Below are 72,089 nucleotides of genomic sequence, written 5' to 3'. Positions count from 1 at the left end.
TTTCTGACATGATATCAATGACCTGTCTGGAAAAGGATGTTCAAAGTTCCCATGATAAATAATAAATCAAAGCAATGTAACTGTCAAATAGAAGATTGTTTTTTCTCTTGGTATCATGAAGTATCGGAGAGAGAAGGGAATTGGGAGTCAAGATTGCTCAACAATTTCTGTGGTAGAGAATTTGGGAGCTGGAAAGGGAAGGGGCCTCCCCGCTCGTGGGGCCAGGTGGACGCTGAGCAGCGGGGGACACAGCTCTCTTGACAATGATGTCGGTATCTTCCTCTGCAACATGGCACCTTTTGACCCTCCGTTAATATTTCTTGGTTACATACCTGTGAGCTTTCACTGGTGAATGAGTCTGCTTGAGCTGTTACGAGAAACACCACGGACCAAGGAGCTTACACAGCAGAAATTTATTGTCTCATGTTTCCAGAAACTGGAAGTCAGAGATCGAAGTGTTCTCACAGTTGGGTTCTGGTCTGAGGACCCTCTCCCTATCTTGCAGATGGCTGCTTTTTCTCTCTATCCTTGCTTGGCAGAGAAAGAGAGCTCTGGTATCTCGTCCTTCTCTTAGAAGGACACTCAGTCATGAGGGCCCCTCCTTCAGCAGCTCAGTAATACTGGTCGCTTCTCAAGGCCAAGCCTCCAAATACCATTCTGGTGAGGTTAGGGCTTCAATATATGAATTTTGGGGGACACAGACATTCAGTCCGTGACAACCTGTTTGTAATAGTTCAAGGTTGTCCCATAGCCATTCATTCAATAGTTGTTCAAGAACAACCTGTAATCTCTTCATACTGTCTCTCTTAAAGGGCTCTACTGCAGTGAAATAATTTTGGATATGCTATAGTATACGTGCAGAGGTGTATACTCCCCTACTTAAGGTCCCTCCGGCCAAGCGATCTCCATTGCCATAGTGAGAAGGTATTATCAAGAGGCCCAAAGCATGAGAAAGCTTATTGCAGTCTAGGGTCTAGACCATTCAACCACTTACTTAATATTTTATTGGCTTAATAAATAAGGATTTTCTTCTCTCGCAACACAGTCAGAGAAACGGTACTAGAAAATAATTTATGTTTATATTTTACACATGAACATGTGGCTGAAAAGTCAAGTGTTTGGACTGGAGATTCAAGAGTGCCAAAAAAGCTTTCCGCTGGGCAGCTCGCCAGCCCCGGCTCTGACATTGGTTCCGGAAGTTTCCGCCTGTCCTGGATGACCAGTGGCAGTAGTTTTGCTGGACACTCATTGGAGATGTGGGGACAAAGTGAGATGTGGAGCCTCCAGTCACCTTACAGAGCACACCGAAAGCCCTCTCCAGGAAGAAGCACTTACCACAGTTCAAAGATGCCTCACATAAAATCTCAAAGAACATGGGCTTGCAATCAAGAGTCCCTACATATCTCTGGAAAGAGAAGGCCATCAGAAAGGAGAAATAACACAATTAGTGCTACACAAATAGATATCAGAATCGTCATATGTAGAATATAAAATAAGTATATGTAATTTGGTAAAGAAAATTGTTTTGAAAAACCGATAAAAACCATAAGAAACTAGCAAGAATGACTCACAAGATTTCAAGAAGGGACCAAACAGAATCTGAAAATATGTAATAATTGGCATTAGATACAAATGAGACAGTCAAACATGAGATTAGACCCCACTGAAAAGAGAATTAGCAAACAGAAAGATAGATTGGAAGAAATTATAGATCAAAAGAAATTGCAAAAAAAATGCTAAGTTGAGAATTACAGCAAAAAAAAAAATTAACAGATCAAATGAGATTGAGTTTACAGTGAGAAAACCTAAATTAGCAGCAACTGAGGGAAAAAATGCCCAGAATGAGCAAAAGGAAATAGTGAACGAAAACCTATTTTAAGAACTGATGAAAGATAGCAATCTTCAGAGTTAAGATAGCCAACATATTCCCAAAATTTATTTTTTTCAAAAATTATAGTGATATTGTAGGACCCCTGGGCCAAAAAGGAGTCATTCAAGTAAGCTGAAATTGAAATATAGATTCTCAGCAAAGGAATTACATTGTATTGAATTTATACATTATATTTCAGTTATACTGAACACTGACCTCTCATTTCCAACAATTATAGCCTGAAAGCTTCTTCAGCCAGTCTGGAGAAGAGTTTACCATTTCCTTAAAAATCAAAACACAATGCACCATACATACTGGCAATTCCCCAACAGAATTAGCAACACTCGCCTCCACAAAGACGATACACAAATGTGCAAAGCAGCTTTGTTTGAAACAGTCGCAGTGGAATAACCCCAATGTCCATAAACAGGCAAATGCACAACCAAAAATAGTCTATATATATACATATACATTACATAGTGTATATATATATATATATATATATATCATATTACATAGAACATACATATTACTTATTGCATAGAATGCTATTCAGGAAAAAAATGAAGTCATGATGCTCCTATGGACAAGGATAAACCTTAAAATTACTATGCTAGGCGGAAGAAACCAGAACAAACAAACAAACAAAAAGATGACATTCATTTGGTATTCTAGAAATCTGCAACCTAATGTATTGTGACAGCAAATAGAGACAGTGGTCTCCTGAAGGTGTTTGGAGGAAGGTGTAGGCTGGAAAGAGGCAAAGGAGTATTTGGGGTATGATGGAAATATTCAGTTTCCATCTGGAAATGATGGATCATGTTGCTGATTTAAAAGTGCATGCAGGGGGCGCCTGGGTGGCGCAGTCGGTTAAGCGTCCGACTTCAGCCAGGTCACGATCTCGCGGTCCGGGAGTTCGAGCCCCACGTCAGGCTCTGGGCTGATGGCTCAGAGCCTGGAGCCTGTTTCCGAGTCTGTGTCTCCCTCTCTCTCTGCCCCTCCCCCATTCATGCTCTGTCTCTCTCTGTCCCAAAAATAAATAAACGTTGAAAAAAAAAAATTAAAAAAAAAAATAATAAAAGTGCATGCAGATGACATCATGCTGTGTGCTTTAAATATCATACTGAAATAAATTTGTATACAATGACATACCTACTTAAAATCAAAACTTATAACACTGTGATGTAGGTTTAGTACGTATGTAGGTACAAGATAAGACAACGCATGTTCGAGTAATGAGGCAGTTGGCTCTATACCATTACAAGATTTGTAGAACTTATTCTATATACTAGCAGTAACAATGGGAAACAAAATTAATAAAAAATATGAAATACTTGGGAATAAGTGTAATGAAAATTGTTGAGGGGCTCAAGAAAACATCACTGTGAGTAACTGAAAAGTACATGAACAGGAAGAATAAGTGTGATGATGTCTCACGTACTTTCCTGTGTATTTCTCTAATGACTATAGACATTGAGCACCTTCTCATGTGCTTTTCTGCCATTAGTAACCTTCTCTGGTGAAGTTTCTGTACAAGTCTTTTTGACTACTTTTAACTGTTTTTTTTTCTTTTTTTTTTCTTTTTGAGAGACAGAGTGAGACAGAGGGTGAGCAGGGGAGGGGCAGAGGGAGAGGGAGACACAGAATCTGAAGCAGGTTCCAGGCTCCGAGCTGTGAGCACAGAGCCCGACGGGGGCTCGAACCCAGGAACCGTGAGATCATGACCTGAGCCAAAGTCGGACGCTTAACTGACTGAGCCACCCAGGTGCCCCAGTTTTTGACTATTTTTAAAATGGGGTTTTGGTCTTCTTATTGATTGATTTTATCTTATTATTGATTTTTGACTGACCTTTACATATTACAGATACAGACCTTTTTTTCGATACATGCTTTTCAATGTTCTCTCCCAGACTGTGTCTTATCTTTTTATTCTCTTAATACTGTCCTTCAAAAGCAGAACTTTTTAACTAATGTATTATTTCATGTGTTAAGCTTTTCATGACATATCTAAGAAACTTCTGTCCGACCCAAAGTCTATGTGTTCTTTGAGAAGTGTTGTGGTTTTATGCTTTGCATTTAAGTCTAGAACCTATTTAGGGTCCATTTTAATTTATGGAGCGACAGAGGTTTAGGGATGGTTTGCTGTTTTTCTATTTTTACCTGTAAAGTCCAATCATTCAGCACTCAGTTGTTGAAGAGACCACCCTCCATCGAGTTACGGTTGAAGCTTTGTCAAAAATAAATTGTTCATGTACGTTTGGATTGGTTTTTGGGCTCTGTTCTTTTCCATTGATCTATGCATCATCTGTTTTTCCAACACCACCTTGCCTCAACTCCTCCAGCTTTTTAATACGTCTTGAATCTGGTAATATGGGTTTACCAAATTAGACCTTTCTTCCAAAATTTTGGTTTCTTTTATTTTTAATACAAAATTTGGGTGAATCGCTTCTGTGATCGTTTTGTAAGGGCAGAGCCATGCCCTGAGTAGAAAAAGTATCCCCCCCTTGAGGCAAGGCGCTCTGTCTACGTTACCCCGTGCTCTGTGAGTCTTGAGGGGACTGTAGCTGGGGGGACGGGCACTATTTATTTCAGCCCTGTGTGAACACACAGAACTGTCACCTTCGTCTCTTCGGTGCTTCATTTCTTTCCCTCAAGGTGTTTGCTCAGGTGACGTGCTGTTCAGCGCTCATCGTAAATGAAGGACCTTCTGCAGATTCCGGCAGATTCTGGGGCTCCTCGGTATAACGTTCTCCCCCCAACACTCAGCCCTGAGAATCTGAGCTGCTTAGTGTCCCGGACCCTCAGCCTTGTCCCCTAGCCTCGGGGAGTCTGGGGTGCTCTGCCTGGCTTCCCCTCCCTGAACCCAGCCCTGAAAATCTGTCCAGACTCTATGTCCGGCGATCCTAGGGCTCACAGAATCTGTTTCCCGCCTCTTGGGGATGCCCGACCTTCTCCGCCTGATGCACGGTGTCCTGAAAGGCCTTGGGTCAAAAACAACCTCCACTTCTGGTTATTTTTTATATCAGAGAGTGAGTCTAATTCCTGGCCATAAGTGCAAGTCCAAAGTCACAAGTTTTGATGCTTCTTAAACTTTTTCATGTTGTTTCAGCATTCAGTAGGCAATAAACCGTATTTTTTGATCTATCTAAATAAACAATTGATGACATTTTTTTTGTTCTATGCCAAGGTTCTTTCTCTATCCCAGGAGCCCATAGTAAAAGCAATAATATAGTACAACTTTCTGCCAAACTACTTACAGGCTAACAGAGGACACAGGCATGCAAATAGACAATTGTTATACAGTTCGCTTTCGTGCAGAACTATCTTCAGGCGGTCTGAGTGGGGATCCGTGGACTGTGCTAGAAAACCATCCTGGCAGCAGTTTTGAGAAATGAGGCTACCCTTTCTTCCTAGCTTTGACAGACCAAGTTCTCCCACAGAAATTCATGGATGCTAACGTTTTTTGTTTGTTTACATTCCAAGATTCCTGAATTTGAAATGCGTTGTAAATTGAAAGTGTGTTAGAATTTAACTGGAAGGATCTTTTTCTCTCTTTTTTTTTTCCTTACTGGCCTCTTAAACTGTGGAGTTTACAGTAGGATTTCCCTTAAATGACAATATATTCTAATAATGTAAACCCAGGTCAGATGTCACCTCCTCAGCGAAGACTTCTCTCTTTTCCCAAAGCGTGTAACAACCAATTTACATTTTGGAAAGAGTGGATGGAAGAAAAGAGGGAAGGAAAAAGAAAGGGAGAACCAGAGGAGAGACGGAGCTGAGGGAGAGACAGGACGAGGAGAGGAGGGAAACCAAATACCTGAACTCTAGATTCTCTCTCTGAGCCATCAGCACCGGCCCAGCCCAATGCACAGTCTTTGTCCGGGCGTTAACTCTTACTTCCAGCCTGTAACCCTCAGCTAGGATTTCACTGCCTTTAGCCCGCAGCTAATGTGGAAAGAAGGCTGGATTTATGAAGTCTCCAGTCATTTGGAACTTGAGACCATGTTTCCACTAGCTGTTGAAACTGTTCCCAAGCCACGCTCAGGTGAATTTATCACCACATTGAAAATGATTAAGAAATAATTAATTGTTTGAAAAATCATCCCGAAGAATTTTTGGAACTTTCACCGCATCCGTATTTTTTACATGCTCCTTAAATTAGCTTCGTGTGGTAGGTTACATGCTATCTGTCACTCCAGGTTATGAAATACACATGGATATTTTAAGTATGCATATTCATAATATACTTGCAAATCCAAGTATATAAATATATAAATGAATATATGTTCTAAACACAAATAAATTCATAGAAATAAATTGTATAAATATAATCCTACGATTGTATGTAATATGCTAATAAATACATAATTTATACATATGCGTATAACAATATACAATCACAGTCCTCCATCTCAGAATTCTTACTCTTCCGGACTTCCCTCCATATCCCCAGGGAGTCAGTGAGGTTTCATTGAACTTCTGGATTTTTCTTGATAACTGAACAGTGATAATCACAGCTAATATTTACTGAGCACTGATGAGTCAGGCAGTATTCTCAGCGTTTTCCTTGTGCAACGTAATTTAATCTGAATGACGCGTGTATTGTCTGATGAGAAGCCAGAGGCACCTTAGGACTCACAGCCCTGTGCACAGCAGGAAGTACAAAGCCAGGGTCTGGGCTGGGCTGGGCTGGGCTGCCTGGCTTCAGGCACCATTTTCATCGCCACTAATCAATTATCGGACCTCTCGAGCTCTGTTTCTGGTTTCGAATGCAATTCAGATTTTCCTAAAAACTGAAAGTTTTTCCCAAACAATGAAGATCTTTTGAGCACCCACCTCCCAGTCTCTTTAAGTCCCGTCGAGTGAGTACCCTGTTTGTATATTTGTGGTTGAACAGGAATGAGAGTCCATAAAATACTAGTTGAAATATTTCCACTGTTTCTGCTGTTCAGACCTTGGCTTTCAATCTGTTCTTCCCTGCCTTCCTCCCTCCCTCTCTCTCGTTCCTCTTTCTCTACCCCCCTACTTTCAACCTGTCGTGCTGATTTCATTCCGAGTTGTGTCCAATTAGAGGTTATTATGCAAAAAGAAAAAAATAGTTACAATCAAAAAATCAATATCAAGGTTCTGGCATTGCTACTGATGTGGTCAAAAGGAGGCTCTGATCTTTCCTCCAGACGCTCCCCTCCCCCACCCGTCACAGGGCGTAATGCTTATGAATGCACATTCATATTCTTGGCTGGGGAAATATTGCCATAGCTCAGGTACCCACTGGGCTTTTCTCTGCTTTTGACAGAAGTTATATAGGGTTTATATTTAAAGAAAGAGAAATGAAAGGTTTTTCTGAATTCCTGACAGAAAATGGTGGGCTTTTTTTTATGTTCTACTCATGCCGGACCTTCATATAGGGGAAGCTAGCGATATCCTTTGCAAACAAAAGAAGCTTTTGGTAGGGCTCTTAATACGAAGGTCAAGGCTTTATTTATATTCACATTCAATTCACAGAGAATAAAAAATCAATACAGATACGAAGCTGACATACATTGTCCACAAGCCTTAGTATTTCTAAATGCAACACAGAAACACACACAAAGGGAAACTTCGGCAGAAGAGTCTGGGTCACTGACGTTCACACAAAATTCTGCACTTTGCCCCCAGATCCCAAATATAGAATCTGTTCTACTAATGCTTTGCTATTTTTGAAATGCTCAAATGTATTGCCTGTTCTGCCTGCTCAATGCGTTTTATTAACAGCCTTTAGAAATTAGAGGGACTTCTGAATGCCGCTTCTTGAGTTTCAGGAATTTCCTCGTTACAGAGGGCAAAGGCTCGCACTAGGTGTACTCAGTGGGACTTAGGAGCTGTGAGGGATCAGGAGTGCTCCGTGGGTGAGGAAGCCAGCAACAATGCTGAACGGTGGCAGATTCCGACTCTAATCACAATGACAGAAAAAGACCAAGGCCCTGTCACTGGTCACACGTTCAGTTGCAGTGACATCTTTCAGGCTGTTACCCAAATGGTCCATTAAACATATTGAAAATGAGACAGCATCCCTCAGCCGGGCAGAATTCTTTATCCTCTTTTATCCTTGGACGTTTATGACTACAAAGAAATTGTAAGGCTACGGTAAGAATTATCCCCTGTCTGTCTTTCCGCCTCTAGCCTCGAAGTAATGTCACTTATTTAAACTGGCCACGATCTGTACACAAGGCCATGCCTACGCGGGGGCAGGGTTTGGATGCCTTAGGATCTTTCGGCTACTTTTTTTGACGTGGTATTTGAATTGTAGGGATGGACACATGCGTGTGTCCATACACACACAGAAAAGGGTGGAAAATGGAATTGTGGGACTTGTCACCATAGTTATTCAAAACACGAAGGGCGGTTTTTGCGGTCGTTCGGGTCAAAATACAGATAGACCTTGAAAGAGGTGTCTCCCCAGGGCCAATGTCCATGGGCAACTACAGGGCCCAGGAAGGCTCCCTCCTTCCCTACGGATGGCCAGTGGGCCAGGGAGGACAGCTCGCTCCCTGGACTCACCTCCCTGGGCTGTCCTCCCCTCTGTGCTGGACCTCCCCAAGTCCACCCCTGAACAGAGCAAGGCCCCCAGAGGAGTTCTCAATGCCGGGGAACCCGGGCATGCTTGGGGCAGCCAGACAGGTCACACAAATACTTGGAAAACAAGAATCGGGGTCTTTTATCCACGGTAATCCCTAGTGGGAGATAAGCCAGAATCAGAGCAGAAGGTAATAAAGTAAAGGAGACCATGTAATCGTCCACGTTTACAGACACAGGTATTCATTGTGATTCCCGAATTTCTGACACCGCTGGGTGGTCTCCCCTCCCCGCCCCGTGGATGCTGTCAGAACCAGACCTTCCACTGCAGTCTGTTCAAGGCACGGATTCCGAACACCAGTAGGTGCGATCGAGGCTTACGAGAACATTCTAATCTAATAAATGTTAAATAATTATATTCTCACTCCATGCATTTTATTCTTGTTTTAAAATAAGCTATTTTCTTATCATAAAAATACATGACAAATTTTGGACATTAAAAAAAGAGACAGAAAACATTTAAATTCCAAAATCCCACTTTTTGGGAAAAAGAACAAACAACTCTTAAAACTTTGGTGTGGTTCCAGAGTCTTTTTTTCTTCTGCTCATATTAAGATATATCTTACTGTAATTCATCTTATACTAAAGGTACAACTCTGTGCATTGCGTTTTACAAGCGACGTTGTATTCAATCAACCTTTTGGGCTTTCGAATTGTTTTGACTTTTAATATTATGTTTCTGATAACTATAATGATATCTACCTCTGAAGAAGTGAAAACATCTGAGCATGTAAAGTTCTAAACGCTAAATAATACTAAATTCTTTCTAGAACCCTTTTCCAATTTCTACCAGCAGGATGCTAGCTTCACTACAGTCACAAATACACTTAAACGTAAATACTTGAGAAGAGCCATTTGAAACTATCACAATACGATTTTTTTTTTAATTTTAAGCTTTTCATTTTCTTTTGGGGAAAAATGGAAAACATGTATTTTTTAGAGTTATAGGGGACCTTATCTATCATGTGATGTGAACTCTGCCATCATCACCACAGACTAATTTGTGATCACAAGAAAATCGTTTCGCATTTCTGCCCCTCACCTGTCTTGTCCATATCACACGAGTTAATTACCTGCGGGGTCACCGGGGGGATTCAAAAGGTGATGTGTCGACCGTGTAAAGAACAGCCCTGCCACACGGTAAGCCCCCAAGACTGCCGACAGATTTTTGTTGGTTTGTCCCCATGGCTCTGAAGACCGAGGCCCAGAGAGGTTTGCTAAGTCTCTTAGGAAAATGGAATCTAGAAATAGAGCCCTTTCGGCACAGCGTCCTAGTGCTTAATCGGTCCGAGGACATAAAATATCTAGCGGACTGGGGCATTGCGCATCTCAGGAGCACCGTGTGCACCCCAATTCTGCTAATGAAACATTGACTTAGGTCTTATCACTCCAGACCTCCACTGGCTTTCCGACCACACAGCCCGTTGGTGCCACAGATGTGGCGCCAGTGCGAGTTGTATTTAGATGGACCTGGTTTTGGATCTCAGCTCCTTCCTTTACTGGCTGGGTTGTAACAAGACACCTGACCTTTTTCAGCTTTCATATTTTCAGTCTTGCACATGCACTGAAGACGACGGTGGTGATGATGACGGTGGTGGCGGTGACGCAACACCCCAAAGATGCGTGGTGGGCCCTGGGAACTTCTCCACCGTTCTCCGTAAACCACCCTCCGCCTCATAGGGCAGAGCGCTTCCCATTTCGTGAGCGCTCATTTGTTTTCCTGGTTTTGCTCTCGGCGGTTCTGGAGGATGAGCAGGAGAGGTGTCGAGACTCTACTTTTCCACGGATAAAGTACGCAGGGCGCCAGGTTGGCTCTGCGATGCGCCTGACCTCCCCTGATGTGTGTGGCCGTCAGGGGAGCCAGCGCTCCTCGCTGGTCCCCAGGGACCCACCGAGCACCACTCGCTTCCTTCCCCGAAGCCCCGTCTGCACCCATGATGCTCGTGAGAGAAGCTGGACAGCAGCACGGAGGGCGACCTTCACCTTAATGCTCTTCAGTGACGGTGGGTTTTCCAAGGTCACGTGCTTGTAGTTGCATTTCTCAACGTCCCTGATCCAAGAAGTTATAACCTTGCTCACCACGCCTCCCCTCCCCGCCTGTAGATCCTGGCTGTTTTGTTACGCAACTGGAAGCAGGGAGACTTTTCTCCGGATCAATTAATGGTGATGAGGGGTCCGCTGGTATTGATTGAGCCTCCGGTATGGATTAGGGGCATGAGTAAAACTCCCCATGCCTTCCCTGTGGGTCGGAAACACAGACATGCCCTTCCCACGCCAGACGGCTCACTCCCCGAACTCATTAAAATTCATGACGACAGTGAGTGGGTGGTAGGGCACTCGCATCTTTGTGAGGTTTATGGACAATTTTTCCTGCTGTGCCTGTGATGGTAATTCCTCAGTTAAATAATTCATGGTGATATTAAGAAGCTTTTTCCTCCAACTATTATGGAGGAAGAAGGGATTTTTTTTTTTTTTTTTTTATGGAAAAGGTCAAGGGAAAGGCCGTCAATTCCTTTTTTTTTTCTTTTTGAAGAAAGTCATAAGATTCATTGAAAATACTGAAATTAAAGAAAACCAGTTTAATTATTGGCTGCTAGACTGAAACATTTGTTCGTGTCAAATGAATACATAAGCCCATTGCAATCGTGTGAAGAATTTCGTGCCCCAAAGCCAAGATGCATGACAATGCACTTGAAATTTTAACAATGCAGTTAAAAAACCACGGGAAGGAGAAATATTGTGTATTGGGGGTGGCATAAACCAGGGAAATCGGGGGGCGATGGGACGTGGGTTAGGTGTAGACGGAAGAGAGAAGGCCCCTGTGTAAGATACATGTCGCAGCGTCAGGGCTGGGTCAATAACATTTATTGAGTGTCTGCCATGGGCTAACCATTTTGAGAGGCACTTGCTACCTAGACTAATACTTAACTCATAAGGTGGTGCTATAAAATGGATAATATTACGATTAGCATCCTGTCTTATAAACATGGAAACTGGGGTTCATCGAGGTTAAGTCACTTTCCCAAATCATGAACTAGATGGCCATAGTTCTGTTTTTGATGGCTGTGGCCTTGTCTGCCTATTATCCCCAGGAAACCACCTAGGAAGCTGAGGCCCCTGGAGGAGAAGTTTCTCGTCTAAAGGCACGGAGCTAATAAAGTGGAAGAGCATCCAGGATGCCTGCAGGCAGGAGAGTCCTAGCTGACTGCAGTGAAGCCTCACCCCTGTAATCAGTAACCGCCACCATGCAAGATGCCCAGCAGGTCCCAATTCCTGGAGCCCTCAGCTCACACTTTGTATGACACTGGATCGGACTTTGTCACCTCCCTCAGCAACCATGGCTTTCTGGAACACCTGCCTGGTCATTAGCTGAGCCCAAGTCCTCAACCTCTACTGGGGACTTACCTTTCAGATACTAGTTGATTGAAAGTCAACTCTTGGGGCATGGTGGCTCAGTGGGTTGAGCGTCCAACTCTTGCTTTCGGTCCAGGTCATGATCTCGTGGTTCATGGGATGGCACCCCATGTCAGGCTCTGGGCTGACAGCTTGGAGCCTGCTTGGGATTCTCTGTCTTCTCTCTCTCCCTCCCTCTCTCTCTCTCCCTCCCTCCCTCCCTCTCTCTTCCCCTTCCCCACTCGTTCTCTCTCCCTCTGTCTGTCTCAAAACAAAAAGTCAGCTCTTCTCTGAAAATGTTATTTTCCCTGCAAGTGCAAACAGAGCCTTCAAACCCACTGGCCGTGACCTTCTCTTCCCAGCCCCGTGCCCCTGCTTCCCTCCAGAGCCTTTGTAGGGATTCCCTCAAGCCCAATGCCACCTACACCACTCCCCCAATGATCCCCAGGTGCTGGGACTACACAACGACCACACAATGTGTCTCTGGAACCAACGAAGAAGATCCTGGATCCCTCCAGGGCCTTGTGGAAACTCGAGGTCAATACGGCAAGACATTCCAGGACCTCTAGTACCCAGAACTTGATCTAGGGGAGGATCACGCGGAGACCGGTCACTTGTGCTTGGCCCAGCAGTGAGGATCACATTCGTTAATATCCGAAAATTCTGTGAATGTGACTTTGGAGGGGAGTCACGCATACATGTGCGCTATTCAGATAAATTTAGTGTTGGAAACTTCAGTTTCAGAATGCACTTTAAAATGTTTCTGTCTTTAGTTTGTTGAGGCTTTTCAAGATTTTAGGACTAATCATCGTCATCAACTCAGGTGGCTTTCCTAAAAATGGAGAGCTGTAACTGGAAAGTATTAGCCATACTAATACTCTGTGTTTGCCACACGGTTCTGGGCCCAGCCTTGCACTCGAGTGCAAGAGGCAACTAGTGAGGGATTGTTGGGTCTAGACTTCCTTCCTTACTCTGTAATCTCATTGTGCGGCTTCTCCCCATTTACGGTCTAAGTAGATGACAGGCCTCTGGCCCATGTTACCTTGATTCTGTGTAGTGTGGAACCCAGTGGTGTCAATGGCAGAGAGAGAAGGAGAGAAGGCAGGCAGGCGAGGACACAATTTGGTAAAAGCATGGAATAAAGATCCCCGTTTAGCAGCAGGTCTGATTGCTTCATTTTTGGCCAGAACTATCCAGTAACTTTTGTAAGGAGGCATTGTGAGCGAAAAACCCTGCACGGCACAGCGGGCTGTCATCTGGGATGTCTTCCAGAAGTCAGAGTCTGATCAAACCCACCCCGACACGTCTGTTACTTTCTACTGTGTTCATTTTCATTCCCCTCGCTGTCAATACACACGAGGATTTCTGCAGGCTCCAGAAGGCCTCAGATGCTTCCCAGTAAGACACATCTGTTGAATTTCTCAGGAAAGATGCCGATTGCTATTATGAATCTTCCACAGAATTTTTTTTTTTATTAAAATGTCATTCAGGCAAGGAGGGTATTTTAATCAGCTACCAGGGCAGCATTTCTGTAAATTTCTTATCTCCATTTGTTACATTCAGGAGTCTGTTTCTCTTACAATTATTTTTATAATACATTTGATCATTTAGAACGATTTTTTCATACATGGAGTAATTTCAAAAGTAAATACAGGGAGTTCCCCTATACTTCACACCCAGTTTCTTCTGGCATCAGCATCTCGTGTTCGTATACGATGCACTTGTTGCAACGAACGCACGACTAGTAATACGGTACCATTAACGAAGGTCCGTACTTAATCAGATCTGTTCCGCTCCAGAATCGTAGGCAGGATATCATAATCCATGTATCGTCATTAGAGAATCCCCAGGCTCCGCTTGGCGGCATGTGAGAATACACGGCATTGGTCTTACTCCATCTGATTTCATTCACGTAGCAAAATGCCTTCAAGGTCCGACCACGTCGTCCCAAGTGGCAAGATTTCATTTCGTTGTGACTGAGTAGGATCTCCTTGTGTGTATATATACCACCATTTTTTGACGGATTCACCCGTCCATGGACACTTGGGTTGTTTCTATGTCTTGGCTATTGTAAATAACGCTGCAATGAACATGAAGGTGCAGATATCTTTTCGAGTCAGTGTTTTCATTCTCTTTGGATACGTATCCAGAAGGGGAATTAATGGATCATATGGCAGTTCTGTTTTTAATTTTTTTAAGGAAGCTCCATACCGTTTTCTATAGCGGCCAGCCTAGTTTCTATTCCCACCAGCCGTGCACAAGGGTGCCCTTTTTCTCCACATCTTCGCCAACACTGGTTTCTTGTCTTTTGGATGATAGCCATCCTGACAGATGTGAGGTGACAGCTCACTGGGGTTTTGATTTGCATTTCCCTGACGATTAGCGATGTCAAACACCGTATCATATACCTGTTGGCCATCTTGACGTCTTCTTTGGGAAAATACCTGCTCAGGTCCACTGCCCACTTTTTAATCTTTTTTTTTTTTTGCTATTGAGTTATACGAATTCTTTATATATTATGGATATTAACCCCTTATCAGATATAACTTGCAAATAGTTTCTCCCATGCACTAAGTTGCTTTTTCATTTTGTTGGTTTCCTTTGCTGTGCTAAAGCTTTTCAGTTTGATGCGGTCCCCCTTACCTACTTTTCCTTGTGTTGCTCAGGCCTTAGAGTCCTATCCAAACACTCAGTGCAAAGACCAACGTCACAGGAGCTTATCACTGTGTTTTCTTCCAGGCATTTATGGACTCAGGTCTTACAGTCAAGTCTTTGATTCATTTTGAATTAGTTTTTGAGTAGGAGGAAGAGAGTGGTCTAATTTCATTCTTTTGCATGGGGCCGACAGGTTGCACAATGTTCCCAATTTTGACCAGCGTATAAGCTTACCATCCTGGTCTTAATTAGCATTTCATTGATTAGTCCTAGAGTGGAACATTTTAATAAGTTTATGGGCCGTTTGGACTTCCTTCTGTTTGAGATTCCCATTTGTTCTTTTGGTTAACTTTTTTCTGTTGGACAGCTTGTGATCAAAACAAAACAAAACAAAACAAGGGGCGCCTGGGTGACTCAGTCGGGTGAGTTTCCGACTTCAGCTCAGGTCATGATCTCACAGCCCGTGGGTTCGAGCCCCATGTCGGACTCTGTGCTGATGCCTCGGAGCCTGGAGCCTGCTTCGGATTCTGTGTCTCCCTCTCTCTCTGCCCCTCCTCCACTCATGCTCTGTCCGTCTCTCCCCAAAATAAATAAACTTTGGGGCACCTGGGTGGGTCAGTCGGTTAAGCGTCCGACTTCAGCTCAGGTCATGATCTCGCGGTTCGTGAGTTCGAGCCCCACTTCAGGCTCTGTGCTGACAGCTCAGAGCCTGGAGCCTGCTTTGGATTCTGTGTCTCCTTCTCTGTCTTTCCCCTGCTTACTCTCTGTTTCTCAAAATAAATAAACATTAAAAAAAATTTAAAAATTAAAAAAAAAAAACCAAAGGCCCAAACCACAACAACTTCAGGATTGTTATTTATCTAGAATGACACACTAATACGTCCTTAGTTACATCCCTTGTAAATATCTGCTCTCAGTCATAGCTTAGCTTTTCACGATTTTTCAATACAAAAATTCTCAAATTTTAACGTGTGAATTTTTCGACTTCCTTCTTTTATGAAGTAGACTTCATATATTTCACTCACGAAAATTTCCTCTGCTCCAAGGTTATACATAAAGTGTTCTTGCATTTTTTCCTAAAATTTGCTTTTGAGTCCATGTGGAACTGATTTTCGATTATGGCATGAAACAAAGGTTCAATGTTATGATTACTTTTTAGGTAATCGCTTGTCTTACCATAAATTTATTGACTAGATCATGTTTTCCCCACTAACCTGCAATATCACTTCAGTCATATTTCAAACGCCCACGTACCTGAGTCTAATTCAGGTTAATTCCTACTGGCAAAGGAACTGAAATTTTTTCACTTGTGAGGACTTTCTATATAAAGAAATCCGTTTCGAAGTTTATTTCAACATATTATTAATCAGTGATATATTTATTATAACAGAATAGTGTAGTTTCCTCATCAAGTTAAAGCTTGAGGAAAGAACACAATTACACTATTTAAAAAAGCAAAATTGTTTTTGATTTTAAAATGGGACAAATACTATAGAAAAAAGTGATCGAAACCTATCGAAGGGTCATTTTCCATTTGAGATGTGTGGAGAAGACTGCTCAATGCGGGCTTACTTTTTATCTTACACTGAAACTTTTTTATTTTTTTTACATTTATTTATTTTTGATAGAGACAGAGCACAAGTGGGGGAGGGGCAGAGAGAGAAGGAGACACAGAACCGAAGCAAGCTCCAGGCTCTGAGCTAGCAGCACAGAACCCGACGCGGGGCTTGAACCCACGAACCGTGAGATCACGACCTGAGCCGAAGTTGGATGCTCAACCGACTGAGCCACCCGGGCGCCCCAACAGTGAAACTCTTTTAAAAAGACTGTATGTAGGGGAGCCTGGGTGGTTCAGTCGGTTAAGTGTCTGACTCTCGGTTTTGACTCAGGTCATGATCTCACAGTTCGTGAGTTCATGCCCCTCATCGAGTCGTGCAGTGATGATGCAGAGGCTTGGGATTCTCTCTCTCCTCTGTCTCTGCCCCTCCCCTGCTCGCCCTCTCTCTCTCTCTCTCTCCAAATAGATAAATAAACTTAAAAAAAATGGGTTGTATGTAAATGAGATTCTCCACTACTCAGCCTGAGAACCAGTAATAATACGGCCAGAAGACAATAACTTAAAATCTGTTGTTACGGAAGACAGAGGAAGGGGAACCCACTGTTGCAAAGCAAAAAATAAAGAAGGTCAGGTGGGAAGGAAAAAAGAGGTGTTTACTCATATAAAATTATATTCACGAGAAACCTTAACAAAGTGTAGAAGATTCCGGTGATGTCTAGTGTCAAATTTGTGGTGTTGCTGTTTGGGGTTTCTAGTCGTCCACAACCTAACCAGGGAGGAGGTCTCTCCGATGGGTGTCCGTCACTCCTTGTCAGTGTCACCTAAAAGGAGGCAACCTCATGTCAGCAGCCCTGCTCACACAGGGCTAGCTGCAAGCCTGAGTGTGGTCACCAAGAGAATTCACTCGATGGCATGTGTAACTGGGTCTAGCTCTGCATTCTGTAACCTCCTTAGGGGCCATGGAATGCTGCCATATGAAAAAAAATGTAAATAGGAAGCCAGTGGGATAACCAGGTACAACCGTAGTAAACAACAGTGTAAACCACACATGACAGGAACATTTACTCACTAATAAGTCGAAGGAAATGGAGCGTGTGTGGTGAACACATAGAATATTACAAGTATTCAGAGCGCCTGGGTGGCTCAGTTAGTTAAGCATGCAACTTCGGCTCAGGTCATGATCTCGCGGTTCATGAGTTCGAGCCCCGCGTCAGGCTCTGTGCTGACCGCTCAGAGCCCGGAGCCTGTTTTGGATTCCGTGTCTCCCTCTCTCTCTGCCCCTCCCCTGCTTGCACTCTGTCTCTCTCTCTCTCTCTCAAAAATAAGTAAACATTAAAAAAAATGTGTTTAAATATATAGGCACTGATGATTCACGCTTACTATGCTTGTCTCCAAGGACAGCCCGTGGAGCTGAGACAAACTCGAGAACGAAAAACTCTAACTCACAAAAAAAGTAATTTTCCAAACAACCTTGAGAGGTAGTCTCACAAGGCCCGGCATTGTTATTACATGTTAACGTCTGCTTGCCTTACTCAACACTCACTATATTTGACAGGGTTTTGATCCTCTCGACATCTTCCTGTGATGGATGGATTGTAGGAAGTTGAGTTTGCAGAAAAGCTGAATGATCCGTAGAAGACCCTTCATGTTCCTGGCACAAATTCAACTCTGGAATTTCCAGTTGGGCCTTCCTTTTCATTACTGACACCTACTGATGCTGATGTCCTTAAAACATGGTTTCATGAAATCCCGAAAATGCAGGTCAAGTAATCACCTGTGATCTATAAATATAATCCAGAAAGAGTATTCGTAAAGGTTCTAGAATATGAACAATGCATTGCTTTGCGAAGTAAAGAGTAGATACTATTTCTTCCTTGTCCTCGTATCCAGTAGCAAGAAACGTGAAATTTACCACATTGAACTGCAAATCAGCAGTGGGTCTAGAGGAAAAGCTCAAACTTCACTCACAAATCTCTAGACTCAAACCTTGCTCTACTGCTTACAAAGTCTGTGACTGACTTCAATCCAGAGTCTTGGATCCTTCCATGAATAGTTCTTTGTGAGTGTAAACTGAAGTCTCCCGGATGGTTCTAGATGCGTGAGTCACACTGCCTCCTTGTCTTCATTTGTCCCCAAGTTCTACGCACCATCTTGAAGGTTTACCAGTCCCAGTTCACAGCCCGGTTTGGAACCAGATGAGAGATGGACACGGGAATTAGAAGGCGGTGGGAGGATTTCTTACACGTGACATCTATAAATTTGGTTAACTTGTGACCAGACGGGTTTGCCAAAATTCCCTGCCTGATGCCCCTCCACTGAGTCAAATCCGCATCTTGGAAAGACCAGCTGGATGAACTCAGTAGGAAGAGCAGGTCTGCAGAACAGACGCACATCTGGAGGCAGGCCGTCTCCAAGATCATTCAGGAAGGCCACTAACTCGGAGGGAAATGGAAGAAAAGAGCCCAAAGCCCTCAGTGCTCAATATTCTAACAGAGTGACTCTATCCATTTAAGAAAAAGAGGATCCAATGTGTTACAACCAACCAGTCAAGGCTAAGTCATTTCTGCACAGGGAGGAATGCATGGGGGGGGTGGCAGTAGGGGAAGAGGCCAAGACGGTCACATGGCATCCTTCTCCCCCACAGTATGTGCAGGAAGGGGTGATGACCTCTTCCTTGCGAGCCTCACCACCCTTCCTGCCACTCAAGCCCGAAGTACTGAGATTAGCTGGGACGTGACTTCTCTGTGCATCTAGACCCAACTCAACCCTTACCTCCAGTGTCACGCCCTATGCGGGCTGACCACGCCCCACTGTCCCTACGGCCTCTTTCTTTCGTTTCTACTTCTGTTCGACCCACATGAGCTCCCTCCCACCTGCCATTTGTGTAGGTCATTCTTCATTCTGTAGCTCATCTCAGCTCCTGCCTATTCCTTCAGGAAGAGCCTCTCTGCCTCCTGTTTTCCTTTGCTTCTCAGTGACAGGTGCGTTACAACCCAGATGTCACAAGGACCCGGGCATAACAACAGAAATGTAGTAGCTTCCGTTGATCAGGAATCACAGCGATGCACCAAGCTCTGGGCCACGCATTTCTGATTGCTTACGCTCCACAACCCCCTGTGATCTCAGTCTACACTTTGAGGCATTTGTTGAGTTAGCCGAGGCTTGGAAATAGTCACTAAGCCCAGTCTTTGAGGAAGGACCCAGACTAACAGTGACAATCATACAGTCAGGATTCTGCCCCATTCCCTCCTGGTCCCCACGAGGGTCGGCATTCCGGTGAAGCTTGGGGACATTACGTGTCAGCGCCGGGGCGAGACAGGTTGCGTTATTGCCGTCTTAGAACCAGACTTCCCAGCTCTTGGATCTTCGGGGGATGCTTTGATATCAGAGGTTCAGGTGAAAGAAGCTGCAAGAAAAACACGAGACAAGGCACACGTGTACATCCCGGTTACACACTCCAGGTGTGTGCGTTTATGCCTGTCCAGGGCTCTGGCATTCTCCGAGCGTCCAGAAGCAGAGAGGACACGGGCACGTGGCAATCACACTCCCGTGCATTTCCACACACGTCCGTGGCCGTAAGGGGAGACTAAATAAGGCAGCATTCAAGACAGGTTCTGGGCAGCTGCAAGAGGTCTTTTCTGAACACGAGTTTCGGTGGATAAGAGTTCAGTAAGTGAATCTTCATTATCAAGCCGCCAGATAGCTAGAGTTACACGGAAGTGTCCCTCCTTCCGTGCGGGGAGGTATGGCCCGCGTGGCAGATTGCGTGCTTTCTTCCGTGTCCAGGAGCATCCCCGACACACGTGACCGCAAGAAGACATCTTCAGCCCCAGACAAGCCTACTGGTTGCCCCTGCTTCTGCCCACGCCTCTGGAGGAGGGGCAGTGCGATTCCACGGACCACGTCATCCGTAACGCGGTCCCCTTCCTTTAGCCATGATTCATCTTGACGAGGAACGCTTAAAAGCGACAGTGTAATATGCTCAACAGTGTAATAAGATCAGCAACACCCATCCTCGGGAAAGGAGTCTGGCTGAAAGCTTTCTGTCCCCATGAATACTGCGGAGCCTTCAGCCTCGCGTCCGTGGTTGGGCGTGAAGTCCCGCGAGCGGCTCCGGTTCTGTCCACACCGCCTGCAGGATCAGGGCTCTGGCTGAACCGGTTCCGGTAGGGGCTACCCCCGCCTGCAGGGCGAGGAGGGGGTGCAGGCATCCGGGGCCCCGCTCCCCTCCCCTCACTCAGCTCTGCCTCGCCTCAGCCGCCGGGCACTTCAGCCTGGCTTCCGAAAAGCTTCGCCGAGTCCTCCGTGGGCCCCCTCGTGCGTGTGGTCCTTCCCAGAGCTCTGACATTGGCTTCTACCTTCAGACAGCACCCCTCCCTGCCCCTCGGACTCTTAGCATGCCACACTCGGCGATGGATCATTCCACCCGGCCCCGCAGAGGCTCACCTCTACGCCTGGAGATGTGGCCCACGTGGCTCCATCAGTCCCGGTCTCTCCTGGAGAAAAAGAAGTTTGCAGTGCACCAGGTTTCCACGCCCAGGATGGACCTGAGAGGCTCTGTTTTGGAGTCCTTCACAAAATTTTACTTACCCAGAGCCATTACCATCATATAGCCCGTCCATCTTTCACTTCCTCGAGGAGCAGAAGTTGACGTCTTATCCCCGACAGGTATTCTCTTCTTTCTGGTTGAACTCAGTCACACACAACTGCCCTTCCTGCAAAGTAATTGATGCACAATTAACTTGGTCCTCAGGACCAAAGAGTGAGACCTCACATCCAGGGAGCGGGGAGCCCTGGGGTCAGCAGCGGAGCCCCCGGTGGCTGTGGTCCTGTCTCCGAGCAGGTCTTCGTCGTGGATGAACCAGAATGCTGAGGGGATGGTGTTAGAAGGCAGCGTATTGTTTATCATTTCCTTATTTCGCTGTGACTCTTTTTATACTTCGCTTATTTGTAAAACGGACAATACCTGTCCTGTCCATCTCACAGATTTGCTGGGAAGATACCAAATGAGCTAATATATGTGCTGATACTTTACAAATTACGTATCCTTATTCACATATGTGACACCGTTAATGATTCATAGGGATAGAAGTAGTTGTTTTTTTAGTGATACTAAAACCACCCTGCACTTTTTTCACTGCTGCTTCAGTATGGAAACTTCCATTGTTCATAGAAGAATTATAGGTTTTCTCGGGGCGCCTGGGTGGCGCAGTCGGTTGAGCGTCCGACTTCAGCCAGGTCACGATCTCGCGGTCCGTGAGTTCGAGCCCCGCGTCGGGCTCTGGGCTGACGGCTCGGAGCCTGGAGCCTGCTTCCGATTCTGTGTCTCCCTCTCTCTCTGCCCCTCCCCCGTTCATGCTCTGTCTCTCTCTGTCCCCGAAATAAATAAACGTTGAAAAAAAAATTAAAAAAAAAAAAAGAAGAATTATAGGTTTTCTCAATACAAATATTCCATTACAGGGGCGGGGGTGGGGGTAGGGAATGGAAAGAGTGTGATCACTTTTATTAAAATTTGCTTGGATCCAATTTTTCATGTCAGTGTATGTAAACAAGAGTTTTTTCCAGATAGAATGGGCTGATCGGTGCCCTAACCTGTCAGTGTCTCCTGTATCTCATGGTAAGAGTTACCTGATGTCTGTACCAGTGAGTGACTAATTAACCATCCCAACTCTCAGCAGCTGCAACAACAAACCATCATGTCTCATACTTCCTGGTCCGTTGGGTGGTTCCTTTCTCGTCCTGACTTAAGTGATCCCTGTAGGCAGCTGGAAGCTGGGCTGGACGGGGCTGCACGATACGGCCTGAGCCTACTCACGTTTGGTGTTTTTAGGCTTTGGGGTCTGGAGGTGTCCGAGTACCAGCTGCAGTCCATGGGTGTCTCCTCCCCCCGGAATCTAGCCCGCCCCACTTCCCAAGGTGCTCGCAGGGATCCAAAGGCAGGAAGAGAAGGGGAGAACTAATAGAAAGTACTCCTCAAGTATCTGGATGCCATTTACTAATGCCTTACTGCCCCGAAGTGAGTCTCGGGCCGAGTCCAGATTCAAGGGGTAGAGGCAGTGATGTGGCCACGTTTGCAAATACTCCCCCACATTTGCTCACATCCCTGATGCCTCAGGGCCGGCTGGAGCAGCCGCTGAGCATTCATCTTGTGGTCAGCCCCAGGCCGGGCGAGGCGGGGCCTGCAAAGAAACATTACATACGGAGCCTGACCTTGTAAAGACAAGGTGTGCAGAAAACAGATCTTGGAGAAAGGGCGGATGGAATAAAACGGTGGCCACTCCGGAGCCAGTTGATATGCAGGAAAAGAACTACAAGAAGCCAGACTCACTGAGAGAACGAAGGAATTCGCTCCCATGGAGTAGTCACCTTAGACTTGCCTTATATTTTTTGCACGGTTGTGGTTAATTTGTTAAAGAAAACAGTGTGTGTGTGTGTGTGTGTGTGTGTGTGTGTGCATGGTGGTGCCTGTATAAGTATTTCCTTCAGGGAAGGCACCACCGCTCTCTGCTCCGTGATATCCATATCGCCCATGTTTCAAGGCACTTCTGTGTTTCTAACGTCACTAGGCGCCCCCGGGCACACGTGGGGGAAGCCTTGCCTCCATTGTGGAGAAGAGGATGGGAAGAAGGAGGCGGGAAGGAGCCAGCTAGAGGCCGGTGAAGAACCGGCGAGGGCAGAGGCTTCCCTCCCCGGGGGCGAGGACGACAGCCCCACCGTCACATTAGGAAGTCAACCTGAAGGTCACGGAGATGGAGTCATACGCTTCCTCCGCCACCACTCCCTGAGTGTCTGCTCTATGCCACCATCTCTAATAGTGTAGAATGTTCTAGGGACGAGTGAGACTGTAAAGTAAAAAATAAATAAATAAACGTTCTGGAAAATAATATGCTCCATCAATACACTAAATCATGATGATGAGGGGCGCCTGGGTGGCTCAGTCGGTTGAGCGTCCGACTTCAGCTCAGGTCATGATCTCACAGTCCGTGGATTCGAGCCCCACGTCGGGCTCTGGGCTGACGGCTCGGAGCCCGGAGCCTGCTTCGGATTCAGCGTCTCCTTCTCTCTCTCTGCTCCTCCCGTGCTCATGCTCTGTCTCTCTTTATCTCTCAAAAATAAATGTTAAATTTTTTTTTTTAAATCATGATGATGTGATTAGATACAGAGGGACGAGGCAGAGTGTGTGTCCCAAGGGAGCAGTGGCAACAGTGAATTGTTAACACCACGTAGTCAAAAAAGCCAGTTTAGCCGTCACTGTGTGACTGTAATCAACTTGCTCAGGTTTGATTAAGTCTCCCCGTCTATAAAACAGAGAGGCATGTAATTGGCCTAGTTTCTTCTCGGGACTTTTTATGAATCAAAGGAGATAAGGTACCTGAGTGCGATTTGTGAAAGGCACACGTCATTGTCTGCTGCCATAATTATTGTGCCGTCCTCGCTACGACGACAGCTGTGGAAACAGAAGTAGAAGGTACATTCTAGACAGATCTCAGAGGCTGAGCTCAAGAGGTGAGGACGGGACGCCTGGGTGGTTCAGGGGGTTAAGTGTCCAACTCTTGATTTCGGCTCAGGTCATGATGTCAGGGTTCGTGGGACCCAGGCCTGTGTTCGGTTACACACTAACATCATGGAGCCTGCTTGGGATTCTCTCTCTCTCTCTCTCTCTCTGATAATAAATAAATAAACCTTAAAAAGGTTAAAAAAATAAAGGAGGTGAGGACAGGTAAACTCCAGAGGAGAGGCAACATGGCAGACAGTGGGGTCTCAGTCACAGCCGGCTGAATTACACTGAACTCAGCGTTGAGAATACAGAGCAGGGAATGAACAGGTGACGTAGGCTAAAATGGCGCCCGATCCCCCTCCCCAGCCCAGGCCTGGCCCACCATCTTCTCAAACTCCAGTGGTTCATGTTCTGTGGAGGAATATATGTTGCTTTTGGTGGCGAGGGGTGCTCTGGTGACTGAATAACTCAGTTTGAATCCTGTCCGTCAAGAAGGTTGGAATTTCTGCTCATCCGGGGTTTCTCAGCATGTCCTGCATGAAGCTGTACACAAGTAACGCCCCAACATGTCTATGAAGTGAGGCTGGGCCAAAAATGGCTCACAGAACAGCCTCCTTTTATGCTCGGTACCCTATTTCTGCAGAAGCCCAGGGATTTCTCATAAAGGTGGTCATCGAGCAGGGTGACCACTGACTCTTTCTGTAGATCTTAGACCTCGCCCGATCTCTTCAGCCCTTCTGGGCTTTGCTGTCTGCGGCCATAAAGCCCAGCCAATGACACCCACCTTCTCCGTTTGGAAGGATGGATGAAACAGTACCTGGATGGTGTCTGTCACCAGGTAAGGACTAAGGGGGAGGCAGCTGCTTTCATCATTTTTATTTCCTGTCCCGGTCAAAGGCAGTCTGATGCGCTCCTGCCCCCCGCCCATCCCGAGAGATCATGAGAGTGGCCCACGTCCTCCTGAGGTTGCTGGCCCCTTCCAACCAAACCAGAACCTGCTGCCCCCCGGGGGGGGGGGGCTTTGCTGTATTTGTAAGGTGTGCTGAACCTGCCTCTCACCTGATCCTGGATACTCCCCGGGTTTCTCATTCCACACCACCTTGCCGGCAACAGGGCTCAAGCCACATGTTTTTGACACGGATAATATTATCAGCTCCAGAAGCAAATCAGAGAAGTCGATAGCAGGGCTGGGTTTTACCCACCTTTGGGCCTTTGCAATCATCGAAGACAATATGTTGTGCAAAGTTTAAGTTCTAGAGGCTTTGAGGCTATGATAGTGCGATGCAAAGGTAAAGCAAACATAAAGTAAAAAAAGAGAACCAGGTGATCTTGTAAAATATATTCCTTTGGCTGAATCACTTCTTTCTTGCACAGGACAGGGATGGTCCGATAAAGCAAAAGACCCTTAAAAATAGAATCGGGGGGGTGAAATCATCTCTGAGTCCACACTCCAGGAGATGTACCTGCCTGGGTCCCCCTCCCTCACTAGGATGATAATTGGGACTGTAGTTCTTAGACCACCTACCTAAAGTTTATGATATGAAATTGTAAACTTGCTTATTATTTCACTGTAACTCAATTCCTTTCACCCGAACACGCACACAAGGATCTGTGCTCACTGTCAATGGTAGCAAGACTTAATAGCTTTGACAGGAGGCAGAGAGAATACTGAAGACCAGCCCACAGTCATATGGACGCACGGAGGTCTGAGAAATCTGCTACTGGAAAAGAGAAAAGTGCATGTTTCATCATCCCCCCAAGGGGGTTAGGAGGGTTCTGGAAGGAGAGGATACTCCATCATGCATTGAAGGATGAGTGTAAAACCGTGGGCATAGAAAAAAACAGGGAAGAGGGCAATTAATTCCAGCAGAATGAATAGCACGCATGGAATCAGGGCGTGCAAGTTCATGGCTCCTTGGGGAGAGAGCAGGTGTCTGTGCCCTTGAAAAAGGTTTTTGGGGCTCTGAATAGGAAGGGAGCTTGGGGAAGCAGAAAAGCAAGATAAATCCCGGGGTGCCAATCTGGTTCCAAATGATCCTATAAAGTGGGAATTCTGGCATGCAGGTGATGGCTAAAGGAAAGGTAACGGATTTTTAACAGCACCAACTTTAGTTTGAGGTCAGTTCTCCGGAGAGAGGTTCGCTTTGATTGGTAGAATCTGCTCATGTATGCTGATCTAGATTGATCTACGCATTTCTGGGAATTTATTGAACAGTTTCCAGACAGCAGGTTTAAGTGGGGCTGAGATCCATCGGTGAAAAAAAAAAATCCCATAGTAAATTATCATCCTTTCAAATGCCATCTTGAGTTTATATATCGTTTTTTTTTCTTACAAGTTACTCAAATCATTTCACATATAACATTGCATTTTCCCTAATGTTCCTAAGGCATAATTAGGTACATGCATTTCCAGGCTTATTTTATAAATATTGACATCTGACATATTGGTTACAGAATGTGCTGGAGAGAACATGACATCAAAACAGTCATCAAACTGCACATTATTATCAGCTATTTTGTGTATAAGTCACCACATAAATAAAAGTGTTACAGGCATTTCTCTTTAACTGCATACGTTTAATATTTTTACGTTGACTTTACAGTTTCAAAATAAACTCTGCCAGCACATTATACAAATCTCCAGCACTACAGGAAAAAAAAAAAACATGTAACAAGGAAAAATAGGAAAAAAAAATAGAAATATCACACATCTCATTACTTAGGTTGGAAGAACTGTCCACACCGTGGTCGTGGGATCGTATTACTTCAGGGCCTGATAAAGTGAAATGAAGACCGAGTTGACTAGGGGAGAGCCAACGGGATGGGTGCCTGAACAGAAATACAAGTAGCAGACCCTGGCAAAATGCACGGAGATTGAAGTTAAAACAACAGAACCCCGTGCGTGCCAAATAATTTCCATCTGTAGATAAATTTGGTCAAGGACAGTGAGCTTACAACTCCTACTCATATCTGGACGGTTATATGGATGTGAGATTAAATAAACAGAGAAGTAGAGAGATAAACAAATACAGAGGCACAAATAATTTTTTAACAGTAAGACCATGCTGTAATTTTACGAAAATTATTAAAATTAGTTTCACTTTAAAAAAAACTTTTTGAAGTTTATTTACTTTTGAGAGAGAGAGGGAGACACAGATTTGGAAGCAGGCTCCAGGCTCTGAGCTGTCAGCACAGAGCCTGACGTGGGGCTCGGACTCACGGACCGTGAGATCCTGACCTGAGCCGAAGACAGACACTTAACCCACTGAGACACTCAGGGGCCCCCAAATTAGTTTCCCTTTTAACTAAAGAATAAACAGTTTTAAATTTCACAAAAAATAACTCCAAATGGGTCATGAGACCTAGACAGACTTCTTAGATGCACCCCAAGAGACAGAATCCATGAAGGAAAGAATTGAAATACTGGCCTTCGTTACAATTAAAAAACTCTGCTCTGTGAAAGATAATATCAAGAGAATTAGAAGAGAAAGCATACTGGGAGAAAATATTTGTGAAAGACACATCCAATAAAAGGCTGTTACCCAAACTGTACAAAGAACACTTAGAATGAAACACTAAGAAAACAAACAACCTGATTACAAAATTGGCCAGAGACCTTAACAGACAGCTCACCAAAGAAGGGATATAGAAGGCAAATATGTGTATAAAAAGATGTTCCGTGTCTTATGTCATTAGAGAAATGCAAATTAAAACCACCCTGAGATGCCAGTCCACACCTGTGAGAAAGGCCAAACTCTGGGACATTGTGGAGCACTGGCGAGGACGTGGAGGGCAGGAATTCTCACTCGTTGCTGGTGGGAAAGCAAAATGCTGTAGCGAAATTTGGAGAACAGTTTGATGATTTCTTACAAAACTAAACATACTCTTACTGTACAATCCAGCAATCACACTTCTTGGTATTTACCCAAAGGAAATGAAAACCTATGTCCACATAAACCTGTGTACAAATGTTTAGAGCGACTTTACCTCTAATTGCCAAAACTTGGGAGCAACCAAAACATCCTTCAGTAGGTAGGTAAATAATAAATAAATAAATAAATAAATAAACCATAAAACATCCAGACAGTGGAATAAAATTCAGTGTAAAAAGAAACAAATTGTCAAGGCATGAGAAGACATGAGAGAAACTTCAATGCATATCGCTAAGCGAAAGAAGCCAATCTGATTGAATGACATGGCATTCTGGATGATTGAAGCACATGACATTCTGGATGATTGAAGCACATGACATTCTGGAAAAAGCAAAATGATGGAGATAGTTAAGAGGCCAGTAGTTGTCAGAGGTGAGGATATGAATGATGATAGAGGGGTGTTAGGAGCGTAACAATACTCTATATGATATAACAATGTACTATGTCCTTACATGTTTGTCCAGACCCACAGAGAGCACGATTTCGAGGATGAACCCTCATGTAAACTGTGGACTTTGCATGTTTATGATGTGTCAACTGTGGCTCACCCCTGGTAAAAAGTGTCCAATTCTGGCGAGTGATGTTGGGAGGGATGTGCCAGTGAACAGGAAGAACGTACCTGGGAAATTTGTGCGCCTTTCAATTTTGTTGTAAACCTTCTCGGTTCTAAATGTCGTAAACTGATTGTGTGAAACACTCAGCATCTGCACACTTGCACTTCAGTAAAATCTTTGTTTCATTTTTTCACAGTATTGGGTGACTGTGGACCACACTACATGAAGGAAATACCACTCTTCCTTTTCTCCTTCTTCAGCTCCTGATTATTAAAATCACATTTTGTTTACATTGCATCCCATGTAAGTTGCACTCAGTCTACCAAAGCCTGGACTGTCCTGACCTCATGCTCTGTGTTTACACAGATTCTTAATCACTGTGAATCCTTCTTCCAAAATATCTTCATTCCACCGATTTCTCTGTCACTTTCTTGTTTGACTGGGTTTCACCTTTGTTAAGAGCAAGCAGTTGTCTGGAAATTCTGCCTTTATATTTGGATGACTTCTTAGAGTTATAGAAACATTGGATTATGCATCCAGTCCCTCAGAATTTCGTAAAAAGTGCTCTGTTTTCTGGCATTGGGGAGACCATATACATTCTTTTATGTACTGAAAGATTAGTTATTTCATTAAGTAAACTTTTTCAAAAAGGACATATGGGAGTTACATTTCTTGTTTTTTTTTTTTTTTTCTTTTTTCATGTTTAAGGATGTCTTCCTATTTCCTTTTTTACAGTTAAAAAAAAATCAACTGGGCATGTAATATTCTTGGCTCACATTTTCGTTCCCTAAGAAATTAGTAGATATTACAACACTGCCAGTTTCCTGTTATTGACTGTAGGTGCCGAAAAGTAGGAGACAAGACTAATTTTACCCCTTTAGGGAAATGCATTTTTCTGCTGGTTTATAAAACTTTTCCTTCCTGCCCCCCTCTCTCTCCCCCTCCCCACCTCCCTCCGTCTTTTCCTCCATTCCGTCCCAGTTTCTGCACATCGAGTGCATGTAATTAGATTGTGGACTGAATCATTTAGTTTCATGAAAAACACATTAGTCCACATATGGATCGCAACCATTGATTTAGCAAATAATTTATTTGGTATCTTTTGGGAAGTACTCATGAACTCGCAGTGAAAAAGAAAAGCCAGGACCTTGAACACAACCTACATTTTGACATGTACGTGCCTTCATTCCTCTCCCTCCAAAACCATGGCGTGTGACCCTCAGTGCCTTGCACACCTGTCATTGTCCTGTGCGCCTTCTCACAGGGCTTTATTTCATGCAGGTTTCTGTATGTTCTTATCTGGGTTGTTTTAACCTTAAAAATGTTTTATGGTGTGTGTAATCTTTTACAAGATTGCTCATTTAAAATGATATTGCTAAAATTCATTATGTCATTGTGTGTCACTCTTACTGATTTGGGTTGGGTTCTGTAGCATATATTACAGTTTCTTCTGTTATTTTCTTGTGATACATTTTCAGATTGTTTCCAGATTTTTGCATCTGTGGAGTTTTGATAAGAACATTCTTATTCAGATTTTTTTCTCCAATGGAATAAAGTATAAAATTTTTTCATGGGGGTCTCGAATTGAATCCCCCTGTCCACTATGAGTTTTGATCATCTCTCTTTGAGATGATAGATGATAGATAGATAGATAGATAGATGCATAGATACATAGATAAGCTATTGCTATTTGTGTTTCCTCTTCTGGAAAACACCTGTCACGTTTTACCACCGTTCTGGTACGTTTGATATTTTCTTACTGATTTGCCAAAATATTTATACGATTTTTGTATTAATTTCTGTCATTTGTATATATTGAAAATACCTTCCTCCATTCTGTGACTTGTCTTTTCACTGCTTACACCCTATGGCTCTGGTACAAGTTTGTGGAAGGAATCAGTATCTTGACCGTGTTCTCTACTGGCTGAATTTAGCAAGGGAGGGGCAGCAAGAAACAGATAAGCTCGAGGAAAAAAAATAACCTGTTCATAAGCAGAAATAGCAGAAAAATAAAGAAAGTCCTGAAATAAGAGCCTTGCGGGTTGGAAAATCCAATTACTTATAGAGTCCCGAAATATTAAAAGACGTTTAAAATTACTTTGTGGCATGAATATTCAGGCCGGTGAAAACAGCAAAGCGAGAGCAGTCCGTCTTTTGAAAATGGGAGTCTCGTGGGGCGCCTGGGTGGCTCAGTCGGTTAAGCATCCGACTTCAGCTCAGGTCACGATCTCACGGTCTGTGAGTTCGAGTCCCGCGTCGGGTTCTGGGCTGATGGCTCAGAGCCTGGAGCCTGCTTCTGATTCTGTCTCCCTCTCTCTCTCTGCCCCTCCCCTGTTCATGCTCTGTCTCTCTCTGTCTCAAAAATAAATAAATGTTAAAAAAAATTAAAAAAAAAAAAGAAAATGGGAGTCTCACAAGGGTCCCCACCAGAAGAGGGGTTGAACAACCAGGCCAGCAGCCACGTGACAACTGCAACATCTTCTACCCCAGGAGGGGAACCAGGCACTTGAGCAGAGTGACCACGGTGGCAGCCTGTGGCCCTGGAAGGGCTGTGTCCACAGCACGGAGCAGCGAGGGACCAGCCGGCGCCTGGGCGCCCGCACCCCTGACTTCCCTGGACCGTGGCGCTGCCCGGCGAGCAATGTCAGACGCGCAGGCTGTTTTGGGAAGCCGCCGGGATCCGAAGATCACTTTGTCACAGCAGCTGGCATTGCTTACCCTGACTGACAGGAAATATTTCCAAATATTCCCTGGTATATGCTTTCTGGTGGCACAGATAGCCACGGTTTCTAGGTCGCAAAAAGATGTCACAACGCTGGAGCTTTGCTCTGGACACAGAATTCGATATATTCCGAAGGAACACAGGGTGGCTTCCTTGTTCCTTGTCTCTCAAGATATTAATTAGCCCCTCTGGAATACAACCATAAAGTGGCTCATCGCGTAGCTCTGCAGAGCTTTGCTCTCATATAGGGCAGAGCACTGATTAATTTTTTAATTAGTCTTACGACTTCCTTCTTGAAATGTATGTTGCCGAGTAGTAACTACTGATCATTGGCACACTTCGGTTCCCGGGGAAGGAGGGCTATGGGTCTAGGAGTTAAGACACAGCCGGTGTCCTCCTGCTCGGCCGCCCCATCCTCCCCCAGTCCCTGGAGCCTCATCTGGGGATACTCTGCTTTCAAACCCCACTCCAGCAGGAGCGATGCGGTCGCCGTTTTTCAACTGTATATGCCTTACTTTCTCATCGCCGTGCCTCCAGCTGCTGTAGGTCTTCTTCTGGAACAACTTTTCTTTCCACCGGCACCAACCATTTTTGGGGTTTTCCTTGAGACAATTTAACCTTTATTTCATTCATTCATTCATTCATTCAATTTTTCGTAATTATTTTTTATGAATATAACTTATTGCCCAACTGGCTTACGCACAACACCCAGCGCTCATCCCAACAAGTGTCCTCGTCGATGCCCATCACCCTCTTTCCCCTCTCCCCTGCACCCCGTCCACCCTCAGTGTGTTCTCAGTATTTAAGAGTCTCTTGTGATTTGCCTCCCTCCCTCTAAGACAAGAATAGACACTTTTCCAAAGAAGACATCCAGGCAGCCAACAGACACATGAAGAGATGCTCTCAGTGCCCACCAGTAGCAACTTCTACGTTAACTCTTATATAAGGAAGTGCTCTGGGTAAATCACTGGCTTATAGTAATGGCTCCGTACAGATTCGTTATTATTCTGTCATTATTTTCTGTGATTAAAACCTATTAAAAATCTTACAGCCCGGGAGCCTGGGTGGCTCAGTCGGTTAAACTGACTCTTGGTTTTGGCTCAGGTCGTGAATTCATGGATTGGGGGATCGAACCCCACATTGGGCTCTGTGCTGAAAGCACAGAGCCTGCTTGGGATTCTCTCTCTCTCTCTCTCTGCCCCTCCCCTGCTAATGTTCTCACTCTTTTTTTGTCTCTCTCTCTGCCCCTCCCCTGCTCGTGTTCTCTCTCTCTCTCTCTCAAAATAAATAAACATTTAAAAAATCTTATAGCCAGACTTTCTACCTTTATGTTATACCTCTCTTGGAAGAACATTGAGAATTGTATTTACTGTTATTATTTTAAAGTGTTATCAGATTACTCTGTACAATTCATGGCATAGTAAAAAAAAAACCAGTAAAAAAGAGAATATTAATTCCCAAAAGAATTAATTCCAGCTCTACCAATTATGGGTTATATGACTTTGAAAATACAACTTATACCATTTCCGAGGCTGGTCCTTCGCTGCACAGTTACCTTCAGGGAGACTAAGTGGCTGTATGAATGACTGAAAGGGTGAGTCCCCGATCGACACACATGCGTTCTCCCCTCACTCCTTCTCGTGGAAACACCTCTGTTGATGTCACTCCTCTGTTTACAAATGTTCCCTGTTGGACGTCACCCATGGGCTGTGCAGTCATCGGTCCTCCGGGTGTGCTGGTTTCCTCTACGGCCCTTTCCATCCGCTGCCCCCCCAGGCACCCAGCCCCATGGCACTGCAATCCCAATGGGCTCCGCCCTTTAGCTGCCTTTACCAAAACCATTTTGCCCACTAATTCCCCAACCCCCAAAACCCAAACCTTTTCTTCATGGCACAACTCAACAGGTGTCTTCTCATGCTGCCTTTGCGAGTTCCCTGCCACCCACCTCTTAAAAAGACTACTCGAATATAATTTCTCTACTGAACAGCGCAGTGCATGTAATGAGCCTCACTGTTTGCATCTTATGTTAATTTAAACATACATCTTGAGGGGCGCCTGGATGGCTCAGTCGGTTAAGCATCCAGCTTTGGCTCAGGTCATGATCTCACGGTTTGTGGGTTAAGGCCCCACGTCAGGCTCTGTGCTGACAGCTCAGAGCCTGGAGCCTGCTTTGGAGTCTGTGTCTCCCTCTCTCTCTGCCCTTTCTGACATATATATTTTTTTTTCTTTAAGATATATATATATATATATATATATATGTATACATATATATATATATATATATATCTTGACTTTCAGATACAAAGAAATTGGAAACGGATATCTCAGTCCTATTCAGTTCCAAATCAGGCCTGTATACAGCAGGTACTCCAAGAATGTTGCCGAACGAGAAATGTATACAACGGACACTCAAAGAATGTTGCCGAATGAGCAATGTATACACCAGGTACTCAACGAATGTTGCCGAATGAGAAAGGCATACAGCACGCACTCAAAGAATGTTGCTGAGTGAGAAATGCACAAGACAGAGGGAGGCCGAAAGCGTTTTATTTTGTCGCAGTTTCCACTTACTTGCCTACCTGGTCAGAAGGCAGTTTCGTCGTGAAGGTCACCTGGAAGCAAATGGAGTTTAGCTCAGAGCAATCCTTGCCCACCGGAGTCCCTCCCCAAGCTTCCCCGGGCTCAGAATCCTCTGTAGGCAATTGCCCATCAGCGCGTGTGTGGGAGGCTGGCGCTCACCGGGGACCACGAGCCTTCCTCCCCTGGGCGGGCCGAGCGGGGCGCTGAACTGTGTAAAGAAACATCTACACCCCTTTGATGATGGTGATGATGAGAGAAAGTTTCACCAAGGTATTTCAGACCGTCTGGGTTATTGCTTTGAAAAACTGCGTGTGTTGGCTCTGATCTTTCCTACTTTATGTCATTTGCTTTTATTATTTTATTCACACTTTATACATTGGAGATCGGATCGGAGCAATAATAAGAAAATCTCTTTATTTGGACCTGGAGGCAATATTCTGAATATATATTCTTCTCTAGTAGACCCTAACCATATAGGCTTTTCCTAGAACTGCTTTTATTAGATTTCTTGGAAGCAAGCAGAAAAGATTTGCTGAATTACATCTCTAACTCATGATCAGACAGAGGGCAGTCACGGGTGCTTTCAAATGATGCACGCATACTGAGAGCTTGCTTTGTGTCTTTCCTGAGACGGCTACATGCATATATTCGGTGTGTTCAACTGATCTCTGAAATGACAGTTCGTTTTATTCAAACAGGAAGCCTTTGAGTATGTTAGCGGCTTGTTTTTACCTCTAAAATAATAGTAACAAATATTAACAGTGCCTGAGCATACGCAGATTTCACTCTCGTGCCTGAAAGCGTCGGTCTCGTGGGGCGATGCGGCAAGGGAGGGTCCCGCCACGTGATCTCCCCAGACTTCACAAAGGTTCAGAAGTGTTGAGCGTCTTCTCCCAAATTACGGCTACTTGGAGACGTATTACCAGTAGGCAGCGATTTTGTGTATCTCAACCCTTAGTTCTTTCCTTGGCACAGTCCAAAACGAAGCCACTTTTAGAATCAGGAAAACTACAGGCTGTCTTATGCCCTATTGTCCCAAGCCCCTCTCCAAGAATCGGGTCCAACAGTAAGAGATGGACTTCTGTTTCCGGGGAGTTAATTATATGTAGGAGTGCCCTTTGTCTTTTCAAACGCAGTCTATTTATAATGTAGCATTACACGATTACCGGTGTTCTTTAGTACAAAGTTCCATTGTAAGAGGCTTTGGTCATTCTTTAATACCAATGTATTGGAAGCCCAAACTTCTCAGAGTCTCTTTAATAAGGGACCCCAGACTTCCCCGGGTCGGCTGAGCCGTCTCCAGCCTCGCCCTGGCACCCTGGCTCTCTCCAGCACACGTCAGCCAGACCGCAGCCACACCTGGCTTCTTGTAGTCACCACACCTTTACATCTTTGCGACTCATCCAGGCCTGAAGCCTCAGATAGGAGGACCGAAGCTGGCATACGTTGGGGTGTGTCAACCCCTGCTTCTAATTCCTGGGATCCCTCTACTGGCCAGGAGGGAAGGGGAAGGCACAGGAAGGAGAAAGGCCAGTGGTATTAGGGTGGTTTCAGAAGCTGCCATCAACGTTTCTCTTTGAGCTCAGTTGCCAAAATACGCTCGATCGGCCGCACTGAGGGGCCAGAGGGGCTGGGAAATGGCTTTATCCCCAGGGTCGACGGGCCTTTCTGTTTCTACAGAAAACTGGAAAACACATACGGGAATTTGCAAACCATCTCTTCACTCAACCCTGGGGAGAATGACGCCGTATAGGGACACATCCTCATTCAGGCTTAAGATTGAGGATTCTGCCAGCAACATAAAGAAGACTGGAGGACATATGGCCACGGGAAGGAGACACTATGCCAACTGGGAGAGATGTGAAAGAGACAGAAGACATAGGGCTTGGTGACCAACTAGGGACACACGTTGAGAAGCAGCGACGTGTAGGAAGACACCCAGGCTTCTGCTCTGGAGATTCATCTTCTTGCTTTTATGTCTTAATAAGTATTCTTTTGGAAAATGGCAGCAGGCGGCAATGGTGCTTAAGGAGAGTTATTGTGGTTTCACCCGTCAGTTCACCCCCCGCTCCTTGTTGAAGACGGTACCGCCACCGCCATAGCTCCAGTGTCTGCCATCGTGTCCTGTTAAAAACGCCACCTGGCATCGCTTATGTCTCCCCACAACTCACCGGTGCACTCGAACGATGCTTGTCGGACCCCCATTTTGCGACACACACAGTAAGAGTTTCGGACGGAGCGGTGCGCACAAAATGCCCAGTGCCCAGCTTCCTCTAGCGTCATGTCGCGGTCAGCAGTGGAACGGTCTCAGGTACCGGCTTCCGTCCACTCTGTCACCTCCCAAAACTGTCCCCATCTCACTCCTGGGCCAGGGCTGGATCTGACTCTCCAGGTGCTACGATGGCTTGTCAACGTATGACGTCACTTGTATGACGGCACCTGAGGCCAGCGCGGGCACGGTTCCGATGGGTTTCACCCATTTCTGCTGCTTTGCTTCAGAGCAGCGTGAACCCCCTAATAGCGGGGAGTGCAGCAGGACCAATGTCAAAGCCTAAATGAGGACCACACTGATGGGTCATCCCTGATAGCAGCAGTAGGACTTAAAATGGGAACATCTGGGGGGGGTGGGGGAGTAAAACTCAGGATGCGGAGTCAGAGGCTGGTTACGGGGCTCTTTTCCCTCCCTGCTTTCTGTGCTCCTCCTCTTTCCAGGCACCCACTTACAGAGTCTTCTTCTGGAAGGCTCTTCACACATAATGGCAGCATTGTGTGTTTATTCAGGAGGCTACACCTCAGTAAGGTTCTTAGGTTGGAAATTCTGGCAAGGAATAGGTAAGCTAATCTATATTAAAGTGGCAGTGTCCACAAACATCATAGCTTGGTACTCATCCTAAGACAGCAGCGTGGTAGCCAAAGGAACGAATCTGTAATGATGGGTTTCCCAGTGTCCCAAGGAGAGCAATTTCTCATAACAACACAACCTAGTCATTTTGAACTGCTACTCCTTATTCTCATCTTTGCATGTTTCTGGTCCCTTTATTTTCAACTCCAAATGGTTCACGGATCCAAATGTAAAATTTTCAATCACAAAACTTTTAGAAGAAAACATTAGAGAAAATCTCCACAGGGCGCCTGGGTGGCTTGGTGGGGTAAGTGTCTGACTCTTGATTGCAGATCAGGTCCTGATCTTGAGGTCACCATAGCGAGCCCTGAGTCAGGCTCTGCACTGACAGCAGGGAGCCGGCTTGGGCTTCTCTCTCTCTGCCCAACCCCCCTCAAAATAAATAAATGAGCATTAAAAGAAAAGAAAGAAAGTCTTCAAAGTCTTCAGGTAGGCAAAGATTTTATAAAAATCCCAGAAGAGAGCACAGACAGCAATCTCTATATCATCAGCAAGAAACGTTTTTCTAGATGTGTCTCCTGAGGAAAAGGGAAGCAAAAGCAAAATAAACTCCTAGGACTACATCAAAATAAAAATTTCTGCACAGCAAAGGAAACAATCAATCAACAAGACTAAAAGGCAACCTACTGAATGGGAGAAGATATCTGCAAATAACATATCTGATACAGGGTTAGCACCCAAAATATATAAAGAACTGATACAACTCAACAGCCAAAGAAACAAATAATTAATTTTAAAATGGCCAGAAGACATCAACAGCCATTTTCCAAAAAAAAGACTTACAGATGGCCAATAGACACATGAAAAGATGATCGACATCACTTATCACCAGGGAAATGCAGATCAAAACAACGGTAAGATATCCCCCTCACATCTGTCAGAACGGCTAAAATTAAAAACACAAGAAACAACAGGTGTTGGTGAGGATGTGGAGAAACGGGAACCCTTGTGCACTGTTGGTGGGAATGCAAACTGGTGCAGCCACTGTGGAAACCAGTGTGGAGGTTCCTCAAAAAATTAAAAATAGAACTACCCTATGACCCAGCAATTGCACTACTGGGTATTTACCCAAAAAGTACAAGAGCACTAATTCAAAGGGAAACATGCACCCTTATGTTCATAGCAGCATTATTTACAATAGGCACGACACGGAAGCAACCCGAATGTCCACTGATAGAGGAATGGATAAAGAAGATGTGGTATATATAGTGGAATATTCCTCAGCCATAAGAAAGAGTGAAATCTTGCCATTTGTAACAGCATGGATTGAGCTAGAGAGTACAATGCTAAGGAAAACAAATCAGTCAAAGAAAGACAAATACCATAGGATTTCACTACCATGTGGAATTTAAGAAACAAGATGAATGAACAAAGGAAAAAAAGAAAGAGAGAGACAAACCAAGAAACAGACGCTTAACTAAGGAGAACACACGGGTGGTTACCAGAGGGGAGCTGGGTGGGGGGAAGGGGGAAATAGGTGACGGGAATTCGAATTCATGGGAATTAGCATGAAGACAAAAAATAAAAGAAAATGACAGAAGAAAAAAAGGTAGGCAAAGATTTTATAGACAAGAAACAAACACACTAACCATAAAAGACAAGGTGTTGGCCTTTGTCTAAACTCATCAGGGGCACCTGGGCGGCGCAGTCGGTTAAGCGTCCGACTTCAGCCAGGTCATGATCTCGCAGTCCGTGAGTTCGAGCCCCGCTTCAGGCTCTGGGCTGATGGCTTAGAGCCTGGAGCCTGTTTCCGATTCTGTGTCTCCCTCTCTCTCTGCCCCTCCCCCGTTCATGCTCTGTCTCTCTCTGTCCCAAAAATAAATAAACGTCGAAAAAAACCTCATCAAATTATGCATATATAAAACTGTGTATTTTGCTGTAGGCAAATTAGATCTTGGACAAAATTTCTGGAAAAGAGGAAACTAATACAACTACTGTTGCGTAGGGACTCACAAAGTTCTCCATATTGTTGTAAAGGTTGACGATGATTCATATTTCTTAGAAATCTCTTAAGGAGAAACTCAAAAAATTTTATCATTAGGTCACTCCTCACTGGAGCCCCACTGAGTCCTGTCCCAGCCCCTGGACCTGCCCTTTATCGCATGACTGCTCCCATACCTGGCTTCCCCAATAGCTGCCATCTTACGCACGGTTCATTTCTGTATCCCACGCATCTGGTACCAGGACCGATCACAGTCGGTGCTCAATATACGTTGAATAGATTGGTCATTAAGAAAAAGTATGCAAATAATCGAATCGTATAATCCGTATGACGATGAACTGACCTAGGCGACCAGTCTCCATCCTCCACTGGATGGATGATTACGGCTTAGAGAAGATACCATTTACATAAAAGGGGTAGAAAGGGAGGAAAGAGGAGAGAATATTAGCTTCAGTTAAAAAGAATTAGTTATTGAGACTTTGGTTTCCATATATTCGGGACCAGCATACGTGCTCAGCAGTGTAGGGCTTTGAAGACTGGGGTAGGGTAGAAACAGTGGCATTTCTTCCTATTGAAATCTGTGCATCTCTGGTTATATGTGATCATCAAAAACCAAGAGACAGGGACCCCTGTGTGGCTCAGCCAGCTCATCGTCTGACTCTTGACTTCCACTCAGGTCATGATCTCGCAGTTCTCGAGTTCGAGCCCCACGTCAGATTCGGCGCTGACGTTGTGGAGCCTACTTGGGATTCTCTCTTTCTCCTTCTCTCTCTCTGCTCCTCCCTTGCTTGTTCTCTATATCTCTGTCAAAATAAATAAAAATAAACTTAAAAAAAATTAAAATTAAAAATAAAAAACCAAGGGGGCTGGGATGGCTCAGTTGGTTAAGCATCCGATTTTGGCTCAGGTCATGACCTCACTGCTCCTGGGTTCGAGCTCCCCCGTGTCAGGCTCTGTGCTAACAGCTCGGAGCCTGGAGCCCGCTTCAAATTCTGAGTCTCTCTCCCTCTCTCTCCCCTCCCCCACTCATACTCTGTCCCTCTCTCTCTCTTTCAAGAATAAATAAACATTTAAAAAAAACCAGGAGACTAACAGAACACAGGGATTATTTCCCTTTGCCACATGGCTTGAAACCCCAGAGCTTTGTGATCTCCGCCCGCCAGTAAGACAGGAACACTTACTGAAGGCCTGCTGTGTGGGGAGCACATGATTAGCTGCTGGAAATTGATTCATTTACATATTTATCACAAATTGAGAGTACCATGCCCTTTTCTGTTAGTAAGACAAATTATTTAATTCATGGCCCCGCAGACTACTGCTTCAAGCCCTGAATATGGGAAGTCAATTTGTATTTATTAAATAAATACTCTGGGTGGGAACAGCAATGAGAAGGAACAAGAAAATGTTCTGCTGAGATGACCTATCAGGTGAATTTCCATGAAACAGCTGGTGCAAATATAACACACGTCGTGGGATTTCTGAGCTGTTGGGCACACATCCATGCTTTCTCTCTTTAAAGAATGACAAAGGTTGGGGTGCTCGGGTGGTTCAGTAGGTTAAGCCTCCAACTCTTGGTTTCAGCTCAGGTCATGATCTCACGGTTTGTGAGTTCAAGCCCCATGTCAGGCTCCACACTGAAAGTCTTGGGATTCTCTCTCTCTCTCTCTCTCTCTCTCCCTCTCTCTCTCTGCCGCTTCCCTGCTCTCTGTCTCTCTGTCTCTCTCTCAAAATAAATAAATGGATAGATAGATAGATAGATAGATAAACATTTAAAAAATAAGAGAAAAAAGAATGACAAAGTCTACCATGGGCAGTGGGTCATCCAACTGATCCAACTCACACATCCAACTCACACAAGAAATTGTGTGAACATTTGTTGTACTACTGTGTACCAGGTATGCAGGATAACTTGTGTACAGTTGGTTAATTGCATATTCAAGCTAAAAATTCAGATTGTCTTATGAGATGAACAGCCTGTCTTTACAGGAAATAAAACTGAGAGGCAGAGAGGTTTGAACACGTAATGTACCATTCTTCAGCCAGGAAGGAACAGCACAAGGATTTGAATGTGGGGCCGTTTTCCATTCGGTGATGATTCTCAGTTCACTGACTAAACAGTCATGGGGTTGAAAACTAGGGCCTCACATCTGGGGAGGCTGGAGGAGACTTTTGTTTTTCATTAGCAAGGGAAGAAACTGTAATAATGGCTGGTTTTGAACAGTGTTGGAAATGGGACCCAGGGAGGATTTGGGTGGGAAGAAGAGGAGGTCTAGGGCTCCAGACTGAAAATCGTGTTGGATGTTTTAAGCATTAGGAGACTGGAAATTCTTAAGCCAGAAAAATGATGCACTGACCCAGGCGAAGCGATCAGACTTAGTTGAGTCAGCACGACAGATTGGTCCTGTATATAACTGAGAGGAAATAAAACTATTTAAGCCATCAGCTAAGTGTTTCCCCCATAAGTTACAGGAGTCTAATTGGAAAAGATCACTGGTGTCATTGGTTTATGGTTCCTCCTATAGTTTCCTGATAATAGGAGTTTCCACTTTCTCTTTTCCTGGAACGAGGGATTTAATCTTTGATGGGAAAGATCCAGCGGACCTTTGACTTCCCATTTAAATAGCCCCCGACTGGCGACCTCTCATTGTTGGTGGAGGCAGAGCTGCCTTCACAATGGGGCATTTGAGTCCCTCTCAATGGGGAATTGAGCTTTCTCAGGTCGGGAGAGGATGAGTCAGATTGCACAGTGCTTAGCAGGCTGAGCACAGCATCACGGCCCAGCTGTCATCCCTCAAGAAGACTGGGGTTAGGTGCCAATATGTACCCGGAGAGCGAGTTCTCCATTAGCCAGATGGAACTTCAAGCTGTTGCCAGAACTTGCCGTCTTAAACCGACGCTGTGAAATGATACTCTGCTAGACAGAGAAATATGGATCATCAGCACAACCCTGGAGAGTTGAACAGACCAAGTTGATACCGATGTGACTCCGTTCTCCAGGGAATGGTGAACGTCCACGGGGTGGCCTGTGAGGCCACGGCTAGCCGTCGTCGTCACGTGCCTGGCCCCCTAGGTCTTAAGGGGTGAGCTGGAGTCCCAGCCCTAAGACCCTGGACGGCAGCCAGGTGGAAGCTGCACATCTGGGACCTGGTGTGAGAGGCACATTGACAGCAGTAGGGGACAGACGCAGCTTCCATGGAGGAAATGTAGGGGTGCGTGCTGGCGGAATGGGCGGGAGGGCAGAGGGGTGGGGTCAGAGCGCAGGGAGGGAACAGCACATTTCTGAGGAGCGCTCCTCGAGGGCCAGTGGAGTGGGGCTCACGGAGGGGAGGGGCTCCTGCCTTCTCAGAGCGCAGGGACCCTGGGGCTGCAGGGATGCTTCGTCCTCCCGCGGGACCGGGAGGCAGAATCTCAGGTCCCCCTGACTCCCCCCTACGCACATGGTGCTGAAGGGGCCTGAAGTGCCCCTCCAATGACAAATGCATCTTATGGTGATGGAGGCTGAGCTGTACGGCCCTTCTTGTTGAACCAGACCTCCCTCTCCTTCGTGTGCTGTGTCTCCTTCACACACACACACACACACACACACACACGTGCACACACACACACGCACACACATAGCTACATATTTTTATGAATCATTTAAAAATAAATTACAGATAAGATGTCCTCTACCCCTAATCCTGCAGTGTGAGTTTTCAACAACAAAGAAACATTTCTCAGAAATACGGCACAGGAAATTCAGGCCCCGCTTCTGTTGTGTCATCAACAGACCTGGCTCAGGTTTTAGCAACTGGAGAAACTAGGCTAGGTCCTTTGTAGAATGTGTCTTTTTAAAAAAAATTAAGTTTATTTATTTATTTTGAGGGAGAGAGAGAGAGAGCTCAAGCAGGGGAGGGGCAGAGAGAGAGACAGAGAGAGAGAATGCCAAGCAGGCTCCTCACTGTCAGTGCAGGGCCCGACATGGGGCTCGATCACGGGAGCTGTGAGATCATGACCCGAGCTGAAACCAAGAGTCAGAAGCTTAACTGACGGAGCCATCCAGGCACCCCTGTAGAATGGGGCTTAATCTGCGTTTGTGGAATGTTTTCTTGCGATCACTCTGAGTATTCCTATTTGGGCAGGAGCACAGCTGTTGTGATGGGGACCTCTTCCCGGCGCAGACCGTCAGAGGCACGTGCTGGCAATCGTTCCCCTTAGTCTGGACTTCGCTGGACCGTGAGCCTCAGACCCATGGCCCAGCCACCAGCCGGAGAGCCATCCTTCAGAGAGCATTCTTGAAACCCCATTGGAAGTAGGATTCCTCTCCCCACTGCACAGATGTTATCCATGATGGTAACATATTTCATCGTTTTTTAACCCTCATCACCATCTGAAATTCTCCATTTGTTGCTCATGTGTTGGGGTCATGGCGTCTGGCTGCTGCATCCAGAGTGCCCGGCAAAGGGCATCGTTCCCAGCAGGTGCTCTACACCTCAGCCCAGAACGAACCCCGGGACCACCCAGCCCAGGTGACCATGCACCCAGACTGTGTTCCCCTTCCTTCCTGCACCCCAAACCCTCTCAACACAGGTGTATCCTCGTTCTGAGACCATGCCATGAAATTTCACAGCCCCCCACCCTCCCGAGTTTGACCTGATTTGGCTGCCTGGGGCGATAATTTGTCATTTAACTGCGTAGCAAAGCCCCACTCAACTTTTCAAGCGACAGTGCAAATGTCACTTCCTCTGCGAAGTCATCCCTACCTCCACAAGAGAGAATCAATTTTCCTCATCTGTGATCCCAGAACAATTTATTCGTAATTGTGGACTTGTGTGGCACATAGCCCACTAACAGCTAGGTGCCTTCGGAGCTCCTGAAAGCCAAGGCTGTGTGATATCGCCAACCCCAGGCAAAACACAGGAGATGGTCATTTTTTCTTTCTTTTTTTTTTTTTTTTGTTTTTGTTGTTGTTTTTGAATGACAGCTTCCACCCAGAAAATCAGCACGAAGCCCATCCAGGTTTTGTGTGTTGTCACGGCAGCCACACCCATTACCTGCTTTCCTCATTTGATAGAACAAAAGGTCCGCCATCCCCCCGCCTTGCTCTGCGCTCCCAATAACGGCTCTCCTGTTTGGGCACAAAACAGGAAATTCTGAATTTCTCACTCTGAGGCTTCAAATTCCAGAAATGGCCCCTAAGCAACACTCACGTTTGAGTGTTATTTATTTTGAGCTAATGCACTAATGGGCTCAATAGCATATTTATTTGGCTTTTGGCAGGGGACTGACTGCCTTGACCTCAAAGCAGAAGCACCAGGGAACATTCTGGAGGAAAGATGAGCTGTCTTAAAAATAATAAAGATGGAGAAACCTCAAGGAACACCATGGATTCAGCCTCTGGATAGACTCAGGAATATACCTATGCTCACGGTAGGTCACCCCATCTCTTCCAAAGATCAAAGCCCAATGAGAAGAAATCAGAGAGGATACAGAGGAGGTTACAAATGAGAGTAAGTATTTATTAAGCACTTTTGTTCCTCTGTGAGTTGGCCTGAGATCCTCTCTGTCGATAGTGGAGAGGTAGTTCTAGGGTAAGCTCCGTGCACGCTGGTGGCTTGGGTGGCCTTTCCTGAATGCTGGTCTACAGACACTGCCACACGAGCCATGGCAAGGGTCATAGGCATGACCGAGAACAGGGTGTGCTTGTTGAATGACTCCATATAGAGATAAGATATAATTGACTCCAGTATGTGCAGAAAACCCCCAGATGTGCTCTTAACTTAAAGCAACCAGACTCTCCAAGGACACACGTTTGTTCTGTGGGCCCTTTTCATAACATGGTTTTTATGTAGGAGCCCCTCCCATGTAGACGTGCTTTTGAAACATATTTCCTTCTCATGCCTTATCATCGGGGTCTAATTTTACTAGTCCCCTTTCCCTACAAAATGGGTGAGGGAATTAAGAGGTCACAGACTTCCACCAACAAAATAGGGAAGACATGGGATGTGAGGTACAACAGAGGAAATATGGTCACTCATATAGTAATCATTTGGTACGATGACAGGTGGTCACTAGACTTATCACTGGGGTCATCTCATGATGTATGGAAATATCAAATCTCTATGATGTACACCTGGAAGGAATAGGATATTGTATGTCAATTACACGTCAATCAAGACCAACAAACAAATACAGACACTATTCATTTGAATCAAAAAAACCCCTCACCTACTACACGGCTGCCCGCGCACCATTCTGGATCTGCCCCCCCTCTCCTTCTGCAGAACTCTTTTCTAGAAGAGCCCACCTTCTGAATTGAAACCCACTGCATACATCCACCACCCTGTCTGATAGGCCACCACCTGGAGTCAATTGCTGGCTTTGAAACAGAAATGCAAAGTGTAAAAGAATGAATTGAAAACTGGCTCGTGGAAGAATGGTTGCCCATGGAAAAGTACCGGGTGCCATTTTTAATTGCGTAGAAAATTGTGTGGGCTGACAAATGCACACAGGGAGGGAAAGGTAACATCAGGTGGCAGCTCCAGAAAGGTTAGTTTGGGAGCTAAGCAGAGGTGGTAGTCGTGTATGCATACACATCAAGCTTCGCAATATCAAGAAACACTGAAGGCTCCTACTGAGTCATTGGGAAACATGGCAGAGATTGATTCCAGGAATTTTATATCCATCTGTGATGGCCCTTCCATTGAACGTATTCCTGTAGAATTAAGAAGAGGCTAGAAACTAAGTTAGGACCGTGTGCATGGCTATATGGGACTAGCGTGCGCCCTCAGCTCAGACGTCACATCAACACAATGCATGCGCAAAAGCTGTCACCAGCCGGACCCCAAGACTTGACCTTTACAGCTCACCTGCTTGTAGCCACCGGCATTTGTTCTACATTTTTCCCTCAGCTCTTCTTTCCAGCTCGCCTCCTTACTCAGGCAAGGACCCTAACATCCCATGACAGAGATGGAAACTATCCCTCAAGCAATAACAGCTCAAGGTTCCCACAGGGACAGACCGGCCAGACCAGTTTGGGCATCCCGCCCACCCCCCCACACACTCACGCCTGCGCAGATGGACCACGGAGAGATGGGCCGGTCCCTTTACTTCATTGTGATTCTAAGTCTCCACCCCGGGAACAGGAGCCTCGTGTATATAACATACAGCGTATGCACAGGCGGGTCTCCTTAAGGCGCCTGCGTGATCTCAAGCAGCCATCACCTGCGGTGGTGAGGCCTCCCTACCTAGGTGTTCCTCCTGACCCCGAATAAAAGGAGCCCAGCCCCCCTTGCCCGGGGAGTCAGGGCTTTGGAAGTCATTCCCCCTGATCTCATTTGCTGCACATACTTTCCTTTGTGCGACAACTCACCTGGTGTGTTTTTGCCACTGACCTCGGAGAGAACTCACGTTGGCTCGGTTACACAGCCGGAACCTCACGGAGAAGGGTGATCATCCCCTCCTCTGGGAGAGGGGGGCACAAGAGGGGCACAGGCATCTTGGACCCCAAACAGGTCCACGTCCAGAACTGCAAGACAATATTCACAATGGCAACACGATCCCCCTTATGGAGAACATTCATGATAATAAGATAATACAAAAACTTCATTTTTTAAATTAAAAATTCCCTTGTTTCTCTATGCATTATTTATTTCTTTGCATCCTGAGCTGATTATTTATTCCGTTTATAATTTCCACGCTGTCTCTGTCACTCACTGTCTTCCTATCTCCTTCCCCCTGTCTTGGGGTGGAGAAGTGTCTACACTAATAAAAGCCCATGTGTAAGAATCTTTCAGAAATATGCTGATTTCTCCAGCTCTCATGGCATGAGTGGCACTTCTCATTTTGTGTAAGATCAAGATTTTTTTTAACAAAACATTTGTTTTACATTGGCATTGTTGGTATTTGCTTGAGGTCGTATGTGAAAATAAGGGCCCTGTTTCTCTTTAGAGAAGTCAGGATTTATCTTCTGCATAATGGAGCGCCCTGACCCATCTGGAGGTGTCTCCTTTCCTCCAAGTGTTTTATATTCAAAACAACTGAAGATTGAAAATGTCCTGCAGTATGGCACTGTGAACTTTCCAGACCTTTCTTGGTGAGATGATTACAAACCTCCCGTGGACACCTAAATGTAATGTGAGGTTTGGAATTGATCCAGACCTGGGAAAACATAGCAATGAAGGGCATTTCTGAGACAACAGATAACTTTGATCATGGATTTTGAATTAGCTGGTGGTTTTGCATTGTTGTTAAATATCCTGAGTTGGATAATTATACAGGGATTATGTAGGAGAATATTCTTGTTCTTAGGATAAACAGAATGAAATATTTAGGGGTAACGAGACATGTCATGTTCAGCTTCTTACCAAATGTGTCTGGAAGGATAAAAGATAATGAAAAATAAGAAGAAAAATAAAACTCAGTAAATACACACACACACACACACACACACACACACAGAAGGTAAGAACAGTGTGCAAAAGGTGAATAATTGTTGGGTCTGTAAAGGTTGTGCAATGTTTGCAGTGCTCTTAGAGCCCTTCTGTAAATTGAACTGATATTTAAGTAAAATCCGCAATTTGCAAAAAAAAAAAAAAAATCATTCGAGAAGAAAGTCCTCACTTACTGACTGTGTTGATCATTAACACTTTTCCTTGTTTTCCTAGATACGCGCTTTAAAAAAAAAAAAACTGTATTTATAAATTAAATAAAATGTTACTAAAACTCCAGGGAGTTGTGGCTCTCCTAGTTTTTTTGTTTTCCTCCCTCAAAGGTTGCATTGGAAAATAATACCCCCCCCCCTTCTGAAACAGCCCTGCTTTGCAGGAATCTCAATAAAAATATTTAGAAAATAGAGGGAAAATAGCACAATATTTTGCCGAAGGATATTCTTCGGGTTTGGTCTTTGGCCTTCGCCCCTCTCTCCCTCTGTTGGCTTGAAAACTCATGCCTTTTGGTGTCCGGGTGATGCGGAATCGCAGAGGACAAAAGCAGGGTCTCTGAGCCTCTCGGGTCTGGACTCTGGAGGCCTTTCTCCGTTTGAAATGTTCCAGAGACCCGCTCACCATCAGCGAAAACCACGCCGGTGCTGGCGGGAAACGCGGCACTCGAGGTGTGCTATCTGTGAAATAGCAAACCTTGGGGTTCAGAAATGCAGAACCGGCCTGAGTGTTTCCACTGGCTGCGGGTGTGCAGAGGAGGGGTGAGGCCCTGTGGGAGGAACAGCGAGCCACTGGACTGCAATTGTGTCTCCTGGAATCAGAGGGCCTCTCCTTGCTGACCTGCCAGCCGGCTCCCTGGAATCCTCCCCCCCCCCCAGTGTGTCGCTGAATAGATGGCAGGGGACCCCTCAGCCCTCGGGCCGGCTTAGCTTCAGGCTGGACATGAATTGATTGCGCGGATGTACCCTGTTTGCTTCCGCAAAATAAGTCAGCAGCCTCGCGGGATGGGCCGCATGGTAACACCCCCTTTTGCGGGCCTGCCCGTCTCTTCCTGTCTGTTGCTGCTGGCTTTACCGCTCCCCCCTCCCCCCCCACCCCAGTCCTAAATAAGTTCTTACAAGCAGCAGAGACTGCAGGGAGAGCCATTCACGACCCTGGGGGGAGGAGCGAGCTCTTGAACACGGGGATCTAGTGTTTTCTTCCCTTTTCTTCCCCTCCTCTCCTCCCCCCTCCCCGCCCTTTTAAAGAAACCCACCTTCCCTGCTCAAATTCCAAATCGTTTCAAAGTGCAGCAAAGGCTTCTCCTCCCTGCGTGCCCTTCTCCTTTCAAAGGGAGACCATCTGAACAGAAAGCGCAAGTTTATTCAGGTGGCATGAATCAAACAAGCCCCCAAGTGACACAAAGCCGGGCTGCAGACAGCAGCCCCTGTGTGTCTCTCATTGCCTCCGTCCTAAGAAGCATAACAAAACCCCAGAAAAACAGGCGGCCAGTAATCTCCTCGCCTTCGCCAGAAGCAGGGTGATGGCAAAGCTGCCCTCTCATTATCGTCTCGGTCTCAAGGTTAGAATTAGACCCTTAGGGTAAGGAGCTGTCAATTAGAGATAACTCCGGCCAATGCCGGCTGAAAGCTGGAGTTATCTCCTAGCAACCCGCGCATTCAGGGTGCCCGTCCGTCCTAAGCGCTGCCGGCTGCTCAAGAGTCATCTCGAAGACAGTGAAATAACCTTTGCAGTCAGAGCAGACGGGTCGACAATTCTCCTCCCTCCGTCCTCCGTGGAGTCCGGGTGACATTTGGCTGGAAGTGGGTTTGAGTCTGGAAAGAGGGAAGGTTTCCTTGTGGTCCAGTGGCAGATGTTGCAAAGGGAGGATTTAAGAGGGGGAGCTGGCCCGACCGTCAGGAAATCTGAATGCAATCTGGAGGCTAGATACCCTCGGCTTCCAGATAGGAGTCTGTCATGTTTATGTATAAGCGGACGGATTCTTCCCTCGCGTTGCCTGTTTTATGCTTAGGAGGAATTTGCCAGCACTGCAGTGGCTATGGTTACTGCGGGGACTCAGCCTTCCCTTTATCTAGCATGGCAGGGCATATAGAAAGCCGACAAGCATAAATCCTATTAAGAAAAGCACATGGTTATGCACCATTGATGTAGGGAACATCACAGAATTTACTGCTAGAGTATCTGCTCGGTGCCAAAAAAAAAAAAAAAATCACATACATTCCTCAGCGTTGTCTCTTCATTAGATTTGGGGATCGTGTTGTTGATTTTTCTAATCTCAAGCAGAGTGAGGATGACAGAATGCTGGGTGATGACCAGGGGGTGGGGAAAAGCCAGCCTTTGATTCTCCATTGGTATCTACGATAACAAAGGGATACCCCAGAAATGTTGTAAAAATAGCAGAGGCAGAATACCCAGCCTGCTGCGGGGTATAAATTAGGCATTGCTCTTGGAATTAAAGATTTGGCTTCACAAAGCTCTTTTGTAGGATAACAGCCTCCTGGGTTCCTGGAGCGGACCCCAAGCACTGGCCTTTTGGTCGGAAAGCTCCTCAGGGCCCACCCGTCGGTCACTTCTGGGGGTCACAACTGCTGTTGTGAAATAGGTCTCACTCCTGGTGCCATCTTCGCCGAGGCCCAGGGCCACGCCCACATGCGCCCTGCAATTTATCATCCAAATCATTGTCTTATTTTGTTTTTAATTTTGGGGGGGGGACTTCAGTCATTCTCCAGTATTTGGGGGACAATGATCAGATAGCCGAGGAACAAACAAAACCCAGGCCAAGGAGGCTGACCGATGGGTGTCGGGTGGGAGAACAAAACGCATTCTGGAGAAAGTCAATCTTAGCACACAAGGGCGCAAATCGTTGTCACGTTGGCGGCTGTGGGTTTATGCAAGGAGAGATCGGTTCTTTATTAGGCAGCACGATAAATAAAAATGTTCCTTATATTCCTTCTCCAACCTGAACTGTTTTGCCGTGGTTTTATCTTGGCCCTTGTAGCCTGCAGATGAATCACTCATTAAGCTCAAATGCACGTGTCGTTGTGTTACCTCTTGTCGACACCACAGTACCCGGGAAAGATTTGGACGGGGCGGGGGGGGAGACGCTTGAGGAACTTTGAACAAATCTTTTGTGTGTGTGTATCTGTGAATGGGACTTACATACATGTCTGCTTTGGCCAACTCTAAAAATCAAGACGATGGCTTAAAAAAAAGACCTAGCCAATATATCAAACACAGCATGGAATACCCAACGCCTTAAAATCAAGTTATGTGTGATTTGCAGAAATGGACCCTTCCTCACGAGTGGGGAACGTGGATGCAGATTTAGAAATCGCTTCACGAGGCAGACGGACGCACCTTGGCTATTTTTCCCCGTGGTGATTCTACATCACAAATATTCAAATCTAAGCTGTTGTAAGTAAACACAGGCTTGGAGCATTTTTACAAATACTGCCGTTGTTGATGTTTTTAAATCTCGAGTTCTCTCTAGCATGGAGAATATCCCTGCATTTGTAACATGCTACTTGGCACTGGCTTGAATACAGTGAAAGAAAAAAAAAAAATTGACTCAAAAAAAAAAAAAATCAACAGCAATCAAAATTTACTTTGTTAAACAGCAGACCAGTAATCTCCCAGGACTGTGTGTCGGGCTGTCACTGCTGGTTCCCTAGGAGATGGTTGAAGTTAACCTCTTCACTGCTGTATGAATTGCATAAATTCTCCGAGCATCATCACCAGGCCCTCAGGCCCGCCTACGGCTCATTAATCTGTGGCCAAGAGCCTCAATTTCAAAGGGTTTTCGGTGTGTAAAGAGGGTCAAAGATCAGGCTATATCTAGATGCAAATTTGATTCCTTCCGGGCTTTTGGGGTACCTCGCCTTACTAAGTTTCTATTATTTGATGTTGCAGATACAAGAACGCATCATTAATTAATGCTGGCCAGGATTTGATAGCTCTTTAGTAAGTACACAGACTTCTCGAAGAAACTGATGTCTCCTGACTTCCGCGACATATAAGACCAGACTGTATTTCCAGAACGAGGTTTAAGGGCTACCATATTTCATTTATGTGCATATGTGTATTTAAAAAACAAAATGCCGCTTTGAAAACAATGTGAATTGCTTTCTGATTCTTTACACAGGCACTATTTGATAGACATCTGATATAGATGCCATATGTGTATATATAATGATTTTAAAACAGTATTTCTTAATGTGCTCAGCCATAATTTTCGATAGATGTCCATCCAGGGTTAGCTGTTGGGGAAACGTAATGGCACGGCAAGAGACCGAATCCTTCCTTGGCTCTGTGTTTGCAAAAGGACCCTGAATAAGTCATCCCCTCGAGAGCCCCAGTTTCTGCCTCTGAAGAAAGGGAGGTTCAAATGAAGTGAAATATTTGCAAGGGAACGATGGCGTTTAAACTCTTAAGCAGATGCGAGGCATCTCTATAATTTCTATTTCTATTTCTGTTTCTATACTTTCATGTCAGTTTTGCAAGACATTAAAAAAATATACCTCAGTATCATTCAGAATCGTTAATCTTCAAAAGCATAAAAAGCAGCATCTACAGGCGTATCTTTTATTACCCCTACGTTGCCCACCCGCAACCGGAAAAACATCCCTTACTGACCACGCTTAACTGAAATAAATTTTCTAAGTGTACAGATGTTCGTGTCTCGTACGTAGTTTGATTTTCCTTGTCCAGGGAAGGTACCTAAGGTCGACCGATTTTCCTTACCACGATAGGATGTCCCTAATCTGAAAAGCTACTGCTGTGGCTAGAATCAGCCGTCGGAGACTGAAAGGCTCTGATGAATCCGGGAAATATAACAAAAGAAGATGTTTATCCCAAGAAAGCATCTACGACTAGACTCATACCTCTAACCTAGGGACTTCATCCTAAATGCATTTGGACTAAATTTTGGTCTCACTTTCGGATTCCTAATTTTCAAAAGAGCATGCTGCTCTGGAAATTTCTCTACTTGTCAAAGCCCATGCAGCCATGGAAAAATACAGTTGGAAGAATCAGGCCAGGTAAAAGAGAGTGTTCTGTATTGAGAAGCGCACAAAGACTCCATTATCAAGGCCTTCGTTGATTTTTATTCTTTTGCGGGTGTCTATTGGAAAAAGCCACCGCTTGAAATGTGCGTGTGTGTGTGTGCATGAATATGCACACGCGCACGTGTACGTGCACACACACATAGCAAGAGCCAACAGATTAACAGCAAACTAAGAGTAACAAAGCTTTCTTAAAAGTTGCACTCGGTTATCCAAATCCGATTTTGCCATATTTTCATAGTCCACAGAGCAGCATGTTTTAATTTATCTTTTCACCATGCCATCACACAATAAGCTCTACCTGGGCAGGCGGAGAGTGGGTACCGTATTTATGCGCTAAGGCGTCGCCCCATCGTGTGATAGTGAGAAGGACACAGAAGAGCAACTGGACGACCCTTTTGCTCCTACAATACCTAATCTGATGAACTAAAGTCGTTAGAGAAAAGCCTCGCTGGTCATATATCACCCACGCTTTGAACTTAGCCATGCATTAGCTATTTCCGAGATTTATTCATGAAAACAATCCTGGGTCTGAATTTAGAATGGGTGAGGGGCTGGCCGAGTGACCCGAGGAGCCTGCGGGACCCTGTGGCCCACTGCTAGGCAACAGCCCATCCCCAGCGCCTGCAACAGACAGACCACAAAAGGAATGACCTCATCTACAAATCAGCTATTTGATATGCAGATCGGACCGCGGGCCTCTTCAGTAACACAGCACTTCGCAGGCAGCAGGTGCAGGGAAGAAGTGAGTGCCTTGTCATCATTTCAAAAGCTGGGCTGCCTTCCTCTCTCCCTCTGGCCCTTAACAATTTCTGAAGCTCGATTATCTTCATTTTTTATTTAGACGGTCCATTTACGCAATCAGGGTTCCTCCTCTGCTCTCGGTTCAGAGGCCGAACCTTAAGCCCAGACACGAGGCCGGATTTAGAAGCCACACGAGCTATTGAGGGAGGATAACATCATCCCACCTCTTCTGAATACGTAGTAGAAAGACACAAAAACACCGGCGAGTCTGGCCACAGAGCCGTTCTGTCCGCCGTCCAGTACCTTGCGTGGCCGATGACATGCATCTCGAACATAATGATGGCTGCCTACGGCAGAAATGGAGGTGGCTTCTCCATGTGTGCTGGAAGCAACAACGTAAGTTAAGAGTGATATGAAAATATTCACCTCGATCCTTTAGCAACAGCTTTCTTTTGTGGTCGCAATGGCATTCAGCGCAGCGGCTGTGGAGGCCTCCGGTCAGAATGACGGCTTGCTGGGTCATAGGATGAAGGTGTTTTTTAGCCAAGAAGGAAAACAAACAAACAAACAAACAAACAAACAAACAATTCATTACACCCCACCCCCACTCCCCAGCCTTCACACCAGCGGTGAGGTCTTGTGTGTGCTTCATACGGCTATAAAGTGCAATGTAATATAATTTATATTGTCTGTGGTTGCAGGTTATATCCTGAAAGTCATAAACTATTACGGTTTTATGGCTCTGCTGCAGCTATTAACTAAATGAAAGAGTTATTCATTTGAAATCTGGAATCTGTACAATGCCCGGGCTTAAGTTCATCAAGATCCACGGGTGTAAAATATATAAAAATACGAGAGAGAAAGGATTACACACAGTGGGGGTGGGGGAAGGGGGGGGTATCATCTTGTTGAATTTCTGCTCTGCATTTATGTTCACATGTCTGGAGGGTCTCATGTTCTAGTCTTGGACTTGAATCCCAACAGCTGGTTTGGATTGGGTTGTGTCTGTGTTTTATGTGTATCAAATACAAAGATTGTGTGCATATTCCCCCACACACAGGACACGTGTGTGTGTGTGTGCACTTGCACGTGAGTGTGTGTGTGTTTAGGTACAGATACAGAGGAACACGGGGGTGCTGAGTAAAATGAACATTTGGCTTTGGCGTAAAAACGTGCCCTGTTTTGCCACAAATCAACTCTTTTCTTTTCAATTGCTTACACACGTATCTCTTTTCAGGGCCTGTGAGTTCACTTTTTAACATTAGCCCTGAAGAAGTCACCAACACGTGCTGCTCCTGCTGACTGGGGGTTGGGACACACAGGCAGCCCCTGCCAGGCACACTGCTGGTCCGAGATCTTTTAATCTCCTCCTTAGCATTGGAGGGATCCCTGCATATGAAGAATCATAGATTGCTGCCGCTGAAAAGCACAGTGTGGGGTCTTACCTTAGCAAACACGCAAACAAAAAGGTGGAGGCTTGGAAGGAGTGATGAATGAAGATTAAAATCCTGGGGATACGCCTTTTGTCCATCAACCCAAGAAATAGAGAAAGGATTGCTGGGGCCCCCACTCAAATTGAGGGCATGCGAGAGTCTGTTTTCAGAGGCTGATTATCACCCTTTGTCACCAGCTGAAGCCTCCTGCCCACGCCTCCACCTGGAAGCCCCAGTGTGGCTAGATGTGGAGGCCTCTAAGAAAGGAATTAAGCTTTAATAGGGTTCTCATCATAGTAGACGGTATTTCAAATGCCACAAAGCCACTTAAAAACAATACTAATAATAAATATCTGTGGCTAAGCACTATGTTTACATTGCCTTCGGAGGCATGTTTTTGGGGTCCCGGTAGTATGAAAGGAGGGTAGGGTCTTGGATCTCAAAGAGGTGCCCTATGGCATGAATTAAAGAAAAATAACTAAGCATAGCTGGGGAAGAAAGGAGCCGAGTAACACTGAGCGGACAACAGGCACTCTGCTGGCGTCTTATTTAACCTCCCTCACGGTAACTCTCAGAAAGAAGCATGCATCCCCCCGCTACCCAGGTGAAGAAAGTTGAGGGTCAACTTATCCGAAGTCATCGAAGAGATTGGCAGATTCACACCCATGATGCCCTGTTCCAGGGCTCCCCTAATTGTCTGCTCCAGGCTCCAGGTGTGCAGGTGAGAAACGAGGTCTCCCGACTTGACTCTTCAGCCCCCCTCGGCCCCACGTAGATGACGAGGAGGCGGTAGAACATTCTGCGTGAGAAGAAAATGAGCGAACGTAGATTGAGGTCGGAAAAAACACTGACCATGTGGAGGGTATCGGCCAAATTACTTTGGAATCCTGTAAGTTTGAACCATGAAAAAGAATGCAGAGAGCAGTTAGCCACAGATTGCGAAGGACCCAACTGAGGACAGAGTTTATTCTTCCGATGCTGGTGAGTCATTAGGATCTCTGGAAAATACAGCTACTTGGAAAGAGCACATTTAGAACTCGCACTAGTGGGGGGGCACCTGGGTGGCTCAGTCGGTTAAGCGTCCGACTTCGGCTCAGGTCAGGATCTCGCGGTCTGTGAGATCAAGCCCTGCATCGGGCTCTGTGCTGATGACTCGGAGCCTGGAGCCTGCCTGGGATTCTGTGTCTCCCTCTCTCTCCCTGCCCCTCCCCCATTCATGCTCTGTCTCTCTCAAAAATAAATATTTTTTTAAATAAATAAATAAAAAAAGAACTTGCACTATGGGGGCACTTGGGTGGCTCAGTAGGTTAAGCGCCCGACTTTGGTTCTGGTCATGATCTCACGGTTCGTGAGTTCAGGCCCTGCATGGGCTCACAGCTATCAGCACAGAGCCCACTTTGGATCCTCTGTCCCCCTCTCTTTTTGCCTCTCCCCTGCTTGTCCTCTCTCTCCCTCTCTCTCTCTCTCTCTTTCTCTCTCTTTCATACTTTCTCAAAATAAATAAATAAAACCTTAAAAAAAAAGAACTTGCACTATTAACAAAACTTTGCCTTTTTCCAGGAGACAGGCCCCAAGCAGAGATGGGAGAGTGTGTCAAATATTGTCTCACTTGTCTTTACTTTTGGTGTGTTTCTGGTTTGATTCGATCCAGAGTGAGGTACCACCTTGCACCCCATGTGTCTCTCTCCTCCGTAGCGTTGGGCTTCTCTGAAAGCCCCATGAAAACGTAAGGTGGCCATTCGTTCAGGGGCGATCGTAGCTCCTCAAGGCAGAGGCCATGACTCTTCTCTGTAAACTGCAGACCTATCATGGTGCGCACCTGTCACACAGTAGGTGCTCGGTAGGGACCTGTTCATCAGGGATTTTTAAGGGAACCGGAGCAGGAGCAGGGACAAATGTCCTCCGGTGCTGGAAGGGTGTGTTCAAATCGGAAATCTCAGGTCGGTGCCCTGGGGAAAAAGATTGGTGGTGCGGAAATGAAGGACCAGTGCTCTCCGCAGAGTGAGATTCGTGTTCACCGGGGACAACAGACGGCCAAAGAGTGGCTGAAAGTCAGTTCTGATCCGGATGCCCGTGCCCGTTTCATACAAAAAGATATATACATGCTTCACCTGAAGCAGGTCCTTGAGCCCAGGACCAAAGCGTTTGGGAGGATTATATTTATTCGAACGGTATCATTGTTCTGGTTAAGACAAGTAAAAGGAGGGTCACCTGGGTGGCTCAGTCGTTTGACTTCGGCTCAGGTCATGATCTCACAGTTTGTGGGTTCGAGCCCCGCGTCGGGCTCTGTGCTGACAGCTCAGAGCCTGGAGCCTGCTTCAGATTCCGTGTCCCCCCCTCTCTCTGCCTCTCCCCTGCTCATGCTCTGTCTCTCTCTGTCTCAGAAATAAATAAAAACATTAATTTTTTTTTAATTTAAAAAAATCAAAAATTAAAAACTAAAAAAACAACAAGTGGAAGGAATGTAAGCTCCTGTGTGCAGGCACAACAGAGGAGGTAAAAAGAAAACCGGACGCCGCGGACTGCACGAGAAGGTGTGGCTGCGATTCTTCATCCCAGAGCGTCTCCACCGCCTTCTTGCAGAACGGGACAAGGCAGGCTGTTTGCACACACGTACGCTGTGTTCCATGTTCCATGTTCACTCATCCCTGCTGGACTACTGGTGACATTCAGGCCCAAACTAACGCAGGGGTGCCTCCCGGATGCCAGCAGGCAGGAAGTGTGAGGATTGGCCAACCAGGGCACAGCAACGGGTCTCAACTTCAAAGTTAAGCCAGCCAGCCGCACAGGGAAGTGTCTTATCGCTGGGTCTTGCCAAAATATCTACATGTTCACCGCAAGCACTACTGATCCACATGCTACATTTCTCTTCTCTCGTGTATCCAGGACAACGAGAGAAATCTTTCTATACTTTTGCGAAGCTGAAATTATTTATTCAAATGTTTTCAAAGTTGGCACCATTGCAAAGCACATTTTTTTTTTTTTGCCAGCCATTTTCTCTCATTTTTTTTCCTAAGCCCATGTGTATTTTAAGCAAAATCTCATCCATATGGTCCTCATTTCTGGTCTCGTAATGCATCTATATGTTGTCCTGTTTGTTATTCGACATCTTTTTCTTTAGGTTTCTCTTAAGGTTTGTATGCTTATTTTTCTGTTTGTTTGTTTCTTTCCTTCAGAAAAAAGGCTTCCTTAGGCGTTATAGAAAATAGTTATATATTAGCGGTTCTGAACATCTCTTTTTCCGCACCTTAAGTAGGGACAGCGTTCATGGTGGCTTCATGATGCTAAGCCAGGAACTGGCTGCTTGATGTTCTGTATCTCATTCCCTCTTCCCACGGACCCTGTAAAGAAGTTACCGCCCCCAGTTTGCAAGTGGACCCACAGAAAAGAGAGCATCCTGAGGGGTAAGATACTTCACGTAAAGTCTCACGATTTATAGCACAGTGCCTTGCAAAGCCCACACTTGTCTCCATTATACTTCACTGCCTGGTACCATATCTAATTTGGGTATAAGGCAAGCATTATATGAATGTATGTTTATTCATGGTGCAAATAAAATGTGCCACATTCTCCCTTTGGGAGGATTCCATGGAAGATCTTTGCTCCTCTCTGGAGAGTTCTATATTTTGATACCCTTGTTGGAAAGTCAGCTCCAATATGTCCGTTCTTTTCTCAACCACCCGTCATTGGATACCTGGATCAACGGATCGCTGGAGTCCTGGAGACCCTACGGAACTGTAGGAAGCTGGACATACAAATTAGATCCTTCTCTTTGTTGTAATTTTTGCTATGTATTAAAAAAACACTAAATTAAGAGCGTGGGTGCTCTTAAAGAGATGCCAACGTAAGTGGTCACTACAGCAATTGCAATAATGCGAGGGCGAGTTTATCCCATGCTCAGGACACAGCAGGCTCTGTGTCTTCATGTCTCACTGTCCTTACCTGCTGCACTGGCCTAATGATAGGTGTTAGTGGTTCTGGTCGCCAACTCCAACGTGCGTGTGTGGGAAGGGTATCCCTACCACCAATCAATTCTTGGACATGACCTGGACACCAGGTGTCCTGTAATTCCACCCAATTCTGACGCTGTGCGCCTAGAGACAGCCTGAAATCCTGCAAGTTGGGTCTCAGTCCTATGACACAGCACCCCCCCCAGCCGCCCCCACCCCGACCTTCCTAGATGCTGGCTGCCGGTCCAGGTTGGCACCTGTGTTTGTGACCTACCAGCTACAGATGGGAGGTTCCAACAACCCCCAGCTTGGGTTTGACTCATTTGCTACAGGAGCTTACAGAATTCAGAGAAACACTTGACTTACTAGATCAACTAGCGCACGATACAAGGATAGTACTGAGGAACAATCAGATTGAAGAGATGCTTGGGGACAGAGGAAGGGGAAAGGGCAAGGAGATCACACGTCCTGTCCAGGTGCACTGCTGTCTCAAACCCCCACGTGTTGCCCAACGCAAGAGTTCTTTGAACCCCACCCTTTTGGGTCCCTCTACGGAGGCCTCATTACATAGACACGATTGATTAAACCTTTGAGCGATGACCGTGGTTATTCATTCTCCCCCACGTAAGTCTGCCCAAAAGCGAGGGCTGGCGTGGGGAGGAGTGGGACTGAAAGTCTCAACCTTCTACTCACAAGGTTGGTTCTCCTGCAGCCAGGGCTCCAAAAGCCACCCCGAGAACAGAACAAAAGTCTTTATCACTCTCATCACTTAGAAAATTCCAAAGGTTTTAGGGGCTCTGTGCCAGAACAAGAGCAAATATATATTCTTATTGTGAATCACAGTATCTCAGGTACCTTATTTTCCTTGCAAAGAGGTGTTACGAAATCAACATGGGTGACACAAACACCAAATGCTCTCCGTGGCTGACGGCACGATGCGCGTGTGAATGGTGCGGTGGATGCCACCTCGGGGTTCCTACCAACCCCTGGGCTGGGGGTTCTATGAAGAAGCCTCCCTGGAAAATCATCCTGGAATTCTAAAGTGTTTGCCTTTCTAAAGGCAGGAATAGACCAGAGAATGTGAGGCTTCAGCGGTGAAGAAAGCATTCATGCTCCTAGGCCAGTGAAGAGCTGAGTTCTGCCTCAAAACCAGATCTATCTCGGTTCCAAATCCTAGCATGCGGCTGCCGTTGTCGGCGGGAAAGTGGGCAACACGTGAACTGCCCCTGTTGCTGCTTCTGCCGAGGCTTCCCGTGACATACTTGTTGTATTTCAAACATGAACATGACTTGTGTAGGTTGGTTTACATAGGAGTGACATTCAATAAAAAAATACATTCCTTGATCTTTGATTTGCTTAACAAGCAGCTTTCAACTTTCAGTTTCATTAATTGCTCTGAAAACCTACAATTTAGGTAAAACTAATTACATTCGATTTTACCCATTTGGTGAGCTCTCTTTTAATATAGGTGGGATTGAAAACAATCACTCTCGTCTATACGTGTCATATAGGATATGACAATAGGAAATACCAGGAGACATCTATCCACTCCTTCAAAATTAGATCTAACTTGATTTCTAATGAAGGGTTTGCTCTTGCAAGAAATTGCCTTGACAAGTCTTTTCTTCTAGGAATCAATTTTTTTTTCTCTTGTTTCTCTTTAAAACCAACCCTTCTGATACCTTTTATAGCTTCTACAAGGAACGGCCAATGTTAATTATACCGTGGATGCAGACTATGGAATTCACACTTTGGTCAGGACAGACACGGTAATTGTCACACCAAGAGGTGGGTGGCAAGACTCTGCAGAGAAGTTCATGGGGGTAGAGAGTCTGGTTCAAAACAGGAAGCTGTTGTGAGCTCTTCCATCAGAACTGAGATTTTGAAGACACTGACAAACACAGTTCTGAACACCCTAATTGCTATTGAAAGTGTGCGTCAGAACTCAGAAATTCAAGAGCGTTGGCCAAGACCTAAGATATAAAGAAGAAACCGGAAATCAAAATGGAGAAAAGGAGCAGATCAGCCACAAGGGGCCCCGTATGTTTTACACCCAAGGCTCACTGAGCAGGTCAGGCTTTGCTGGGCTAGCCAGATCAGAACGATTCTATCCACGTGGCATCATACTCCCTAAAGGTCCATCACACGATAACACAATACCTGACATAAATGCAAGATGTCTCCCTGTGCCAAGCCTATTTGGTAGGAAAACAAAAGCGCGTTGATAAGAGCAAAAGGCTTAGATTTACAAATCATACTCAAAATATGAAAACCCAGCCTTACTCAAAGCCACTCTGCAGGACGTCTCAAAGAATATGACATATCCCATAAGGAAACGAACGGCCTTGACTGTCCTTATCCTCAACCTCATCACACCTTCCTTCCAGTTCTTTCTGCAGATGCGGCGTAGGATTTGGGCAAGTTGGTTCGCCTCTCCCAAATTCATTCCTTCCTTATTTAAATGGCGATAAACATCTTCTCTCATGCAAGGCGGTTAGAAAGTAGTTAACGATAATAAGGTTATCGTTATCGTGAAGGGCCTCGCAGACAGCAGATGCATACGTGTCGATGGATTCCTTTTCTCCCCCTTTCCCACCGTCCCCTTCTATTCCAGAAGGTAGCTCCGTTGGGCTGAGCCCCGGGTGTTGTATGTCAGCGATGAATCACGGAATCTACCCCCCCAAACCCAGAGCACACTGTATACACTGTCAGTTAGCTAACTTGACAATAAATTATACTTAAAAAAAAAAAAAATCCATGAGAAAATGGCAGAGAAGGGCATTCGTTATTCTGTGGTGTCTTCCTCCGCTTCCAGACAGAGACCTTTGTAACGCAGCTCTCATACTGCTCTCGGTGTCTGTTCCAAGAGGAGCGCCTCCGGCCCCTCCTAGCCCCTTCAGACTGCAGACCAATACATCCCAGTAGGCCAGCAACCGTCCAGTGTGCTTGCCTTCCACCTCCGAGCCCTGAGGAGAGATAGCAGCTAAATCACACTGCACATGTACTCAAGGTGACGGAATCCCATGGTTGCAGACAATAGGTTTTGTCTCAATTCGCGGATAGTGGTGCCTTCACTCCTTCCTCCCTTCCTTCCAATAACACGACGAGGCCCCGTGTGGCCCGGAATCTCTGCGTCGGAGGCCAGTAGCAGCTGCCGCTGCAGATCAATGTGCCTGTGGGCTGCCCTGCGCCGGGAATGGGACCCGACGAGCAGAGAAAGCTTGTCACCTTTGATTACTCGCCTTCTCCCGGTGCTAAAGAAACAAGATGTGAAGAATGGCCTCTCAAGAACATTTGATCCAGCCTGCAAAATCCCTGCAACTTTAACCCTTCCCTGCTGGAGATCCATGTATGGTCCTCAGAGGCGTTTTCAATGGAATGTCATTTCCAATCAATGGCCTACACGCAGACACGCCAACATGGCAGACTGCGCCGGGAAACCATCCCGTATTAAGAACGGACAGAGAACAGGCGGAACGTACTCTGCGTCGTTTCCCTTTGGCGACATGTTGTGGTTAGGACGGCACTGGACTGAGCCACGGGCAATCTGGCTTCTAGTTTGTCTTCAGTGAGCCACGTGTGCCAGGCTGCCCCCACCCATCCAAGGAAGAAGCCAGAGAGGTTGGCATCTGAGGGCCCTTCCAGGCCTGAAATCCCCAACATCGTGCAGCAGCCAAGGTCCAGGGCTGGAGACGTGCAGGCATGGTTTACAGTCAGCTCCATGACTGACCTGCGAGTCACCAGACCTTTCTTTGAGTTTGTTAACAAACATGGGGATCCTAAGCGTGCCTAATACGTAGAGTTATTTTGAGGGTTTTAATACGGTAAGTGAGTCTAAGTATTTAGCTCAGTGGTTGTCCTATAGAAGGAACTTAATAAATTAAAAACCATATTCATGATTGCTTAGAGGATCTGTGTAACTGCTGATCACTGTTGATGAATCTACAAACCAGATGGCTTTAAAGTTGATTGTTCGGTAAAGACAGTGAACTCGTCGGGAAAGATGTGAGGGTTTCCGTCTCTGCAAATGCCCCTGCATTACTCCGCCACAGAAGGTACCAGAAAAAAACAAACAAATGGACCAACAAAGAAGCACAGAGCACGTAGAACGTTGCTCCCTGAATGACATCCGAGGCCTGGCCGCTCAAGGGCCCGGCTGCTCTCCTGAGCGCGTGCTGGCTCCTCTGTGCCTTCTCACTGCTAGCGGCTCTGCTCACACCGTATAAGCAACTCGTAGAAACCCCATTGACAGTCAACCTGCATAGAAAAGCCAAAGGAAAGAGTCAATGCAATTAACCCAGAGTGAAGTCCTGCTTCGAAAAAATTCTCCCACTCTATTCTTGGATTTATAGTACAAGGTTTTCACTGTAATGGCTCTTGTAAATTAATTGCAGACACAATTGTCTACGGGCATCCTCAGAATAAGTGGCAAGCAGTTAATTGCACCCCGAATTAGCCAATTCTGCCCATAATTAACCATTTGAAGACAATTAATTGCATGCATAATATTTGCACCTGCCACTAATTGGAGGCCCTTATATTGTTCCTGGAAGAAAGAAGGAAAGAAAGAACAACACCAACAACAAAGGAGCCAGGGACTACTCTTTAAATGTCGTCTTGCACAGTCCACGGTCCACGGAGCTGGGAGGAGAGTGGAGCTGAGGGGCGACTGGACCACGCTACAGCTGCCCCGGTGGCAAAGCGACCTTAAACCCTCGGGAGCAGCAAGGTCGGCGGGACATTATTTTTTGCTCGCACTCCCCTTATCACTACTGCCAACTGACTGTACTTAAACTTAATTTCTTCAGCTATCTAATCATAAAATTGGAGGCTATTTAACGTGTGGAAAAATTGAGACCAATTTACCTTTTGCAATAGCGCTGTCGTTTTAAAAGAAAGGCTAAGGTCTCTCATTTTTGCCCTCGTTTTATCCACGGGCAGCCCACTGCTTGCCACGGTCAAGAGCAAACGCTCTCCCAGGCCTGTGGGCCATAAGAAGAATAATCACACATGTATCATCATTCCAGAGGGGTTATGTTTGTCTGGATTAGCGCCCCCTGTCACGCTCAAAACAAAACATTGCTCATTAGTAATAATGACAGTGGTAGTAATACCAAAAACGACGATCTCTACCATCCCCGTCTAGTAAATTCTTTCCCCCAGTGCTGTCCGCAACCTCGCGTAAGTTGTCAGAGCAATTCAAAGAAGGTATTTTATGCCCATTCTGTAGATGAGAAAATTGTGTACAGAAACTGTCTACTTTAGCTAATGTCGCACAGGTAATAAGTCATTGGAAATATAATTTAAACTGGGGTAATCTAATCCATGTAAAGTGCTTGGTAGAGTGAATACTCCCTCAGTGAGTGATACAGTGAGTACTCAGCTAAGATTAGCCAAAGCACTTATATCCCCATTAAATTCTAAGTTTATTCTCTTAAACGGCCACATTGAGGATGGCGTTGTAATACTTAGGGATAAATATTAAGCACTCATCGTATGCCAGTTACTAAGTGCTTCACGCGAACTAAGTCAATTTGAATTCCACAAGAGCATGAGACGATATCGTCATTAGCCCCATTTTACAGACGATAAAACTGAGGTGGGGAAATGTTAACTAACTAGCTTAGGAATGTAAAACCATCAAGGGGATGAGATGGAGGATTCCAACACTAGAATCCTGGCTCTAAAAGGTGTGTCCTTAACTGTCATCCTATATTACGTCTTTCAACCTGAACAGATGGGTTGGTCTGTAAAAAATGTGTCTGTGTGTACATAAACTTGGACGCGATGGCTCTGTCTGTTAAAAATCAATACGTAAAACAATAACAACAAGAAACCTGTCCTGGATGACGAATGCTTGCTTTCCAAATGAGAGCAGAACCACATCGTCTCTGCTCTGGGAAGAGGAGAGGAAAATCCTGTTTACTCCCCACATAAGAAACTGGAGCCCACTGGCTACAAGTTGGTTCTAGAAGGAGGAGCCCTCATTGATGACTCAGAAAACGATTTGAAGAATCATCAAGAGAAGTGGCCAGGAAATGAAAGGCAGAGCAGAGACAGAGCGAAGTGTGGACGCCAGCCCAAAGCACATGGCATGGTAAAAGAGGAGGGGCTTGTGCAGGTGATTCGCAGGAAATGAGACACCAACAGGGAGGGGTGAGGTCAACATACAGGACGCTGTGCCCAGCACAGGGGCTGCCGTTGGTGAGCCAGGGTTGGCTCCACCCATGTGGGCTCATCCTGGGCTGTCCTGAGGGTCTCACGAGGACCTGTGGCTCTTTAATAGGCTGAATGGTTTCCTGCAAGGGTCTCCTTCTTCGTGGAGGTGGAACCATGCTATACTACAAGCTGAAAGATGCTAATGGTTGATGTACCATTGTGTCAAAGAATTCAGGAGTGCCAGTTAGATACTTTGTGGGGAGGCAACAGAACAGGGTTCACACAAGAGGAGGAGAGGGAGTGGAGGCTCCCAGTGAGGTGAGCAATCACCACAGTTCAGCCTCAGAACTGACACCGAACTCCTGGCAGTTGGGAAAACAGATAAATACAAACATTTTGGTGGGGGGCTGGGTATGAGTTTTCTCGTGTGACAATGATAAGCTGTAAAGGCATCAGGACCCTTTATGGGTTACCCCTGCCCCCCGCCCGGCCCCAGAAATAAACCTACAACATGGCATGGTCAATTTTACTGGTAAACATCTTGAACACAGCAAAGCCAATGATAGACGAGTAGCTAGTCAAGTAGCCTGGTCAGAGTGTGGCCACTGATCCAGTCGCCATCATATTGAGAGACTCGTCTCACAATCGGGTGCAAACCCAAATAAATCTTCCTTCAGCTTGTGTTTTCCCAGCTTATACCCAGTATGAAAGAAAGGGTGTTCTAACATGTCCCTGAATCATGGTGATCCGTACATGAGCACAACCCCACCTTTCCTTCATTTGCTAGTGTAACTCCTGATGCAGACCCAGTGGTGGCAGCATGGTATATCTTCCTTCCTTCCTTCTTCCTTCCTTCCTTCCTTCCTTCCTTCCTTCCTTCTTTCCTTCCTTCCTTCCTTCCTTCCTTCCTTCCCCCCTCCCTTCCTTCCGTTTTCTTCCCTTCCTTCCTTCCTCCCTCCCTCCCTCCCTCCCTCCTTTCCTTCCTCCCTCCCCCACTCCCTTCTTCCTTCCTTCTTTCCTTCCTTATTCTTTCCTTCCTTCCTTCCTTCTTCCTTTCTTCCTTCCTTCCCCCCTCCCTTCCTTCCTCCCTCTGTTCCTTCCTTCCTTTCTCCCTCCCTCCCTTCCTCCCTTCCTCCCTTCCTCCCTTCCTCCCTTCCTCCCTTCCTTCCTTCCTTCCTTCCTCCCTTCCTCCCTTCCTTCCTCCCTCCCTCCTCCCTTTCTTCCTTCCTCCCTCCCCCCTTTCTTCCTTCCCTCCTCCCTTCCTTCCTCCCTTCCTTCTTTCATTCATTCCCTCCTTCCTTCCTCCTTCCTTCCTTCCTTCCTTCCTTCCTTCCTTCCATCCTACCTTCCTTCCTTTCTTTAAGTTTATTTATTTATTTTGAGAGAGAGGGAGAGAGAGAGAGAGAGCATGCATGGGGGAAAGCCAGAGAGAGATGGAGAGAATCCTAAACAGGCTCTGCATTGTCAGTGCAGAGCCTGGTGTGGGGCTCAAACTCATGAACTGTTAGAGCATGACCTGTGCTGAAATAAAAAATAAGACACTTCACCGACTGAGCCACCCTCGTGACTAAGGGACACCACTAGGCATCTCTAGTAGGGGTTCTTTAAAATGCTGTTTTCTACTGGCAAAGTGATCCTGTCTTTTCTCAACGTTTATTTATTTTTGGGACAGAGAGAGACAGAGCATGAACGAGGGAGGGGCAGAGAGAAAGGGAGACACAGAATCGGAAACAGGCTCCAGGCTCTGAGCCATCAGCCCAGAGCCCGACGCGGGGCTCGAACTCACGGACCGCGAGATCGTGACCCGGCTGAAGTCGGACGCTTAACCGACTGCGCCACCCAGGCGCCCAATCCTGTCTTTTCTCCAATCCATATCTATCATTTCCTTAATTGTCAATACTAATTTGTTTTTTGGTCATGGATTAATGTGAAATGCATGAATCCACAGTCTACCTTTCTCTTTGCCACAGGACAGCATAGCTAGCATTGTAGTAACTCTTGCGTATTACAGGTTATTCACCGTAACCATTTGGAGGTAAACAAGAGTGGCCTTGACCTCCAGGACGCGAACCCTCTGAGTCCTGTAAGTTGGAATACCCAGGTCACCGTGGGGGGCAGCCATTCTTCCTGCTTGCCCATTTTCTTTGTGCACAACACGCTAATGTTGCCTAGTGAAAACACTCCAGCACATACTGCAGACCCTCATTTGCTAGAAGAATCATTCATCCTGAATAATTTGTGGCCTCCCATCATAGTATTCCAATCAGGAGGGCCACCCCATCAGGTCTAGGGAGTCACCACAGTTAGCTAGCATTTATGTATTACACACCTTTGGGGCTTAAAAAATTTTTTTTAACATTTACTTATTTTTGAGATACGGAAAGAGACAGAGCATGAGCAGGAGACACGGAATCCGAAGCACGCTCCAGGCTCTGAGCTTTCGGCCCAAAGCCCGACACGGGGCTTGAACTCACGAACCGTACGATCATGACCTGAGCCAAAGTCAGACGCCCAACTGATAGAGTCAGCCCCACATTTTGGGATTCTTAATAGACGTCCAAGGTGTCAAAGTTGTGGTAAGCCAACATCTTCATATTATTTAGGGTTTTTTTTTTTTTAAGTTTATTTATCTTGAGAGAAAGAGAGAGAGAGAGAGACAGAGACAGAGAGAGAATTGAAAGTGAGCTCCGCACTGTCAGCAAGGAGCCCAATGAGAAAGCCGATCTCACCAACCATGAAATCATGACCTGAGCCAAAATCCAGAGTTGGACTCAACCAACTCAGGCACCCAGGTGTCCCTAGATTCCTATCATTATACACATTTGTTAATGCCTCCTTCCCACATTGGATTTTCAGTCCCTATTCTGTCCCTGGACAGAATGTCAGCGTGGAATTAATGTGCGCTGGGGGATTCATCATCGGCCACCGCGACATCTGTTATACTCTTAACACTTTTTCTCCTATAGCCCACAGAAACTTAAATTTAAAGCTTCCTTAACAAAACTGCCAAGCGCCGTGTCAAATGCATGCTCTATGAAGGGAGGTCAGTGTCTGCCAGCTTCCCTGTCCCCAGGTGGGTGCCCGCAGCAGTGAGGGCATGGCTGCAGGGGAGGGCAGGGGCAGGCAAGACGGCTGGGCAGGGGGGAGGACCCAGGAGAGAGAGGAAAGGCGAAAATACCCCTGTCTGAGCTCAGATCAGCCTTCTAGCCCTTCTAAGATTCCTACTTCTCCCCCAGAGCCCCCACCCCCATATTTATCCCCATGACACCCATTACTGTTCACGGAAACCTAGAGACCCCCCCTCCCCCTGCCCCTGCGCAGCCCCACAAAAGCACGCAGATCCAGCTAGGATCTGGGAGCCTCCAGACTAGCCCACGAGCGTGAAGTCACACATGCATAATTTATACAGCCCGATGCCACCACATGCAGAGTCGTACAAAAGCCATGAAAAGAACTGCTCCTAGAATACGAGGCACGAATCAGAAGGCGGTGCTCCCGGTGGCGTCGCGGAACACGGGCCTTCATCGCGTTCAAATGTCTCCCCGGCCTCCGTGGCGCGCCTCAAACTACATCTCTTTCCAGCCCAGCGACAACAACGCCTTCTCTCACATTATTTGCAGGATGCTCACCTCGCCCGCTCTTCAAACATGACCTAATTGCCACCTGCCAGGCAGTGGCCCGGGCGTAAAACACGGCTTTTTGTGTAGGAAGGCAGAATCATCGTACAGCACCTCGCATCCGAACAGCCCGATTGGAAAGACAAGGGGGCCGGGGAAGAGGTCAGGATGAGAATTAAGGACTTCTTTCCCATTTACCTAGGAGTCCTCCCCAACCCTCCATACATGCGTTTTCAAAACCGGCTGTTAAAAAACAAAAAAAAAACAAAAAAAAAAAAAATGGAAGAGAACAAAAACTCACAAACTGGATTTGCCAAAGACAAAAAAAAAAAAAAAAAAAAAATCTCTCAGCGGGAGGCGTCCCTGGTTGGGAGTGAGTCTGAGTGTCAGGTCGGAGCTTCCGGCACCTTCTCCCAGCTTTCGCCAAGCCTGGCCTTCGCAGTGAATCAACCACGGAGGATCCTTTTTATCAAGATCCCGCCGTTGTTTGCCCCTGGCTTCTGGAGGTCTGGTCTTCGAGATGGAATATTCGTGAAACAGGGAGCAGAAAAGAAAGAAACCTACTGAGCGGATGAGTGTTTTGTTCTGGGATCATCTCCGTGAGAGTGGAGAGATGAAACCCGGCTGAGTGTGCTTGTGAAATCCATTGGGATCTCGCCTGATAAAAAGGCTGGGTTTAAACCCACCAGGCCAGGGGCATTTTCAGCCGTAGGCTGAGGCTCTCTGGTAACTGGTGCATCGTCACACGAGTCCCTTAAAAATACCCAGGGCCAGGGGCACCCGGGTGGCTCAGTCGGTTAAGCGTCCGACTTCGGCTCAGGTCATGATCTCGCGGTCCATGAGTTCGAGCCCCGCATCGGGCTCTGGGCTGATGGCTCAGAGCCTGGAGCCTGTTTCCGATTCTGTGTCTCCCTCTCTCTGACCCTCCCCCATTCATGCTCTGTCTCTCTCTGTCTCAAAAATAAAAAAAAAAATAAACATTAAAAAAAAAATTAAAAAAATACCCAGGGCCAAACTGAGGTAATAACGTGTGTCAGCTCACGCTTCAGCAAAAATTAAGAAATAAAAAGTATCTGGACAAAACACTGAGACTTTGAGGAGAGCCTCTACGCGGCACTGTTGCCTTTGCAGGGTTAAAACCAACAGTAAATCAGGGTCACAGTTTATTAAAGATGTGCTCGCTTTATGTGGTATAAAGCCAAATTCTGCCCATAAGGCTTTACATCTAGAATCTCGTTCGGGGCCGGGGCGGGGACAGGAAGACAGGCATTAATAGATTTTTACTGGCAAATAGGAGAGATTCCTGTGACTTGAACAATCAGGCAAGGATACAGGTGAGGGGATGGGAACTTACCTTTTTTTTTGTTTTTTGGTTTCTGTTTTCTTTTTAAGAGAGGGAGAGCGAGCATGAGCAGGGGAGGGGCAGAGAGAAAGGAGACAGGGTCCCAAGCGGGCCAGTGCAGAGCCCGATCTGGGGCTCGAGTCCATGAACTGGGAGATCGTGACCCGAGCCGAAGTCAAGAGTTGGATGCTTCACCCACGGCGCCCCCCCCACCCCCCCCCCCGCCCCAGGCGCCCCGAGCGTGCGGAGCCTTGGCAAAGGAAAGAAGCAGGTATTTCAGATTTAAAAGTAAAGTTAAGCTCGGAGAAAAACACCCACTTTCTTAGGAACTGTCATTTGTTTCTGACAACTTTGGTCTGTATGCGGTTTGGAAAAGAACCGTCTCTTTAGAAGATCACACGCGTGTGGCTACACCATATCCATAACATGTGTAGAGCATGGGTTGAAATCATTACGAAGCGGGTACAGTACTTTGTGCTGAGGAAGTTAAATGCACTTCAGGGACTGGACTGTGCCGGAACCATCTCTGGGCACCTTGGAGGAATGGTCAAATCCAACATTTAACTGAGAGTCGCTTGTCTGTCGCTCACCATCCTTACTCCCCTAGGAAAACCGGGAGTGGGGCTGTACCCCTACCTCACGCGGCATTTCCTTTTCCTTTCTCATTTAGTCTGTATAGGATATATGTGGGTTCTACCAAGACAGAAGCCTCTGAAAATGAAAAAACAAACAAACAAAAAAACAAAAACCAAAAAACAAAAACCCAGGCTTCGTAACCAGTGAGACAAGCCATCTAAGCTCTGGTGGTCTTCCAGATGCCTTCGAATTACACAGGAACCCGGTAAACACAGGTACCAACATCAGACACGAATGAGGCCACTCGTGGTTGTCCAGACACACTCTGGTGCCGAGTAAGGTCCTGGCTTCCAGACAGTGCCTGTCCCCGCCCCCACCACCAGACTTGATCTTGACTGGCAGAGATAAAGTGTTCAGAGCCTTCAGACAAGAGTTGGAAAACTCGATCAGTGACCTTACAAAAACAGACATCATTGTTCTTCAGTTGGCCAGGTGATCTAACACAGGGCTCCTCGTCGGCTTTCTGTGAGGAACCAGAGGGTTTCAATTTGTGGAAATGAGCCGCAAGGAGAGGTTCAAGGTGATGCTCAGGTGAGAATGAACTGGGGTTTTCTCCCACCGAAGGCTTGCCGTTTCCTATACGGGCACACCAAGCAAGAGTGCGACACCCAAGGAAGATACCTACTGGGTACATTTTGGGCGAGAGCATTACATGAGGGAGGCAAGTCGCGGGACATTCAAAAGGAAAGCAGTAGATTCATGCTGCAGGGGACGATATTTATTGGCTTGAAACAAACAGGCTGTCTTCGTTTCCGCAAAATAACATTTTTGGTGTCAGGGAATTGTCATGGCTGTCCACTCGGTGGCACAGGCCATCACTTACCACTTTTTTTTTTTTAATGCTTTCTCCAGAGCCAAACAAAGGCAGTTTAACTTTTTTAATGTTTATTTAGTTTTGAGAGAAAGAGAGAGAGAGAGAAAGCATGAGCAGGGGAGAGGCAGAGAGAGAGGGAGACACAGAATCGGAAGCAGGCCCCAGGCTCTGAGCCATCAGCCCAGAGCCCGACGCGGGCTCGAACTCACAAACCGCGACATCATGACCTGAGCCAAAGTCGGATGCTTAAGTGACTGAGCCACCCGGGTGCCCAAAACAAAGGCAGTTTGAAGGGCAGCCTATGGAAACAAGGCCTGGGCTTAGCAGTTTGAGGCTAACCCCCCAGACTCTCGCTTTGAAGGCCACTTGTGCAAAATGGGTGGAAACTAACTTCACAGTGGCACAATTTCTGACTGTGGTTGCTGCTTCCCTTGGGGCACGTCGGGTAGAATAAAGTAGGCAAAGGAAGCCAGGACGTGCATGCTCTGGGGGAAGGTGGCTTAGGCGCTCTGGGAAGTGAAGCAGAGGACAGGGTTTGTCTTCGAGGCCAGAGCTCAACACTCTGCACACCGAAGGCCAAAGGCATCCCAGCCCCCGAGTTATGGATGAAGCCTTACAGGAACACAGCCGTGCCCACTGGTTTGCGTGTTGCGTATGGCTCTTTTCAAGTTCAAGTAACAACAACAGAGCTGAGGCGCTGTAACGACGTCCTTGTGACTTGCAAAATCGATGTTATTTACTACCTGGCTCTTTATAGAAAAGGTCTGCCGACCCCTACTTGTAAGCAAGGGACAACTGCTAAAATGCGTCTCTCCATAATGACATGGGATTAACAGAAGAGGCTAGAAATGCAAGGAGTAGGCGTTCAAGGTCATTTTAAATTCTTCCCATTCCATAAATTTGGGGTCTCTCGCTGATTTTAGAAAAATTGCACGAGCAACAACAATGTATCGAACCAGCATGCTAGGTAGTAATTGAGTTAAGTTATTTCTTGATCATTGCAATCGATTTTCTTTCATTATTTCTCACTCTTGACTCTCTAAAGAGTTGTGCACCGAGCTAGAGCCAACTAACGTGTGTAGATCACTGCGTGGTTGGGGCACAGTTGATTCCTGGGACACAGTGGCAAGCAGCACATCCTGTGTTCTTCTCCAAATTGCCAAGGCTTTGTTATTTAAACAGACACCTTTTACATCTTTACCCAAAAGAAGTGAGCCAGGGAGCGTTTCTGGGTCACTTCCTGGGTTTCAAATACTATTGCAATTTACAAAATTGGGGGCGCACCTCCAGAGCCCAAGTAATATGGAATAGGTTATACAGAGCACTGGGTCTGAATATTTAAATAAGAAGTGTGCTCATCCGCTGAGTGGCCAAAAGCCAAGCTTTCGATACGGATTTCCTTAATCGAGAAGACGTGCTGTGTTCCAATTAGACCGTGTACTGTTGTGCGTTCTTAGCACAAGCCAAAGGGACTTATTTTCCATTTGAACATGGAGAGAGCTTCTTTCCCGTGTGATCGGGATCTTCCACTGCAGTTTCCGGGAATCATAATTCTGGGCAAGAGCAGAGCTTGGTTGAGATATGGGTTATTCGTATCTTGCGGCATCTCAAGAAGAGTTTGCATGATGCCAATGTGTTCTATTTTTTTTTTTATTTGTTTTGTGAGAGAGAGAGAGAGAGAGAGAGAGAGACA

Source organism: Prionailurus viverrinus, unplaced genomic scaffold (assembly GCF_022837055.1).
Source record: "Prionailurus viverrinus isolate Anna unplaced genomic scaffold, UM_Priviv_1.0 scaffold_33, whole genome shotgun sequence".
In the NCBI taxonomy this organism is placed as follows: domain Eukaryota; kingdom Metazoa; phylum Chordata; class Mammalia; order Carnivora; family Felidae; genus Prionailurus; species Prionailurus viverrinus.
Note: the sequence above shows the minus strand (reverse complement) of the source record.